A 72,089-nucleotide genomic window follows, 5' to 3' on the forward strand; every position below is an offset into this window, starting at 1 on the left:
GTTCAGATAGCACCTCTAGTATGAAAGAAATAATGGAGGCCTTTGTGGAACAAATGAAATTTAAAAAGTGAAAGGCCTCTCTTAAACCTACTGCTCCTTCTTATGCTTCCCTTTTTCCAATTATAAAGTCTAAAGTTTATGTGGGTAGAGAACAACAGAGCTTTTCAGTTCCTCTTACTATGATATATGATGAGGATGATCTTCCAGATCCCCCTGGCAGTTTGATTAATCTACCACATTTGTTTCCTATTACTAGAAAACAAAATCCTCATAATCCCCAAATGATTGATGTTCAGTATACTGCAGTGGAATACAAGTTTATAAAGGATTTAAAAGCTGTGATCTCTCAATATGGCCCTCAGTCTCCCTTTGTGCTAGTTATGTTAGAAAATTTAGGAACTTCTAAATTACTTATTCCCTTGGACTGGGAGGCATTGGTAAAAACAGTTAAGGAAGGATTTCAATGGTTACAATTGAGAGGTTGGTGGGAAGATGAGGCACGGAAAGAAGCTCAAGAGAATGAGACTCAAAATCTCCCTGGACTTATGGAGGATAAGTTAATGGGAGAAGGTAATTACCATGCCTTAAGAGAACAGGCTCAATATACAGATCAAGATATTCAACAAGTTCGACAGGATTTCTTAAGAGCTTGGAGACATGTAATACCCACTGGTCAAACACAACCTTCCTTTACTAAAACCGTACAAGGGGCTACTGAACCTTATACTGATTTTCTTGCAAGACTGCGTACTGCTTTAATGGGGGCAGTGGGTTAAAATCAAATAGCAAAGGTATTATTGGAAACATTAGGAGGAATTAAAGATCAAGCTTCCATATTTGCTGCAGCGATGGCTGGAGCCCTTAAACCCAATAAATCGGGAACTTGTTTTAATTGTGGAAAAGCAGGTCATTTTCGAAAAGATTGTTGCAAAAAAAGGTAACAATAGTAATAACAGTATATCTCCCAAGACAAAAAAAGATACCTACTGAAGTTGCCGACGTAACTTGGTGTAAACGAGGTAGACATTGGACAAGAGAATGTCGTTCAAAGACAGATAAAGATGGAAATCCTTCACCTCAGTTGGGAAATTACTCAGTGGGTCATCAACCCTTGGGCCCACAAACAATACCAGGGACCACCTCTCACTTATTTCCCACAACAATGACCCATCTCCCCCCCACCCACCGTCACCCACCAAACAATGCCAGGAGAGTACTAAGTTAACTATTGATAATCTTTATGCAGCTACCCAACAAAGTGCTCCTGCTGATTTACCTATCAGTGAAAATGTTTTAATGTCTCCTGGAGGTGGTATTTACAAAATAAAGACTGGTGTTTGTGGACCTCTTCCCTCTAAGAGTTTTGGATTAATTATAGGTCTTAGTAGCTCTGCCTTTTGAGGTATCCATGTAATTCCTGGAATTGTTGATCCTCATTTTACAGGTGAAATTTTAATCATGGCATATTCTACCCAAACCTTTTCATTGATTAGTGGAGAACAAATAGCCCAGACTTTGTTGTTACCTTTTTTTCAATTTCCTTCTAAAAATCAATCGAGAACTGGAAGATTAGGTAGCACAGGAAGTATATATTTTGGAAAACTTTAATTACTAATCAGAGACCCTCTTTAACTCTAAATATTCAAGAAAAATATTTTGAAGGATTAATAAATACTGGGGATGATGTGTCAGTTATTTCCATAAAACAATGACCACAAGAGTAGCCTAAACAAAAATGCCAAATAACATTAAATGGATTAAGGGCAATGACAGATGTGTGGGTCAGTTCTGGCCCTCTATCATGTCATACCTTAGATAATATTAGGTTTCTAACAATTTTTTAAATAATTAATGTCCCAATTAATATTTGAGGCCAAGATATTTTATCTAAACTCAGAACACATATTCACATTCCTTCAAAAAACTTGTAGCCACTGTTCAGCGCCGCCCCCCCCCCCCAGCAATGCCATTAACATGGTTGACCAGTACTCCTAAATGGATTGAACAGTGGCCTTTAAATAAAGAACAGCTTGAGGCATTGAAACAATTAGTTACTGAACAATTACATGCTGGACATATTGAATATTCCACATCACCTTGGAACTCCCCTGTATTTGTGGTTAAGAAGAAGTCTGGAAAATGGTGACTATTGAGAGATTTAAGGGAAATTAATAAATGTATTAAATCTATGGGGGGATTACAATTAGGACTTACCTCTCCTGCAATGATTACAAATAAATGGTCAATTTCTGTTATTGATTTAAAAGATTGTTTTTTTACTATCCCTCTTCAACCTCAAGGTAAGGAAAAATCTGCTTTTATAATATCTGAATATAATCATCATCAATTCTTAAATGTTATCAATGGACTGTGTTACCTCAAGGTATGATTAATAGTCCTACCTTATGTCAGAAATTTATTGCCCAAGCCTTAGAACCAGTTCAACAACAATTCCCTCATTACATTTTATATCATTATTTGGATGATCTTTTATTAGCAGCCCCTACAATGAGGGTGATTGTTTTTATGAAGCAGTTCTAAAGGCTTTATCAAAATTTGGATCACAAATAGCTTCAGAAAAGATACAAATTAATTTTTCTTGGTCATATTTAGAATTTATATTAGCCAAACAAAAAAAGTTTCAAATAAGAAAGGATAATTTAAATACTCTTAATGATTTTCAAAAATTGTAGGGGATATCAATTGGATTTGTTCATCTATAGGGATCCCTAGTTATCAGTTACAACATTTATTTGCTACTCTAGAAGGTAATACTGAATTACATAGTTCTAGAACCTTAACTAAACAAGCATTACAAGAATTAACCTTAGTTGAACAATGTTTAAATGAAGGTTATTAATCTTATATAGATTTAGAAAAATCCATATAACTAATTCTCTATCATACTCCTTATTCCCCATCTCTAGTGCTAACTCAAAATGATCATATAATAGAATGGATTTTTTTTACCTAATAAGTATAATAAATGATTAATTACATATAGATAAACTAGCATTTTTAATAATTAAAGGTAGATCTAGACTGTTACAATTGAGTGGTAGAGACCCAAATCAAATTATTACTCAATTAACTCATCAACAAATTTCTTATAATCTACAATTAATGAAAACTGGCAAATTACTTTAGATTGTTGTTCTAGAGCTTTATCTACTCAATATCCTAAATCTAAAGTTTTTGAATTTTTAAAAAATATTCTATGATATTAGTAAACCCTATTTCTTCAATTCTCCTTTCCGGCATTATTGTTTTTAATGATGCAAACAAAACTTCAGCAGGATATTGGAGTCCCATAGCTTCTAAATTGTATCCTCATGAGTTTTCCTCTGTTCAACCTGCTGAATTATGGGCTATTACTTTAGCTTCATTAGATTTTTTTCCCAATATTCCTCTAAAATTCTGGGTACCTTCAAGACTTATCAAATTGTAGAATGAGTGACTTGTTTGTCAGACAATTTCAGAAGTTGTCAATGCAGAGAACCTTTATGATAGCGAAGAGAACAGCAGATCCCCCAACATGGGGACAGGTAAAAGGTTGATTCAAGAAGCAGAAAAAAAACCTTCAAAAGATAAATCAGCCTTTAAATCCTGTTAATCTTTTATTGGCCATGCTTGCAGTTATTAACTGCCAGGTACATTCAGTTTCTTTTTTTTTATTGGTTGTTCAAAACATTACAAAGCTCTTGACATATCATATTTCATACATTAGATTCAAGTTGGTTATGAACTCCCAATTTTACCCCAAATACAGATTGCAGAATCACATCGGTTACACATCCACATTTTTACATAATGCCCTATTAGTAACTGTTGTATTCTGCTACCTTTCCTATCCTCAACTATCTCCCCTCCCCTCCCCTCCCATCTTCTCTCTCTACCCCATCTACTGTAATTCATTTCTCTCCTTGTTTATTTTCCCATTCCCCTCACAACCTCTTATATGTAATTTTGTGTAACAATGAGGGTCTCCCTCCATTACCATGCAATTTCCCTTTTCTCTCCCTTTCCCTCCCACCTCATGTCTCTGTTTAATGTTAATCTTTTCTTCCTGCTCCTCCTCCCTGCTCTGTTCTTAGTTGCTCTCATTATATCAAAGAAGACATTTGGTATTTGTTTTTTAGGGATTGGCTAGCTTCACTAAGCATAATCTGCTCTAGTGCCATCCATTTCGCTGCAAATTCCATGATTTTGTCATTTTTTAGTGCTGCGTAATACTCCATGGTGTATAAATGCCACATTTTTTTTAATCCATTCATCTATTGAAGGGCATCTGGGTTGGTTCCACAGTCTAGCAATTGTGAATTGTGCTGCTATGAACATCAATGTGGCAGTATCCCTGTAGTACGCTCTTTTAAGGTCTTCAGGGAATAGTCCGAGAAGGGCAATAGCTAGGTCAAATGGTGGTTCCATTCCCAGCTTTCCCAGGAATCTCTATACTGCTTTCCCAATTGGCCGCACCAGTTTGCAGTCCCACCAGCAATGTACAAGTGTACCCTTTTCGCCACATCCTCACCAGCACTTGTTGTTGTTTGACTTCATAATGGCTGCCAATCTTACTGGAGTGAGATGGTATCTTAGGGTGGTTTTGATTTGCATTTCTCTGACTGCTAGAGATGGTGAGCATTTTTTCATGCACTTGTTGATTGATTGTATGTCCTCCTCTGAGAAGTGTCTGTTCAGGTCCTTGGCCCATTTGTTGATTGGGTTATTTGTTATTGTCTAATTTTTTGAGTTCTTTGTATACTCTGGATATTAGGGCTCTATCTGAAGTGTGAGGAGTAAAAATTGGTTCCCATGATGTAGGCTCCCTATTTACCTATCTTATTGTTTCTCTTGCTGAGAAAAAACTTTTCAGTTTAAGTAAGTCCCATTTGTTGATTCTTGTTATTAATTTTGTGCTATGGGTGTCCTATTAAGGAATTTGGAGCCCGACCCCACAATATGTAGATCGGAGCCAACTTTTTCTTCTATCAGACAAGAGTCTCTGATTTGATATCTAGCTCCCTGATCCACTTTGAGTTAACTTTTGTGCATGGCGAGAGGAGGGGATTCAGTTTCATTTTGTTGCATATGGATTTCCAGTTTTCCCAGCACCATTTGTTGAAGATGCTATTCTTCCTCCATTGCATGCTTTTAGCTCCTTTATCAAATATATGATAGTTGTAGCTTTGTGGATTAGTCTCTGTGTCCTCTATTCTGTACCATTGGTCCACCTGCCTGTTTTGGTACCAGTACCATGCTGTTTTTGTTACTATTGCTCTGTAATATAGTTTGAAATCTGGTATCGCTATACCACCTGATTCACACTTCCTGCTTAGAATTGCTTTTTATTTTTCCATATGAATTTCATGATTGCTTTATCTATTTCTACAAGAAATTCCATTGGAATTTTGATTGGCATTGCATTAAACCTATAGAGAACTTTTGGTAATATCGCCATTTTGATGATGTTAGTTCTGCCTATCCATGAACAGGGTATATTTTTCCATCTTCTAAGATTTTCTTCGACTTCTCTTTTTAGGGTTCTGTAGTTTTCATTGTATAGATCTTTCACATCTTTTATTAGGTTGATTCCCAAGTATTTTAATTTATTTTTTTGAGGATATTGTGAATGGAGTGTTTTTCCTCATTTCCATTTCAGAAGTTTTGTCACTGATATACAGAAATGCCTTTGATTTATGCGTGTTGATTTTATATCCTGCCACTTTGCTGAATTCATTTATTAGTTCTAGTAGTTTTTTTGTAGACCCTTTTGGGTGTTCTAGGTATAGAATCATGTTATCTGCAAATAATGATAATTTAAGTTCTTCTTTTCCTATTTTTATGCCTTTAATTTCTTTCGTCTGTCTAATTGCTCTGGCCAGTGTTTCAAGAACTCTATTGAATAGAAGTGGTGATAAAGGGCATCCCTGTCTTGTTCCAGATTTTAGAGGGAATGCCTTCAATTTTTCTCCATTCAGAGTGATGCTAGCCTGAGGCTTAGCATATATGGCTTTTACCATGTCGAGGTAAGTTCCTGTTAACCCTAGTTTTTCTAATGTTTTGAACATAAAGGAATGCTGTACTTTGTCAAATGCTTTTTCTGCGTCTATCTAGATCATCATATGGTTCTTATCTTTAAGTCTATTGATGTGGTGTATAACATTTATTGATTTCTGTATATTGAACCATCCTTGCATCCCAGGGATGAATCCTACTTGATCATGGTGCACAATTTTTTTGATGTGCCTTTGTATCCGATTCGCCAGAATTTTATTGAGGATTTTTGCATCTAGGTTCATCAGAGATATTGGTCTGTAGTTTTCTTTCTTTGAGGTGTCTTTGTCTGGTTTTGGAATCAGGGTGATGTTGGCCTCATAGAATGAATTTGGCAAGTATTGGTAATAATTCTTCTTTAAAGGTTTTGTAAAACTCCACTGTATACCCATCTGGTCCTGGGCTTTTCTTGGTTGGTAGTCTTTTGATTGCTTCTTCTGTTTTATCCATTGTTATAGGTCTGTTTAAGTTGTGAGTATCCTCCTGACTCAGTCTGGGAAAATCATATGACGTAAGAAATTTATCGATGTCTTCACTATCTTCTATTTTATTGGAATATAGTTTTTCAAAATAATTTCTAATTGTCTTCTGTATTTCTGTAGCATCTGTTGTGATATTGCCTTTTTCATTCCTTATGTTAGTAATTTGAGTTCTCTCTCTTCTTCTCTTCGTTAGCATGGCTAAGGGTCTGTCGATCTTATTTATTTTTTCGAAGAACCAACTTTTAGTTTTGTTAATTTTTTCAATAGTTTCTTTTGTTTCAATTTCGTTGATTTCCGCTCTGATTTTAATTATTTCTTGCCTTCTGCTACATTTGCTGTTGTTTTGCTCTTCCTTTTCTAGGGCTTTGTGATGAAGTGTGAGCTCATTTATTTGTTGGTTTTTCCTTTTTTTGAGGAATGACCTCCAGGCGATGAATTTCCCTCTTAAAACTGCTTTCATTGTGTCCCATAGATCCCGATATGTTGTATCTGTATTTTCATTTATCTCTAAGAATTTTTTGATTTCCTCCTTTATGTCTTCTGTAACCGATTGATCATTCAGTAACATATTGTTCATTTTCCATGTGATGTAGGATTTTTCCTTCCTTCTTTTATCATTCATTTCCAGTTTCATTCCATTATGATCAGATAAAATGCATGGTATTATCTCCACCCCTTTATATTTACTGAGGGCTGCCCTATGGCATAATATATGGTCTATATTTGAGAAGGATCCATGTGCTGCTGAGAAAAAAGTATATCCACTTGATGATGGTTGATATATTCTATATATGTCAGTTAAGTCCAGGTTATTGATTGTGATTTGAGTTCTATAGTTTCTTTATTCAACTTTTGTTTGGAGGATCTGTCCAATGGTGAGAGAGGTGTGTTGAAGTCACCCATGATTATTGTGTTGTGGTCTATTTGATTCTTGAACTTGAGGAGAATTTGTTTTATGAACATCGCAGCACCATTATTTGGTGCATAAATATTGATAATTGTTATGTCTTGTTTGTGAATGGTTCCTTTTAACAGTATGTAATGTCCTTCCTTATCCCTTTTGATTAACTTAGTCCTGAAGTTGATTTTATTCGATATGAGGATGGCCACCCCTGCTTGCTTACAAGGACTGTGTGCGTGGTATATTTTTTCCCAACCTTTCACCTGCAGCCTGTGTATGTCTTTTCCAATCAGATATGTCTCCTGGAGGCAGCATATTGTTGGATTTTTTTTTTAATCCATGTTACCAGCCTATGTCGCTTTATTGGAGAGTTTAAGCCATTAACGTTTAGAGTTACTATTGATATATGGTTTGTATTTCCAGCCATGTTTGATTATTTTCTTCTCCTTTTTTTTTTAATTAGTTTGTTTCTCCATGATTAGCTTTCCCCCCACCCTCTGTCTTTACAGAGGCACTTCCCACTGATGGTTTGGTTATTGTTTTTCATTTCTTCCTCATGTAGTGTTTTGCTCAAGATGCTTTGCAATGCTGGTTTTCTGGCTGCAAATTCTTTTAGCTTTTGTTTATCATGAAAGATTTTTATTTTGTTGTCATACCTGAAGCTTAATTTTGCTGGATACAGAATTCTTGGTTGGCAACCATTGTCTTTCAGTGTTTGAAATACGTTGTTCTAGGATCTTCTCGCTTTCAGCGTCTGTGATGAAAAATCCGTTGTTAACCTTATTGGTTTACCCCTGAATGTAATCTGCCTCCTTTCTCTTGTAGCTTTTAATATTTTCTCTTTGTTCTGTATATTGGATATCTTCATAACAATGTGTCTTGGCGTTGGTCTACTGTGATTTTGTGTGCTCGGTGTCCTGTATGCATCTAAAATTTGTATATCCGTTTCCTTTTTTTATTTCTGGAAAGTTTTCTGTAATTATTTCATTCAGCAGGCTACTCATTCCCTTGGTTTGAATCTCTGTACCTTCCTCTATCCCGATGACTCGTAAGTTTGGTTTTTTTATATTATCCCATATCTCTTGGATGTTTTCCTCATGATTTTTTACCAGCCTTTCTGAGTTGGCTAGACTATTTTCAAGATGATATATTTTGTCTTCATTATCTGACATTCTGGCTTCTACTTGCTCCATCCTGTTAATGATACTCTCAATTCAGTTTTTAATTTGGTTTATTGTATCCTTCATTTCTAGAATTATTGTTTGATTTTTTTTATAATCTCTATCTTTTGATAAAGATGCTTAACTTCTTCTTTTATCTGTTTATGTAATTCACTTTCAATGTGTTCTTTCACTGTTTGGATTTGCTGTCTCGTATCCTCTTTAAGGTTCCATTCCATCTGTCTAAGGTATTCCTTGAGATCTTTATATGACCATTTTTCTAATGACTCTAGATCCTCCTGAATATTTAGGCTGTCCTTCATTGTTTGTACTCCCTTTCTTCCTTGCTTTTTTATGCTGCTCATGTTACTTCTTGTTCTATTTGACTGCTGAGTTACTGTTTATTCTTATAAATTTATTTGATGCTTGGGAGGAAGTATAATAGAAGGGAAGGGAAGAAGTCACTAAAGAGAATGAGAGTAGGCAGGTAGAATTCAAGGAAGGGGGAATAAGAAAATTGAAAAGAAATGGAAAGACAAAAGAAAAAAAGTAGAAAATAAAGAAAGAAAAAAAATTTTTAAAGATAATAAAAAAATGAAAATTAAAATTAAAGAAATAATACTAATAATAATAAAATAGAAAAATTTTAAAAAAATTAAAAACATTAAAAAAGTTAAAGAACAACAACACCAACAAAAAAATGAAAATGGAAGAAAAAGAAAAAATAATAATAATAATAAATGTAGTCATAGAGTTCGATTAACTTCTCTTCCAGTAGGTGGAGCTGTGCCCACTGGGCCAAGGTTCTCCTCTCAATAGGTGGGAACCATTCACTGTGCAGCAGTTCTTCGTCCCAGACTGGGCGGGTCTCCAATCCTGAGTGCCTAGGGCCTTCTCTTGTGTTTCCTCAAGCCAGGCCCCACTCACCTGTGACGCTTACCACAATACTGGTTACCCGCCAGGTCTGCTGCTCCTGGGAGCCCTGTTTTCATGAATGCCTGGGCACACTCTCCCTGTTTGCCTCCCTCAGACCCTAAGTTTGTAGAGCTTGGGGGTGAGAACCCCCAGCGAATTTGCTTGCCCTCCAGTAGCCACGTCCCCGGTAGCTGGTGCAAGAGGCCTCAGTTGTCAGCACTGGTGGGAGCGGTAGCCGGGAGTTCTGCGCCACCAGTCCCGCGCCACTCCTGATTCCCTCGGTCTGGCTATGGAGCTCACAGGAGAGCTGGGAGGGGCTCTTAAGGTTTCCCCGCTGTGTGGAGAGAGATGGCTAGGGGATTACACACCTGTCGCACTGGTTTCAATGAAGTTATCTCCTCCGCCCGTGACGTCAGCTCTCTGCCAAGGTGGTATCCCGTTCACCATGGTGTTCGTGGGGCTGTTCGCAGTGCAGGGCTGGTGGGGGCTGTTCGCAGAGCCGGGGGTCCAGAGCTGTTCACCCGAGGGGGGGGAGGGGGTGTCATTTGCAGTGCCGAACCGCTGGGGGTGGTTTACAGAGCCGGGCCAGCAGGGGCCCGGGCAGGCAGTGGCTGTAGATTTACAGACAATAGTGTCTAGAGTGGTTCTGTGTACATAATACACAGCTCCCCCCTCAAGGATTGCATTTTATATAATCCAATTTATGGGAAAATGAGAAAGTTTCAATGCATGTGAATTACCCATTTTATCCATACATAACTTCAAGTAACTGTCACTCCAATCAAGATACAAAACCAGAAAGAAATTGGGGAATGAGAATGATCAAATTATGTTATGTTCATGTACAACCATGGTATAATGAGTTAATGAGTTCCACCATTACACATAATTGTAATATACAAATAATTTTTTAAAAAGATATAGAGCTGGGTGTGGGGGCATACTCCTGTATTTCCAGTACCTCAAAAGTCTATGGCAGGAGGAACGTAAGTTCAAAGCCAGCCTCAGCTACTTAGAAAAACACAAAGCAATTTAGTGAGACCCTGTCTCAAAATAAAATATAAAAAGTGGGTCAGTGGTTAAGTACCTATGATTTAATTCCCTGTAGCCAAAAACAAAACAAAAATTTAAGGAATAGAACAGTCATAATATAGATTAAGTATTTCAACTTCTCAATTTCTATTATCACATTATTAGACCTTATCTACACTTGTGGAACTGCCTTTAAGCAACAAATAATTCAACTTACCTCTACTCAAAGGCCATTCTCTTATGGTGAAAGTGATATACAACTGAAGAATTAATTGTGGAACAGAACCAAGAAAGGCCTGGATCACTGACATGCACTTGAAAGCCTTGAACTGCATAAAAATTCCATGGATTGAGAGAACAATCTCCCTTTTCAATATCATATGTCGTCTGCTCATACTAACTTGAGTCTCTTTCTTCTGTTGTTCAAGCTTTTTCAGCAATTTATGGTAATTTATAATGACATACAAACACCTGTAAAAATGAAGTAACATGTAGGATTAACATTCTTGGTGACAGATGTGTTGAAATATTTGGTAAATTATTAAATAAATTTCCAATCTTATAGAAAAGAATCTTATGGAAAGATTAACAAGCTATATAATATACAATTCAATTTGTCTCTTCCAAGTTAGTTACTATTTTCACCTTGACACATAATATCCCCATCTTGATCCATGTGTTTCTATCCTCATATAAATGTTCTAAAAAGATATATATGTTACTGAAAATCTTTTGTAAATATTAATGGTTTTAGATGTTTTTTTTCCATGATATAAAACTATTACAGTTCTGTTTCAAAGTACTCAAATTTATCATTGTAATAGTTTTATTATTTTTTATTAATATGTCATCTAATATCCTTTAACACTATAGTCATATATTTTTTAAATCAAAATTTTAAACTTTAATTAGTAAAGAAAATTACAGAAGCAAATAAAAAATATAAAAACCTTGCAGTAGAATTTAACTTCAAAATAATTAAGCAATTTTTACAATTCAAATTCTATTAAAAATGTCACAAAAATACCATGTATGAATAAGAAAATAAAATAACCTCAAAACACTTCAGATATAATACTTACAAGACAGAAATAAATCCAATATTTTTAAAAATAAAAGTTTCACAATTATAAAACAGAAAACATCTCAACATTGAACAAATCTTAAGAACAGAGAACTTGTACACAACAAGAAATAATAGTTGAAACAAGAAAAAACAGTAGAAAATAGATGATTATACTTTGTGTCTCACTTAGAAGTTTCCATACTTCTAAATTAATTACAGAAAGAAACAGGAAATGACATTTAAAAAAAAAAAAAAGGATAGGAAATTTTCAGTTGTTAAAATCATAAATTCTCAGATACAAGTAGTCTTATGTATACCAAAAAGATATATAAAGACTAAATGAGTTACATAGTTATAATTCACATATATGAAAGGCTCATAGAGGTTAAATACACAGAAACAAATAAATCAGTGTATGACTTGGAGGTTGACTGTGCTAAGAGAAACAAGGCTTCTTTTCCCAATAGTGCAAATGTTCTAAAAGTGATTGTCAAGATGGATTCACAAATCTGTAAATCTACCAAAAACACTGAATTTAAAATTTTAATGGATGAAATGAATAGCATATAATTACAACTTAAATTATGTGAAACATTTTAACATTTAACATTTAATTTTTTTTATTATATTGGTGTGGTGCAACATAATAAGGGACCTAAGCATGGTAGGCAAGCACTCTATCACAGAGCCATATCCCCAGTCCTGGTTTTGAGCTTTTATGATTTGTGAAGGAAATTAAGATATTTAACTTTATAACTAAGATAATGCATATAATTAGATAAAATATAAAAATTTTAGGGTTGTTATATCTACTAATATAAAACATTAAATTCAAAACCAATGCAGTTTTTTTTCTCTTTCAAAAAATAGTGAATAAATAAATTGTTAATTCAATTAATGTATGGAAGGGGGCAATGAAGAATGAGAGGCTTTGTCCTAAAATCTTAATAATCATAGAAAATGGAAATGTTCAAGATTCATTGTTAAGAGACATACCTGAAATATAAGAACTTTCAAAAGATGAAAATAAGACAGAAACTAAGAACTTAACTTACTTTTCTTCTTCAAAATATTTAGTATAAAACTCTCAATAATTTTATACAAAATTAATATATAATTATAATTTTCAACAACACATTAATAAGTTTGATAAAGTGGTCATTTTGATAATACTTTCCCAATTTATTTCTTATGAAACATTTACAGTAGCTGTCCTCAAATCAGTTTATAAGATTTAATTTATAAGGCATAGTCTAAAATATATAAATTATTATTTTTAAAAGCAGTACTTTTTATAGTTCACTGGCACATTAATCTTGTTATCTAATGATGACTATTTTTTATTTGTTTTAATTAGTTTTAATCAGTTACAGTACAATGACCTTGACATTTCATACATTTGAATCAGATGGGATATAATTTCTCCTTTTTCTGAGTATACGGTTGCAGAATCACATTGGTCATGCATTCACATATATGCGCAGGGAGATAGCAAGGATAACCACTTTTTGAATGTACCAGAGACTCTGACAGTCTGTACACTTGTTTGTTTTCCTCATTTCATCACTTATTTTATCAAAAGTGCATTATTGCTAGCTTCAGTGGCACATCTGTAATTCCAGGAAGTAGGGAGGCTGAGGAAGTAGAATCCCAACCAAATTTAAAGCCAACCTCAGCAGCGTGGTAAAGCTCTAAGCAACTTGCTAAGATCCTGTCTCAAAATTTAAAAAATAAAGACAGCTGGGTGTTGTGTCTTAGCATTAAAACACCTCTGGGATCAGTCTCCAGTACCAAAACAAACAAAAAGCAACAAAATCTACAAAGTAAACAAAATCTAGGAGACCTGAATAAGATATTTATTTAAAAAATATATGCATACTAAGTGAAATAAGCCATGTACCGGAATGATATATTGTGAATGTCCTCACCTATAGGACATTCACAATATATCATTATTGTAGGAGCTAAAATATTGAAATCATAGAAGTAGGGAATAGAATAGTGCAAAAAAGAAAATATAGTATACGTTATATATTAGATATTGTGTTAGATATTGTGCAACAAAATAGAAAAAAAAATAGGACTAAAAGTTCCCCCAAAATAGAAATAAAAAATGTTTAAGGAGATAGAAATTCTAATTACCCTGATTTAATCAATAGATTCTGTATATATGTATTGAATCATCTATCACACTGTACTCATACAAATAATACATGGCACTAAAACAAAATATTTAATATGAAAAATATATGCAAGAATGTGCAACTACTTTTTTTTTTTAATGTGAATTAAACCTGGGCATGGTGGCACATGTCTATACTACCAGATACTGAGGCAGGCAGCCACAGCAATTTAATGAAGTCTTAAGGAACTCATCAAGACCGCATCTCAAAATAAAAAATTCACCCCTGAATTCAATCCGTAGTACTAAAACACACACATACACACACACATACACACACAAAAAAAATAATAATGTAAACAAAATTGCAACAATTTTCATATGTCCAGTTGAGGGGAAAAAATCATAAGATGTTTATAAGCATATTAATTATAATATTCCTTTGAGAAAAATCTGGATGCATCTATCAAATTTTAAAATTTACTGCATATTTTTCATAGATTCTTTTAAGATAGCAAAAAATATTTATTTGGGAAAAACATTAAGTAAATTATTGTTTAATCATACATTGATTTATTATGAAACTTCTACAATAAGTGCATAAATAATTTTTTTAAAAATAACTAATATTAAGAACCTTCTAAGGCTCAATAGCTAATCTGAGAAGAAAAGTTCTTTTTTTTTTTTTTTTTTTTTTTTTAATTATGTGGTGATTCTCAGGAGTAATTCCAGTTACTAGGGATAGGCAGAAAAATCACAATTTTTAGGTCAGCCCTTGTAACGCAGCAAGCAAGACACTCTTATAAAAAAAAGGTATCTATATAATATTTAAAATATTATTTTATGGGGGCACAATTCACGAGCCACTTGTCAAGCAGGAAGAAACTTTATTTTTAGCACCCACGCCACATGCGCACCATGCGAGCTCTCCAGGAATTGCACCAGAGCTCATCCTCCACCCCCAGCACTTCCCAAGGGAACTCTACCCACCAACTCCACCCACCGCGAACTTTCTAGGAATTCAGCAAGAGCTCCACCAGAACTCCGGGAACACCGCCAACTCCACCCTGGCAAAATGCCAGGCACCATCCCGACTGGGCTGCTGCTCTCAACATCTCCCCCTCTCTGTTTAATTAAACAAAGGGCATGTGGCTTAGGGACCGTGCCTGTCTTAGGTTGTCCAATACTACATATGGTCCTTACCTGTCATCAGATGAGCTGACCTCAAGGCGTCAGCCTCCCGTCTTAGGTTGGTACCAATGCAATTGGATCTTACCCTTCATTGACTACCAGTACAGCATATAGCCACACCTGTGGATAGGCCTTCATACCAGTGTGGGGGTGAGGTTCTTTGCCTCACCTCTGTTGGCCCCCAAATTTTAGCTGAATGACCAACACAAGCAGAAGGGAGGAGGATACAAAATGCCATGACACCAAGCCAATTGACAGCTCCTTTTGAAAAAAATATGTCCATTTCTTTCCAAAGCAAATCGACTTTTTGATTGAGCATCACTTGTTGAGTTATATTATTCATTGATGCATCAGTTTATACAGTTTGTTGTGATAGCTATTGAAGAAGCTGTAGTTTGGTTTTATCTTTGTCTTCACCAGCACTGGGATGAAGATAGGAATTCTGGCAATGATGGCTAAAGAAAAAATTACGTAATATTCAGGTAGGCACTAAAAGAAAGCAATTTTCTGAACAATTTACATTATCCTGAACAGAATTATTAAATATAATGAAAAGAAAAGGTGAAAGTAAACAAACAGATCTGTTAACCTCCTATTTTGTTCACATATTAAAACAATCCTCAACAGCTGTTTACCCAATTTAAATTAAACCATTTAAATCACGTGAATAAGAAAAATATTTGGATCCATTTTTTCATGAGCACTCATCATATATGATATATGGACATATGCACATACAGACATACAACACAAAACACAAGTGTGCACACATAATATAATACATACAACACATAACATAATAGTAAAGGCCTTATAACTTTTTACAGGTGAAATCTCCATTGCAATGTTTAAAAACTCCATAGTCAAAAAATAGAACTGATCAGCAAAACATTAACCTAGGTCTGTATGAGCTCAAAAAACAATATAGAACTTCATGATGTGGGAAAGGGCAATAATAAAATAGATATTCAAAAAAAGCATCCTGGTTTCATTTGCCTCCAGGTATGGGAGAACCACTGTCGCAGATGTAAGGATAGCCAAACTGGAGTTCTGGATATCAGCTGTTATGGATTTGAGCCAAATCATCCTTTTGTTCTGTAGAAATTGCTTTAGTTAATCTCTCTGGAATCCAAATCAGCTGCTGTTCTCCCTGTGGAAACACACAAACAGACCCCCGACTCCAGAAAATCACTGGGTCAGGACCTTTCCATTGTCCTGTTAGAATATCCTTCCAAAGTACCCTGGGCTTATGTACATTTTTTAGAAACATATGCCTTTCTGCAGGATTAAGCCTTGATGAATCCAAATTTAAAAAGTTTAGAGTATTTTAAGTTTATCTTTGGGGGATATATACCCCTTCCCAATTCCCTCTTTTTGCTTTAATAAGTTCATTTTAATAGTTTGATGAGCTTTTTCAACTATGCCTTGTCCCTGTGGATTGTATGGGATTCCTGTTATATGAGTAATGCCAAATGATGAGCAAAATTGTTTAAAAGAGGTAGAAGTATAACCAGGGGCACTATCTGTTTTTAACTGTTCAGGAACGCCCACAGTGGCAAAATTTTGTGAGCAATGAGCTATAATATCTTTAATTTTTTCTCTGGCATGAAGGGAGCCCATCAAAAATCCAGAAGAAGTATGAACTGTAACATGTAAATATTTTAATTTTCCAAATTCTGGCAAGTGTGTGATGTCCATCAGCCAAATATGGTTAGGTATCAGTCCTGTAGAATTGACTCCAAGATTAACTTGTGGTTAAATAGGTCACACAATTTTGACATTGTTTTATTATTTGTCTAGCTTGTTCCTTAGTTATCTTAAAACACTTTTGTAAAGTATTAGCATTGACATGGAACCTTTTATGAAAATTTGTAGCTTCTTCTAGTGTAGAGAAAATATGTAGGTCATGTGTAGTTTTATCTGCTAAATCATTGCCCAAACCAGGGGCTCCAGGCAATCCTGTATGTGTCCTGATATGTCCTATAAAGAATGGATCTTTTCTGTGCCAGATTAGACTTTGAATAGTGGAAAGCAAAGAGAAAACAGTAGAGGAAGGGGAAATCCTACCAGCATCTTCAAGGGATACTATAGCATTAACTATATACTGACTATCGGAAAATAAATTAAATACAGAATATTTAAACATCACAAAAGCTTGTAATACTGCACTAAGATCTACCTTTTGAGCTGATTGTTTGGGTACTAAAAATGTAAAAGTTTGGTCAGGTGTAAATACTGCTGCTGTACCATTATTTGACCTATCAGTGAATATATTTGGAGCATTCATGATAGGTGTTTTTCTTGTCATTTTTGGAAAAACTACAGGATGCGATGACCAAAAAGACAATAAAGGATTAGATGGTAAGTGGTTATCAAATGAAACATTAGATTTGCACATGATTATTGCCCAAGTATTTAACTCATTAGCTAACTCATCAGTTGGATCCATAGTTTATGGAGTAATAATTTTATTGGGAGAAATTCCAAACACTCCCTTTGCTGCTTTTATTCCTTTGAATATTAATTGTCCTACAGCCTCAGGATACCTAGTAAGAATAGTTTTAGGAGAATAAGATAAATGTATTGATAATAATGGACCTTCTTGCCAAAATACTCCTGTAGGAATATTTTTGTTGGTAGTACAATAAATAATAAAGGCAAACTTATATCAATTCTATCCAAATGCATATTTTCCATATATGTTTCAATGATTTTTAATGCCTTTCTTGCTTCAGGCATTAACATTCAGGTGAATTTGGATCTGATGGACCTTTTAGGATATCAAATAAAGGTCCTAGCTCTCCTGTTGGTATACCTAAATAAGGCCTTATCTAATTTATGTCTCCTAATAACTTTTGAAAGTCGTTAAGTGATTTGAGTTGATCTACTCATATTTGAATTTTTGGTGGACGGACCATGGTTGAGGATAATAGAATTCCTAAATAATTAATTGGAAAATTTAATTGTATTTTATCTATTGCTATCTCTAGATTTTATTTTTTTAATAAGTTTGTAAGTGTGGCATAGCATCTAGCAATGTGTTTTTTATCTCTGTGTGCTAATAATACATTATCCATATAGTGAAATATTTGTAGTTCAGGATTTTGATTTCTAAGTGGCTGGATTACTTTGTTAACATAAATTTGACACATAGTTGGGCTGTTAGCCATCCCTTGAGGGAGTACTTTCCATTCATATCTCTGATCAGGACCTTCATGATTCAGTGCAGGGATAGAAAATGCAAAACTTGGACTATCCTCAGGATGAATTGGAATTGAAAAAAAAAAATCTTTAATATCTATAACTAAAACTTACCAGGTTTTTGGCAAAGCAGACAATTAGAGAATCACCGATTGAGCAGGTCCCATAATAACCATCTCATTATTAATGGCTCTTAAATCTTGCAATAATCCCCATTTACCAGATTTCTTTTTGATGACAAAAATGGGAGTATTATGGGGATATACAGAAGGTTATATATGTCCCTCCACTAATTGTTGTTTGACCAGGTCATGGGCTGCTTATATCTTTTCTTTAGTCAGGGGCCACTGAGGAACCCATATTGGTCTTTCTGATTTCCAAGTAATTTTTATTGTCTCAGTTACCCCTCCTGAAAACTCAATCCATGTCTATCTCTTTCTTGATCTATTTGTATTGGTGCCACTATACTTTGTCCTTTTTCTTCCAATCCTTTTCCTTTCCTAAAACCTTGTCTAGCCATAATAGTGGGCACATTTGAATTGATGTTATTTGTTAATGTTAGTCCTAATTGATCTAGGACATCTTGTTCCCATAAATTTATAGGAAGATGGTTCAATACATAAGGCTGAATAGTTCCCTTACATCCTTTAGGATCCTTCCAATCTAATACCATTGCACTTCTATGGGGATTAGTCACCACTCCTAGGCCTCGAAGCATTTGAGTTGGCTTGTTGTAATGGCCAATTTTTGGCCATTCTTGACGAGAGATGATGCTAAGGTCTGCACCTGTTTCCAGTAGCCCATTAAATTCATGTCCTTGAATATTTAGTTTTAGCATGGGGCGAGAATCTAAATTTAAAGAAAGCATAGCCCAATCTACACCTCTGGAGCCTAATACCTTGGAACCTCTTTCTACAGTGTGACTGGAAAATTTATCATGTAGGCTGGGTATTACTAATAATTGTGCTATTCTATCTCCTGGTGAAATTACTGATATACTCCTTGGAGAACTGGCTATAATTTTTATTTCACCTTCATAATCGGGATCAATTACCCCAGGATTTTTCATAAGTCCTTTTAGAGTAGAAGATCTGCATCCCAATAATAAGCCTACTGTTCTTTGGAGAAGAGGCCCTTTTACCCCTGTGGGAATAATTTGAACTCCCATCTCTGGAGTTAGTACTGCTCTGGCAGAGGTGCAGATGTCCAATCCTGTGCACCCTCTGGTTTGTCTAGTGAGAGATCTAATGAATAATGTGTCCTGGGCACTACCCTGATGGTGTTGCTGTGTTCCACCAGTTCTCTGTATATTTGTGGTCATGGGCCCCAGAGCATTGGGACCCCCTGTTTGTTTTTTGGCGATGGAGCTCAATGCCTTTCTCCACGATATCGTGGGTAAACACCTGGTTCTTGTCCATTTTTTGATAATGGAGTACCCTCTGTGGTGGTTTGAGAATGGCATTCATTAGCTCAATGTCTCCCTCTATGGCATCATGGGCAAATACCCAGTATTCTACCTCTTTGATACCTAGTTTTGTTAAACCCTCCTCCTATGGTCAATTCCTTTTAAAATGTCCTGTTTGTTCACAATTGTAGCATGTTTTTGGCCTGGCATCTAAAGCCTGTTGTACTGCAGCTGCCAAGACTTGCCCTTGTTCAATAATGTCTCTAAATAATTTAATATATGTGTTTAAATCTCCATGTTTCCATGGTCTAATGGCCTCCTTACACCATCTGTTTGCTTGTTCATAGGCTAGCTGTTTTATTAATGGCATTGCTTGTTGTGTATCCCCAAAAACTCTGCTAGCTGTGTGAATAAGCCTATCTACAAATTCAGCATAAGGTTCATTAGCTCCTTTAATTACCTTAGATAATTGACCTTGTAAATCTCCATGTCCTTGTAAAGTCTTCCATGCCCTAACCACATCTGCAGCAATTTGTGAGTATATGGCAGGATCATATGCAATTTGTTGCTGCTGAACCTCATAAGGTCCCTTTCCTAACATCATATCTAGATTTCTCTGAGGATAACCGGCTGCTGCATTTCGCCTAGCCATCTCCATGCAAAATTCCTCATTGGCAACTTCCATAACAGGTATTGTTCTCCATTTAGCACAGCTTTATACATACTAGTCCAATCTGCTGGTGTCATGTTCAAGTTGGTAATGGAATCGACCATGCTTACAGTGAAGGGTGCTTGAGGACCATAGGTTGTTACAGCCTCTTTTAGCTTCTTCACTGTTTTGAAATCTAAAGCATGGTGACTTCGCTGCCCTTCTGCCTGCTCAAATACAGGGCATGCTAATCTTTGAGGTCCTGTCTCAGGATCCCTTCTATCAACTATTGGGGTTGGGGGCCCCCCAACACATGTTGTCTCCATATTTGGATTTGTTGGTTGGACACTTATGCCCTCTGGTGATAGAAAAGTGTTAGTAGCAGCCTCCTGTTTTAACTTCTCCCCTGATAGCCCTTCCTCCTCTAGACTTTTTTCCTTTGTCTGACTAACTCGAGAGACTTCCTCTTTTACTTGATGTAAGATGTCTTCTCCTAGACTAAGCAAACAAGATTGTACCAACGTCCAGAATGGTAATGTGCCACCTGGCAGAGTTCCTGGGCTTTCCTTTTGTGTCTTTTTTAAATCTTTGCCATGATGTTTCCATTGTGATATATTTAACAACCCCTCTTTAATGAACCATGGGCTACACCTTTGTATCATCTTAATGAATTCCCTAACTGTTATTGATTTTACTGAGATGCCTCCTTCCTCTAGCACTTTACTTAACACCCTTTTGGTTAGGTTCTTACTAATTTTTAATTCCCTATTTCCGTGATGAAGATACCCTCACTAAGATAATGCAAAAGGAAACCGAGACAAAAATGGAACAAAAATTCATTATATCAGCCTTTCTATCCTCCTGAAATGCCCATCCATCCTTTCTCCCTATCTATTCCTCAGACACAAATAGTTTTTCCTCAGATGTAAGCGGTTTTTCTTCTGTCTCACCCATCTCCAGGGACAGGCAACTTAAAACCAAAGCAAAACAAAATGAAAGAAGAATCTTAAAATGGCTACTCATCCTCTTGCCCTGCCCTCAGGGGTGAGAAGTTTACCTTATCACTTACCCTCAGTCGTTCCCCGTGCGGGCCACCAAATGCAGCAGTCTGGCTGGGCACAATTCACGAGTCACTTGTCAAGCAGGAACAAACTTTATTTTTAGCATCCACACTGCATGCCACACCACTCAAGCTCTCCAGGAATTCCCGGAGAGCTCAACCACCACCTCCAGCACTTCCGTGAGCACTCAACTGGAACTCTACCCACCAACTCCACCCATGCGAACTTTCTAGGAATTCCTCCAGAGCTCCACCGGAACTTAGGGAACTCCGCGAACTCCACCCTGGCAAAACACCAGGCGCCATCCCGACTTGGCTGAGGCTCTCAACATCCGGCTGCAGCTCTCAACAAGTATATAAAATATTACTTATATATTTTATATATAAAATATTATTCATATAGTACATAAAATGTTATTTGTATATTATATGTAATATGCCAAATACTATATTCAATATTTTATATGTATATGTTTAAAATGTTCAAGATATAGCTCAGAGCACTTACTTGTCTAGCATATGACAGGCTCTGGGTTCAATCCCTAGTAGGGAAAAAAATTTTTTTTTGTATAAGAAAGGTAGAATACAATCATATTGTATGTTTACATTACATCCATGGGAAAACTGCTAAAAAGCAGAATAGAAATCTTAAAAAAAGAGAATATGAGAAATGTGAATAATAGATATTAACATGTTTTTCCAACTATTTGATAACCATATAACTATATGTAATTCATTTGTTTTGTATATCACTTGCACATGAAAAATACAAATACAAGTTTCACATACAAGTATATAAACATTTATTGTTATTTAAAAATGCATGTTATTTAAAAATGCAAAATTCATATGAAATTTCTTCATTTCTGCTTAGGTTAAAAGTAGTTTTCCTGATAGAATTTGTCAGAATGTTGTAAATAAGTATAAAATTTTCCAGGGTAATTGTAAGTATACATTTTAAGTATACAAGTATATTGTAAATACCCTGTCTTAAGGGGAGAAATCAGAGTTTTTCCCAAAGCATTCTCTCTTTCATAGATTTCTATTTAAGAAGGAATGTCATTATGATAAGTAAAGAAAGGGTATAAAGGATAAAAACAAATTAATGACTTAATAACAATAAGATTATTTTAAAATGAGGAGGTAGGCAATGTTTATGTTGAAGATATTTTTACCAAATATTTTATTACCTATAATTACTCACTTTTCTTTAATTTGGATATCCTGGAGTGGGCAGCAGGAGGACTAGGGATTAAATTCAGAGGTACTTAACCACTAAGCTACATCCTCAATCCTTTCTATATATCTTAATCTTAAGACAGGGTCTTGCAGAGTTGCTTAGGCCTCACTAAATTGTTGAGGCTGCTCTCAAACCTAAGATCCTCCTTCTTCAGCCTCCCAATACAGATTATAGGGTGTGAATCATATGCTCAGCTAATTTAGATAATTTCAAAGATAATGAAAAATAAGCAATTCAGTATCATCTACTTGAAGGCATATTTTTATTTTTACATGTTTATTACAAAAATTATTACTCTAAGAAACACAAAATATTAATTTTGATTAAAATATCTAATTACATTTTTTTCTCACTGCTTAAGCTAATGGTTTCTTAATATTAACCAAAAGCTACTTACTTATTGAATTTGGTACTAATTTGTACTTCCATTTTTCTTGTTTACTCATAAGATCTTTACATTTAAGAGATATAATCAAACCTAAATTAAATGAGCTCAGGTCAATGACCCAAAATAATTTAATACACTTGGGATTAATTTTTTTGGCACTGAAAAACTTTTAATTTGAACTTGTACTAAAGTACAGATTTTCTGTATAGGATTCTAAGTTTAAGTTGCCTCAACAACTTAGGGGGCTGGGGTTGTGTGGCTAAGCAGTACAGCGCTTGCCTTGCACATGTGAGTCCCTGGTTTGGATCCTCAGCATCACATAAAAATAAACAAATAAAATAAAATATTGTGTCCATCTACAACTAAAAAATAAATATTAAAAACAAACAAACACAACTACTTAGGGAGGCCCTAAGCAAGTAAGCAAGACCCTGTCTCAAAGTAAAAAATAAAAAGGACTGGGAAAGTAGTGCTCTTTGTTTAATTCCCAGTACCAAAAAGAAAAACAAAAACAACAACAACAACAACAAATATATATATGTATATATTCCCCCCCGCCCTCACACAAATCAACACAGTAACAAATTATAAGGAAATAGATTTTTTTTGTACCAGAGACACTCTACTCCAGAGCCCATTCTCAATCCTTTTTATTGTTTAAGATAGGTACTAGCTAAATTGCTGAGGTAGACCTTGAACTTTGGATATTCCTGTCTCAGCCTTTCCAGTGGCTGGAATTACAGGCATCCACACTATGGCCTATGTAACTACATATTAATATTTCAAGTTTTAGCTATAAATTCTAGGTGCCTTGAAAACCTACAATTAAAATGGTAGATCCCTTCAACTTACAAGGAAAATGAGATGATTTTTCAAAGAGTTTCTCTCTTTTTTCTATTCTCATTTTTAAAATATAAACTGTTATCTTTATTTCTCCAAACTATTTAAAATACCTGGGCTGGGCACAGTGAAACACCTGTAATCCAGGAGGCTTGGCAAACTGAGGCAGGAGGATTTCAAGTTCAAAGCCAGCCTTCATAATTTAGTAAGGCCATAAGCAACTCAGTGAGACCCTGTCTCTATAAATAAAATACAAAATAGGGCTAGGAATGTGGCTTAGTGGTCCAGTGCCCTTGAATTCAATCCCCCACATTAAACAGAAAAACCAAACCAAACCAAAAAAAAAAAACTATATTGGCAGAAAGAGAGAAATGATGAAGATCAAAATTTGATAAATGCACAAAACACAGAAAATAATTGATTCCTATTTCATTATAGACAATGATAATTATTTACTGACTGTTCTAGAAGTATGAAAATCAAACTAAAAGGAAAACATTTCTCAAGACAATGGTTTTACAACCTAAATTTTGTTAGTCTAGTATTTATAATCTATTTGTTTGAAACAATAAGTAAATGGGAAAAAGGCACTTACCTCACTATCGGTCCTAAAAAAACCAATGTGCCAAAATAGTAGTATAGCTTTATTTTTGTTCAAATCTTTGTGAAAAAACATTAGGGTAACCTGGTCCAAAACTATTCCCACAAAAAAGAAGCTGATGGTAAATGACATCCAGAATTTGTCATTATTATTTCGATAAATGTTAAACATATACAAAGCAGAGACAGTCTCACCACAATAGAGAAGAGATGAAAAAACAATACTAAATGGAAATTTTATATGGGATCTGTGGCTCAGGACCATTCTTTCTTCAAAAGATGAAACTCCATCAATATTTTCTTCATCAGGCCCTTCAAGCACTGTCTCCATTCTTGAGGTCCTGACAATTCAGATTTATTTTTTTTTAATCAGTTAATTAGTATGGTAGCCAATTCAAATAGAAAAAAATCTGTATAATTTAATATTCATGAAAAACGTTAATAGGTAGATATAAATGTAGAATTCCATATGATAATTCTACACCTAAGAAATATTGAACCACATGATATATTTGCCATTTCATTTCAGAAAATGCTTTATAAACAGATAATCAAAAATTCTTTGAGAAAAAGGAAAAATAAGTTTTAAATAATCAAATTTTCATGACATGTAATAATACCAGCTCTTACCAATCAGATATCAATGAAGAATGAAAGAACTACTCATCCTGGTGTCTTTTCTTGTTTCTATGTCTTTCAAAGTAATAAACAACACAAGTTGCACTTATTGCTAGATATTGGTCATTAGGATATGAAATACTATTTTTTAATTGAGTTAATCCTAGAAAATTACTGTTATTTTAGTTTAAAAATATATACTGTCTAAGGCTTTCCACATATGCAAATGAATCTAAGCTAGCGCTCTCTCTCTCTCTCTCTCTTTCTCAAATAAATTTCAAGCTTTTTTTGTCTGTTTGGTTTTTTATTATTTATTTTATATTTTTATTTTTTGTGGTGCTGGAGATTGAACCCAAGGCTTTTTGCATGCAAAGGAAACACTCTACCAACTGAGCTATATCCCTAGACCAAATTCCAGATTTTATTTGCAATATTTGCAAAGCTAATAATAATGACAGAATATAAAAGAGAATTAGTCATTAATACCTTAAGACAAATATAAAATAAAATGAAAAAGAAGGAAATGAAATGAAAATCATTAGCATGAGTAAGGACCCAATGAAAATTTGTAGGAAAAGATGAAAGCATGTCTTTAACACTTGTAATACTTCTGCATTGGCCTCTCAAGTGCCTGAGATTACAGGTATGTGCAACTCAGTTTATTATTACTGCAAAGGAAATACACCAAAAAGAATACACGATAGTAAACTTTTGTATTCCAAACATCTGTGTACCTGATGTAAAACAAATGAACAAACATTAAAGGATCAAATACAACCCAATGCAATAACAATGAATGACTTTAACATACTACTCTCACAAATCAGTTATCCAAAGTCCAATAAATCCTCTTCATACCTAAAAATTATAAATCAAATGGACCTAACAAACTAACATATATAGGATATTTCATCAAACAAGAGCTGAATTCACTTTACTCTCAACTGCTCATGGAACATTCTCCAAAACAGGCAATATTATAGGCTACCAAGTGAGTTACAGCAAATAGTGTCACGCCCCCTCAAAAAAGTATGATTCCTTGCATCTTGTAAAATACAAATGGATTAAGATCAGAAATCAAAAGCAAGAAGAACTTCTAGAAATGTAAAAATACATGGAGATTAAATAATGCATTTTTTCACTAGGGATTGACATTTTACCACAGAGTAGAATACTTAGTCCTTTTCATTTATTTTGAGACAGGATCTCACTAACTTGCTTATGACCTCATTAAATTACTGAGGCTGGCCTAGAATATGTGATTCTCCTGCTTCAGCCTCCTCAGTGTTGGAATTATTGTCATGCGCCACTGCAGCCAGCAACAATACACTTTTGAATGATGAATGAGAGATAAATTAACTGAGAAACCAAACCAGAATACAGAAAGAATATATCAAAATCCCTGGTACATTCCAAAAGTGGTCCTAAAAGGAAAATTTATACCTGTAAGTACCTATATAAGACTACCTTTAAGGAGTTTACTTCCAGAAAAAAGCCATGGAAGATAAAAAAATAATAATAATATCCCTCTAAGGCAAAGGCCAAACAGCCTTGCCATTTGAAAATGTCAAAAGACTGGGGGTCTCCTAAAGATAGGATTTCTCATTTGTGATACTGTGATGGTTAGGATAAAGAAATAAATACTAAATCTTAAAGAAAGGTTCATGAACCACTGAGATACAAAAAGCATGCTTATAAATTTTTTATTTTTACCTTTTTCTTTGAGTCCTTTGATGGCTTCTCTTACCTTGGGTGGGTGGGGGAAGAGAGAGAGAGTGTGTGCACAGTCACTGAACCCTTTTACTGGGAAGAAGCCATTTAAATGAGGCAAGGGGTCAGGTTTCAGGGAGTTGAGTCTAGCTTCATGATGTCTATTGTCAGCTATTTACTGACATCCATGAAGGCTACATCCAAAGGCAGAGCAAGAGAAGGGGACACACAAGAGAAGGGAGCTTCCATGGAATATTACAAAGGGATAGAATTTCAAAGGAATTGGTGAGTGTAGCTCAACCCCAGGGGTATGCCAACTCAGAAGACTGGCCTTGCTATCTGAGTTGAGGGGCGGGGAGAGTCACAAGTCGTGGCACTATCATGCCAGACTACAATAATCTTTCAGATCCCTGTGGTGTATCAGGACTGGAAGCCATAGTAAGTCAAAGTGGTTCCTCACATATTCTCCCTTTCTTAATATTTCAAGGCAATTAGGGAATCATATCTTTTAGTCACTGGATTCCTGGTCTGACATCAGGATCTACTATTGAAACACAAAAGGAATGAGTAGAAAACATATTATTATCTCAATGACATAATCAACTTGGAAGATCCAGGTTATTATTATTATTCTGCCAAACACTCATCAGAAGATTTTTAATCTTTTCCCAATTTTATTGGGAAGCATTGTGTTTGGCCATAGTAACAGACATTTTCATTGGCATGGCATTTAAGCCTTTCCACACACCATAAAGCAGAGGGCTCATTCACACTATTCATTACATTGACTTCTAGAGCATTTTAACTTAGTTCCCATTCTTCTAACAATACACTGGTGGATATTTTATGTAAATAATTGGACTGAATAAGAAAAATCTATTTTAATAATCTTATCTGACTATAAAGGATCTTGGAAGTAATTTAAGACAAACTATTAAGAAAATTTACATGTTGTAAGTTTAAAACATAGGCTGTAATTGTAGATGAAAGGAATAATATTTATAATAGTTACTCCTAAGAGCAGGAGCTTGCCTAGGTCTGATTAATTGACATCCACCTGTTTCAAAGCCTGAACATTAATTTCAGCATATTATAGCTCTGAAATATTAGCTGGCAATAACTAGTGATACAATAAGTTGTAGTTTTACAGGCTACAGGATATTCATCATCCTTTCTCTAAATTCTCACATTAAGGAGTCTACTAGGCCTATCAGTAATGTAAAAAAAAAATGAAGAAGTCAAACATCAAAACATTATTTTGGGTGCCATCTCACTGAGAGTTAAAGTTTCTAGGAGTTATGGCATCTTCAGGTGATTGTTCCAGTCCATTCTAGGAGACCAGCCTAAAATATATCCACTATTTCAGATACCTTGTGTTGTAGTGACAAGATATTTGTATAATATATCTACTTAGGAAAGGTGCCAGTTTCTATTATAGAATGATCAGGGCAATAATACATTGGTGTATATTTTATGTAAATAACTGGCCTGAATGAGAAAAACCTATTTTTAATAATCTTTCTGACAATTGTCCAAATAAGTAAATATATATGCTTTCTTTTTCCTCAAAAGATAATCCCAGATAGCCTGATTACCACAGGATCAACATATAGGTATAACTGACCGTTGTAGCCAGTACAATTAATCTAGATTCATGGGTGGACTTTCCAGTCCACACTGCAGTGTACATTAAAAATCGACCTGAGAAATGGGTCCAGTGAAATCTTTTCATAATTTTTACTTACCTGACAATCTCATAAAGCTGCATGGTTGTAAACTCTGCAGTTGAAAATTTATTTTCCTGTACCAGGTTTCTCAGTCATTTTCATTATGTCAGGGTTTAAATTCTATCTTTGAAATCTGATTTAACTTACTGAATCATGTTCAGTAACAGTAAAACTCTCAATGTCACAATTTAAGAAAAAAAATTAAGATATTTATAAGATAAATTTATCTTATATATTTATAAATGTGTACCTGTGGGGTCCTGTTTCCCCCCTTTTCTTTGTTTAATAAAATTGAGTAAAACCTTGGCATAAGCCATAGTATCATCAGTTTAAGTTATAGATAATAGTACAAGTATTTAAATGATAAGATTTACCTTTTATTTGTTATTGTAATTTCCCAATATAGACTAGTTGATCCGTCTAACAATTTAAAAAAGAACCCTTAATCTCCTTCTGAAAGAAGGTCTTAAAATATCTCAATGTTTCAGACACTTATAATTCTTCAGCAACAGGTCTTTGGCCCATGAACTTATAAGATGAAGGAAATACACAGGAAAACTGGCAGATACTGTTGCAGCTCTACAGTTATTCCACCTCCAATCCAAACCCTATCTGCCACCATTCTATAAATATGGCTCCACCAGTCCAATGCAGTATTTCTAACACTTGACATGACCAGCATTCTCCCTTGAATGTGTATTTCCTTCCTAAATAAACCTTTATCTACACCTCTGTTTGGTGTGAGTTGAAAGTAATTTCTGTTATGTTTGCCAAGAATCTGTCTTGTCCAGAGACAATTTCCCCCTCCTCTCCAGGAATTCCTGAAACCTTTCTCTGGAAACATCTCTTCTTCCATGACAACACAAATCCACTATCTGTTAACCATCTACCTAGAACTATCTCCACAACAAGCAGTTGGACATTTGCCTTATTTTCTTACTTTGGGCCATTGCAAATAAAGTTGCTATGAATATTCATGTTTAAATTTTGCATGAATACATGTTTTAATCTTTCTAGGAGAAGTATTTTAGAATTATATGTTAAATCTGTTTAATCTTTCAATGAAACACCAACCCTTTTCTAAAGAAAGTAACAATTTCATGTTATATCTTCATAGCAATGTGTGAGACTACAAATTTTTTCATATTTCACCAATACATATCTTTCTTTCCTTTTTTTTTTTACTATAGGCATACTTTTTACTGTAAGTATCTTGTTATTTTGGATTTTTCTAATGGCTAATTATGTTCAGTTTATTTTCATGTGCTTAGTTGGCTCGCTTGCCCATAATTTAAGTGTTTATATTTTTATTATCATATTATGAGAATATATTCTAGATATAAGTCACTTATCAGATATAAGATGTACAAATATTTTACTCCCAGAATATGGGTAACTTTTACTTTCTTCATGATCTATGACAAAAGTTTAATCTCTGAAATCCAGGTTAATGTTTCTTTTACTGTTTGTGCTTTTGATTACCTCATCTAAGAAAACACTGTTTAATCTAAGGTCACAAAAATTTATTTTTACATTCTAAGACTTTTATAATATGAGCCAGAAGATTTTGCTTTTGGGAAATTTCTACATATTTTTGCAAATGGTGTGAAAGAGGAAGTCCTGCTTTTGCCCATGAATATTACAGCTGTTTTTGGAAAAGCTATTTTTTCAGCACTGAATTATCTTAGTATCTCCAGTTACAATCAACTGACCATAAGTGAGAAAACTTTCTAAGTCAAAATTGTACCCCACTGACATTTTTACATCAGAATCACATTGGGTGGGTATGAATGTGGAGGCTGAGGATTTAACCCAGGGGTGAATTGTGACTGAGTTATATCCACTTTTTACTTTTAATTTTTGAGGCAGGGTTTTCCTAAGTTGCTTAGGACCCTCCTAAGTTCATGAGGCTGGTCTTGATCTTGTGATCCTTGTGCCTTGGTCTTTTAATCCTCTGGGATTATAGATCTCTGCCCAGCACCTGGCTAGAACCACATTAGATTGATGATTTTTTATAAAGATATGTGAGTCCTTTTTGTTCATACTTTCTACTATTATTTTGGTTATTCTAGGCTTTTGAATGTTCTTAAGAATGTCAGGATACCCTTCTTCAAGGCAATCAGCTAGAATTTGAATTATTTTGGTATCTCCAGTTACATTGAATCTGTGGTTCAAGTTGGAGCACTAGCCTTTAATACTGTAGTACAATCCATGAATATCTTCCCAACTATTTAGATTTTCTTAAACTTCTTTCAACAATCTGAAACCTACTTTTTTTTTTTTTTTTTTTGCAAATCTGTTATATTTAATCCTAAGTATTTCATTCTGATGACTTCTCTGTAAAATATTTTTCTCCATTTCACTTTTAGATTGATATTTGTTAATATATAGAATTATAATTGATTTTAAATAAGACAGATAGTAAAATATGCAGACAGATAAGGCAATCTCCCCATTCACAAAAGAGGCCTCTTTAAATGAAAAGTAAGTCCATGAAATGAACAAGTAGAAACATTCCAAACATTCCTAACAATGCATATGTCCCCAGGCAGTGAGGAAAAAAAGGCAAGGTAGACCTGAAGGAGGGCTACAGAGTCAAGAGCTAACAAATCAGAATGTTATGGGTCAAACCAATTAGGCTTCGGACTTTTCCACTGCCTCATTAGTGTAGCTATTGATCAACATCCTTAGTACTTTCCCAATACCTAACTAGCATAAATATTGATTAATGCCCCTACTAAATAGCTATAGAAATCCTCAAATTAGTACACTTGAATGGCAACCTGATATCAGTTTCCCTATCACCCAGTAAGAACTGTTTTTCTTCTCACTTGAATAAGTTTTACTCCTTTCATTGTCTTCTACTGTCTGTGGGTTTCACTCTTCAAATTTGTGAGATATCTGGGAAGAAGTTAGTGGCCGATGGCTGGGGTCTGCTGCTACACTATAGCAATAGAGGCTAAAAATACAGTTGCAATTTGGCATGTTAATCTTGTAATGTAGTTTAACCAGGCTTGATGGCACACCCCTATAATCCCAGAAACTTGGGAGGCTAAAATAAAAGATCACAAATTCAAGTCCAGCTTAAACAACTAAATGAGTCACTATCTTAAAAAATAAAAAAGGCTGAAGATGTTGTTTAATTAAGCATTCCTGGATTCTATTCCTAGTACCAAAAACAAACAAAAGCTTGTTATCTACAATTTTGTGAGACTTATTAGTTCTATTCCTGAGGACTTTCTGTATACAAGATCATTTAATCTGCAAGTAAAGATAGTTTTTCTTTTCCAATCCAGATGCCTTCTGTGACAATAAGTGTTGTCAATTATGTGAGGAAAAGGTACACTCATACACTGCTAGTAGAATTGCAAACCAGTGTAACCATATGTAAATCAGTGTGGAGATTCCTCAGAAAACTTGGGATGCAATCATCATTTGACCCAGCTATCCCACTCCTTGGTTTATAGTCAAAGGACTTAAATTCAGTATACTATAGTGACATAGCTGCATCAATGTTTATAGCAGTTTAACTTAGAACAGCTAATCTATGGAGCTAACCTAGGTGCCCTTCAATAGATGAATGGTATTTATACACAATGGAATATAAGTCAGCCTTAAAGAAGAATGAAATTATGGCATTTTTTGGTAAAGAGATAGAGCTGGAGAATATTATGCTAAACAAAGTAAGCCAATCCCAAAGAACCAAAGGCAGAATGTTTTCTCTGATATGCAGATGCTGATTCATAATAAAGAGGGGAAGCTAGGGAAGAAAGAGGTACTTTGAATTAGACAGAAGGAATTGAAGGTAAGGGAGGAGAGTGGGGGTGGGAAAGACAGTAGAATGAAGTAGATATTATGACCCTATGTGCATATATGACCCACAACCAGTGCAACTCTACATCATGTACAACCAGAAGAATGAGAAGTTATACTCCATTTACATATGAAATGTCCAAATGCATTCTACTGTCATGTTTAACTAATTAGAACAAATTTAGAAAAAGAAAAAAAATGTATTTTATTCTCTTATATAACAAAGTAGAACAAATTTTTTAAAAAGAATACATTTTACCATATAGGGGAGACAAAGATTCTAACATGTAAAAGGAAACTAACAGAGGCAACACCCTGCAGCATTGCATTTGGATGTGAATCCACTGGGTCAGTGCTGGCATTAATAAAGCTGCTTCCTGCTGAACTACCCAGTGTCCCTTCTCTCTGTATGAGAATTCCACTATTTTTGGAGGTTTGTGTCCAAGATTTGGAGATGGTGATTTTACCTCCCTTGTTGCTGGGGTATGAGCCCTAGAACACCAGGAGAGCCAACCTCACTTGGCATCAGCAGACCAATTGATCTATGAATGCTCTCAGGGTGCTAGGGCAAGGACCTAGAAGCACAAAGGAACCCAGTGGAATGCAGGAACCAGCATGGGGAGCACAACTAACTAGACAGGTAGAAACCCTGGTATAAGAAGTAGATCTGCCCTTAAGTGGCAGAAGAGGAACCTGATATTTTCCCAGAGTTCCCTAAATATTATTGATGATGCTAGAGGAAAATTCAACTCTAAGGTACTGGCCAGAGAGCTGGAGATATTGTGTAAGAGTGAGTGAAGAAGATGAACAATGGGAGAGTTCCAACTTCATCAAAGAACAAAGTGAATGTACAGTCCTGATTCAGGAATTTGGAGTGATCCTCATCTGGTTTAGGGGTCCTCAAAGGGGTTCTGATGCTCAAGTTCAAACTGTCCCTCAAACTGTCCCACATATGCTGAGGCAACTGGAATATCTCATTGAGGAAAGCAGCTGTTGACAAAGTATTTGCTCATTCTTTCCCCTTTTTCTTCCCCTGTGTGTGATTGACATGGTTTCTGGGAGGAAGTGGGTAGCAAATAAGAATATGTTTACTCCTTAGAGACTATTAAAATAATTTCAATAGTTGATATTCTGGAGACTATGGAGTTTACTACCACAAAATCAAGACCTGTGGAATAAATAGTTCAAAATAGGTTGGACCTCCAAGAGATCACTAGATAAAGAACTAGTTAGCAAGGTCATTATAGGAACTCTTAACCACCCTTACAAATTCCCCTACATTGATTGTTGGCAAGACATGGTCTCTTTCAACCACATTAGCTTACATCTTGTCTGGAAAAGAACTATAAATAAATATGATGGCCCAGGTGATGGCTCACTCAAAATGCTGACTGCAATCTAAGAAGGCCATTTAAATTGGAGAGCCAGAGGAGATTCCCCTCCTTGAATCCTCCAGTGTTGTCTCAGTTTCCTATATCTACTGCAGCCAGAATCTTGCCAGAGGATACAGTCCACTCCTCCCACAAGGCTACCCCAAGCAGCCTTAATAATAGCCACCCTGACGCTGACACTTTTAACCCAATATACTCCAACTGAGAACTACCAGGAGAACTCTGCACAATTCAGGAGCCACTTGTCAAAAGAAATGAACTTTATTTTTAAAACACACACACCACACCACACAGCTCTTCAGGAAAAACCCTCAGAGCCCAACTGCCACCACCAGCTTCCCACAAGCCTCTCAACCCCCCCATTCCTCCAGCTCTTGAGGCGGATTGGCTGAGTCATGTGGGCAGAGCCAAAAAAAGGTCCCCCCAAAAAAGGTCCCCCAATGAGCAGCTCCACGGTCTGAAAGGGTGGGGAAACAGCCCAATGAACATCACAGCAGAGGAGCCAATCAGTTGGCAGCTAGAAGTTTGCTGGGGCGGCTGTGAGCCAGTCATCATCTGGTAGCTGGAAGTTTGCTGGGGCCCCTTTAGCTGTGGCTCTCAACACCTCCCACACATGCTGAGGTGCCCTATAGATGCCACTGAAAAGAGCTGAAGGCCCATCTACTAAGATCAAGATGCTCAGGTGCAAGGGAGACAATGCACCTTCATATATCAGCCTTTTACTACCATAGATCTCTTGAACTGGAAAAACCAAACCTTCTCCTTCACTGAGAAACTTCAGGCTGTAATTGATTTAATACAATTCATCTTCCAGACCCACAAGTCTGCTTGGACTTATTGTGCCAGCTACTTCTGACTTTTTATAGTTGAAGAACAGTTACAAATTACCCATGCTGCATTACAGTAGTTGGAGAAACATGCAAGAACTGTGAATCAATTCCTCAAGGAAGATCCCTTATGGGACTCTAATGATGACCAGAAGTTTCAGATGCTTGAGTGTTATTAAGAGGCACTTTCAGGTAGCATGAGGAAGGAGGGAAGAAAGTCATAAAATGAGCAAGACTTCAGAGGTGCTTCAGGGATCTAAAAAGAGCCCATGTCAATTGTTTGAGAGATTATGCAAAGTTACATCTCCACACCCTTTGATCCAGAAGCAGCTGAGTGTCAGTGAGTGGTTAATACAGATTTTGTAGGTCAGGCCTAGGAACACATCCAGCATAAACAACAGAAGTTAGAGGGTTTCACTGGAATGAATACAAGCCAACTACTTGCAATGGAAGTGTTCATCAACTGAGATCAAGGAGCCCACAGTGAGACAGAAAGGAAAAGAAGGTAAATCTGCTTGTTGCTGTTTTAGTCGATAGTCCATACACTCATGGAAAAGGTATCCCATCTAGATGAACCTGAGGCCAGAAAAGGAGTCACCCTCACTCAGGAAAAGAAATACCTCACTCAGGTGAGGTTAGAAAGGAACCAGTGTGACCACTGTTGTCAATTGGGATGGGTGTTGTGGTGTGCACCTTTAATCCCCGCAGCTCAGGAGGTTGAGACAATAGGATTGAGATTTCAGAGATCACAGCCTCACCTGTTTCTAACTAAAATATAAAAAGGGCTGAAGATGGATGTGGATCATTGGTTAAGCACCCCTAGGTTCAATCCCTGGTATCCACCACCCACACACACACAAAAAAAGAAAAGAACTCACTGGAACACTGAAAGAATGAGAGCCCCCAGTAGTCAGAGGATTATCACCTGGCCCCTGGACCAAGGGGGTGAGGCCAAGTGGTTCAAGGATGATACAAACAATGAAAGTACCTTATGAAGACCTTGAGGATAATTTTGTTGGATTGGCTGCTATGGGTAACTATGAGGAAGACTAGGACTTGTTTGCATTTTGTTAGACCCCAGGAGCCTCTGGTCCAAATAAATGTAGGGGACTGGGTCATGGATTTCATGATTCATACTAGGGCAGAACATTCTGTGGTAACTTAACTGGTGGGCCCCTCTTACAGAGATAAGCCACAATTGTGGGAGTCAGAGGTAGCTTATCTTGTCACCAGTGCTTATTGTCTTGATGATGCAATTTAGTTGGCCATGAAGTTATTCACAAACTTCCTGTACCTCCCTGACTGCCCTGTGATGTTAATGGGTCAGAATCTATTGGGAAAGCTGCAGATCCACAAAACTTTCAACTCTCACAGTGAAGTGACCCTGGCCCTAGGAAATCTAGAAGCAAAAATTCTGACTTTCACAGTCCTGCAAAGAGAAGAGTGGTCTTTCATCAGTCTATGCAAAGGCTGTTACAAGAACCTGAGTGTCCTTTCAAGGTGCTGGGGGTATGAGCTAGACACAATTCTCCTAGACTGGCCTGACTTATACATCCAATAATAGAAGTAAAGCAGGGGGCTAAGCTTGTCCGAGAAAAACAGTATTTCATTCCTTATAAGGCACAAATTGGGATCCACAGGCACCTAGAGAGACTTCTAAAGTATAAAATATTCTAACCCTGCCAATCATCTTGGAACACAATTTTCCTGCTAGTCCAGAAGCTGGAAACAGTTGACTATAAGCCATTCCAGACTATTATCCTGCTAAAGCTGCCTTCTTCACATGTCTAGAGCTCACAGATGCCTTCTTCTGTATTTGCCTGGTCTCAGAATTAACCTATCTTCCCTCTCCATTGGGGAAATCTTAAGAATAGAGACAAAGGTAGGCTGACATGGATTAGACAGCCTTAAAGACTGAAAAATTTCCAACCATTTTCAGCACTATGTTAGCCTCTGATTTAAAAGCTTTCCCAGTAGACCAATACAGGTGCTCTAGCACATAGACCAGTGTGTGGACAACCTACTGCTGGCCAAATGTAGGAGGATTTTATGGATGGAACACAACTACTCCTCATCCTCTTACAGAAAACTGGCTATAAGGTTTCAAGAACAAAGGCCAAGGAGAGTGTAATGGTATACATCTGTAATCCCAGGAGGCTAAGGCAGGAGAATTTAAAATTCAAAGCCACTCTCAGCAAATTAGTAAGACCCTAAACAATTCAGTAAGACTCTGTCTCAAAATAAAATATAAAAAAAGGCTGGGGATGTGATTCACCCATAAAGAGCCCTGGATTCCAAAAAGAAAAAAAAAAGAAAAAGAAAAAAACTTTGGTTTTCAGCTATCCCAAGAACAATGCCAACTCTGCCCAAAGAAATAATAGATTATCTGCACAACCCTGGTTCTGTCAAACCAACATTAGGAAGGAGAGTTCATCAAGGTCACAGGTTTCTGGATTTCTCTGTCTTGGCAAAACTCCTTTATGAAGCCACAAACTGGGTGAACAAAATCCTTAGTTATGGGAAGCTCAACTAACAAACTTTGAGGAGATTAAGTGGGGCTTCACTCACTCATATGTTCTTGTACATACAAAAGATTGCTGGTGTTACAGTGGGATCCTGATCCAAATACTGGGTCCATGGCATCATCTTTCTTTCTAAACAACCTGAACCTGTTGCCCAATCTGGCCATCCTACTCACAAGCATTTGCGACCATGGCAGTTTTAGTGTCAGAGGCTGACAAATTATGGAACAAGAATTAATGGTCCAAGTGCCACATTCTAGATTGACAGTAATGGAGCATAAAAGGCAAGACCTAGCTAAGACCCAAATGGTCAAATATCAGGGAATTCTGGGCAAAAACCCATACATCCCATCTGGAAATAGTGCAGATCTTAAGTCTTGTGATCATCCAGCCTATTATCAAGCCAGGTTGACCAGATCAAGGTTGCATTGAAATCATGGATGAAGTATATTATTCCTGCCAACTGGACTGAACAGACCAACCTCTCAAAGACCCTAAGGCTGAGTACTTTCCAAATAGAAGCAGTTTTGTGGAAGAGAGAAAAAGTATTGCTGAGTGCTTATAGTGACCTCAAATTCCACAACTGAGGTACAACTTTTGTCTTTGCCAAAAGGAACCTGAGCACAAAAAGTAGAACTCACTGCACTGACCTGAGAGCCCTTCTACTGGAAGCAGGGATATGTGTCAACATATTAAAACTGTAAATATGCCTTCACTACCTCCATGTGCACAATCTTTGAATAAATAAAAGGCCTAATCAACTCAGGAGGGAAAGACATAAATAAAGTAGAATAAAGAAATCACTCTAAGATGCTATAAGGGCTCCTAAAGGATGACAGTCACTCATCATCAGATACATCAAAGGGGAAACATCAGAGTTGCTCAGAGAAACTGTAAAAGCAGACCAAGAGGGAAAGTTCATGGCCTCCAATGTAACAACAGAATCAGTGGCTCTGTCTGTCACCCTGTTCGGAAAGTTCATGGCCTCCAATGTAACAACAGAATCAATGGCTCTGTCTGTCACCCTGTTCTATTTCCTAGTCTATTGGCAGTATGGGACTCTAACTATCAGAACATGAAACACCTGGCTTAAAACTAAAAGTAGGAGTCATCTCCTGGATTGATTTGAAGAATAGCAATTCCTGAGGCCCTAGACCTAGCCTTTGTCAAGCAGTCCTACCAAGAGATCGACATTGGCCAGATGGCCACATTGTTCAAACATTTCTACATTACCCAGCTCTCCAACATACCCAAGCAGTATGTTAACAATGTGAAACATATGCTTAGAATAATCAATGTCAGGGACCTATGGCCTCCCCTGGGGTACAAAATGTTGGAGAAGCCTCATTAAAAGATATAGTATGGACCTCACTGAGCATCCTCGGGTCTGGGGCTACTCCACCTACTATCCCTGCCCCCCCCACCACCACCAAAGATTGAACCTAAGGCACTGAGTCACATCCCCAGCCCTACTTTGTATTTTATTTGGAGAAAGGGTCTCACTGAGTTGCTTAGGACCTTTCCATTGCTAAGGCTGGCTTTGAACACTTGATCCTTCTGCCTCATCCTCTAGAACCACAGGAATTATAGGTGTGTGCCACCATGTCTGGTTTGGGTTATAAATTTTTGCTAGTCTTTCTGTGGATTTTGTCAAGCTGCATTTGTCAAGCTGGAATTTTAACTAAGGAAATTGAAAGAAACCTCAATTTACTGGCCAAACAGAGCACTAAAATGCACAATGTTAACTATCAAAATCACTTAGCCTTAGACAACTTGCTTGCTTCTAGAAGTGGGGTATGTGGGAAATTTAGCCTGGGCAAATATTAGAAGCCTTCCCTATTTGCACAAAGAAGGCACATGAATTGGCCTGGTCTCTCCTAAAGGAAGGTTTCTTGGTTCAGAAACCCAATTACCATGGGATCAAATAATGGGCTGGCATTTATGACTGATGCGGGGCAATTAGTTGCAAAGGAATTGAAGACCACCTAGAAGTTATACACTACATACCATCCTCAGAGCTCTGAGAAGTTGGAGTGGATAAAACAAACTCTAAAGTTACAAGTAAACAAATTGTCAGGAAACCCACTACACTGGGACTAGATGTTGCCAATTGCCTTGTTGAAAGTTAGGCAAAATTATTGTGAAGCAGCCGATGCAGGCTCTTGGCTTAACCCTGATCCCTGTACACCATTAATTAAGAGAATACAGGAAGCTAAAAAGCTATACTTTCATGAAGTCTAGCTAGTAAAACAATGTTTCCCCATCCAACTACTACTGTTTGATTCTAAAAACCTCAGTTATTGGAAAATATTGTCTTACCCAAAAGAGAAAACAATTTAACATCTTAATTGGGACTTTGACATGTCTGGGCCAAAAATGCAGTGATGTAACTACCCAGAAAAAAAACAGTGGTGGGAATTCTCAAATCATATAAAGTTCTCTAATCTCAAACAGGCCTGGGGCAATGCCAACATAGAAACTGAATGATAAGCCCCAGATGGACAATTCTGGATATGTGGAAGCAAATATTACTTACACATTAATGATATAGACAAGATAATAAAGGAAATTGCAGATCATATGGGAAAGTATGCCTATAACAGCAGCCAGACTGGAAAGGTTGAAAACTGGGGATTATTTAGAGGTGGTTTTACTTTTGGGGCATTCAAAACTCTCATAACTGTTGTGATTTTCATGCTAAGGGCATGCCTACTCCTATCTTGCCTGATAGCTCTGGTTTAAGATCTTGTCTCCAGCCTCATGGAAGCTGTGGTTAAAATATAGATGAAAATGGCTACATATTTTATGATGTTACAGGTATTTAAGCCATTGAATCAACATGTTGCTCTTTGATCCTGAGAAGGTCCAAGCATCAAAGGGGGAACTTGGAAAGGCTGCACACTCAGTAACTGTGTGCACATAGGCAGGTGAAATTCTGTTGCAACTCTATAATATAGAATATCTGATCAGAGGGCTAGGGCTGTATCTCAGTGATACAGCATTTGCCTCCCAACGCATGTGAAAATTCTGCCAAGAAATTCTGAGAGGTGTTGTCCCTTCTCTCTGAGAACTCCTTGGACTGTTCTCTGGAGACATCTCTTCTGTGACATTTTCTTTGGGTCACATACACAGATGCTCAAAAGTGTTCTATGACTTAATCTGTTATCTCCTCATAGAACCTCTTTCAATACTTTTTCACATTCAAAGACTAAAAAGCATAACCTTGATTCACCTCACTGCCTATTGCTTCCCTTCTTGGGTAGCTGAGAAATTCCCAAGCCATGTTGATTCAAGTGGCAATAAAGTTATTAATGGTGTCTAGAGATCTGGTAAGAATCTTTGAAATATGAAACCACAAAGTAGCTTGCAGTCCTCTTTAAAACCTGTTCTTTCTCTTCTCACACCATACAGCTGGATCAAATAAAGTTTCTCAGCTTCTGGGGATTTTTCTCCCTTAGAAAATGAATGCTTATTTATAAGAGCTACAAAAATAGGAGATATCCTTTGGCAATTATATACCTTTCCAGGGTCAGAGGGAGTGTCAAAAAATTGAGTGATTCATATCAGGGACTGGTCTCCCAGCAATTGAGCACCTCTTTTCCCCCCAAACATGAAATTTACTCAAAACACACTTAGAGGAACCAAGCCTTCACATGAAAATGAAGGAAGTTTCCTCATTAATCACCATATTCAAACCCCACACACTTAGAGAATAATCTTTTGAAACAAAGCATGTGCTATAATTCTTTTTTTTTTTTAATTTTTTATTGTTGACTGTTCAAAACATTACATAGTTCAGCTATAATTCTTAAGTTATGAGTAAGACTTTATCTCCTATTCTCCCTCACTCCTGTCTATGAATACTCTGTAAATTCTCCTATTATATGCTCCAGATATTCTCTTTTATATATTTTCTGTTGAAGGATTATGGAAAATAACAACCCTAGAGAAAACAGGAAGGCAGTATGGCCCTAAAGGTGAGGTGGGGGGAGGCAAACATTACTCCTTCTCAGTAACAAATGAGTCCTGAAGGGACTGAGCACTAGGCCATGGATTTTCCCATTGCTAGTAAATCCTGAAAAAGCAAATAGTGAAGCTCTGGATAACAAAGTGTCCCAGAGAAAGAAGATAAGCAGTGAATTCCAGCTGAGTTCTGAGTTTTCATCCCTTCCGAATAACAATAAGTTCCACACTTTTTACAACATCTTTCCTGACTGCCCAAACCAACACATGCTGCTTCAGTCTCCAATGATTAATTTACCCTCATTGTGACCTATCAAACTCAGTGCCCCTCTGTAACTAGCACTACTGTCTACCCTGAAAGTGAGCCTCTCCAGTACCTGACTCCACAGCAGAATAAGGAAAAACTAGCCAATCCATTTGAGATCTGAAAACATCCCTGTTATTTGGGCTTTCATAATAGTGCCAAAACTGTTTTGGTTATTTTGACTTACATCTGTCAGCTAGAAAGTCCTCTCAAACCTTTGCTTTAATTAAAATCATTGTGATTCTTGTATTCCCTATACTTGATGTTTGGGGAAATGTTATTTCAATGTTGTCCTTTCCTTTACTAGATATATATCTTTGGATATAGTCCTCTTCTTATTTCAAGATAAATACCCATCTTATGGTAGAAGGGATTGGAAACTGGCAGTTTGATAGCTCAGAGACTTGACTTATTGGTATTTAACCTTAGAGACTTGCAGAGAATAACAATCTGTAAAAAGAAAACTGCAGCAACAAAAGCAGAAAACAAAGTAGCAGAGGCAGAACATCCATCTTTATACTTGGTATTGTATACAATTTGAGACAGACATAAAAATCTGAACCCAGTGGAGGATACATTGTGGAACACATTAGAAGTTTTTATAACAGCAATCCACATTACACTTTTGTAAGGGTAAAAGAAATTGAAGTTAAAGCGTAAAAGTTAAAGGGTAAAAGACCGGGTGTTGTAAAAGTTTCTAAGCTGCAAGGTCTGAGTTAAAATGTAAAGGAGGTATTGTTAGGTTTCTATGTTACCTGCAAAACCTGAAATTTCTGTAGCTATTAAGACAACGCTTGGAACTGCCCAGTAAATATTTCCCATGACTATTTGGTTGTTTAATAAGGGCTCTGTGTGGTTGCACGCAGGCCTTGCAGGGCCTGAACCAATCAGTTTGAATGTGTACTCTCTTTAGGAATGACCTATCACTCCAGCCTAACCTGTTCCCGCCAATGAATGAACTAATCATGTTTAGGAGTTGTTGTTCAATTTTCCCGCGCCTCATGATGATTTGTTCTGATGTATACAAAGCCCTCCGCCCTCCCCAAAAAGTGTACTTAAGCAGTGCTCAGCCCCTCCTCGGGGCTCTGGGCTGCTTTCCCTTCTTGAGTGGGCACAGAGCCCCAGCATGCTGGTTCAATAAATCCTCCTTCTGCCAATTGCATGAGTGGTCACTTGGTGGTCTCTTTCTCCGACGTTTCGCGGGATCCTCTTTGAATAGAGCCCTTAGTGCTCTGCCACCATGACTTATTTTTAAGAGACTTTTTTTTCTCTTTCTCTCTCCCTCATTTACTTTCCTCTCCTTAATGTCTCCCCCTCACTAATTGCAGAGGAGATAGAATCACCTTTATTCTCCATTCTAGGCAGAGTTATCTATTCTTGAGCACACACCCACCACAGGAACCAAATAATTTTCACACTTGGGAATGGTTATAAAAGATCTCAGAAATAACTATATCCCTAATTAACAAGTGAATCACAATTTTAGACTGAGATCACATGAAATGTAACCTTTGAATCACCTCTTAAAAAAACTCCCTGTTCCTCCTGATAGGTAGAACACAACTTCTGGGACAGGAGTCCCAGTGTTTCTTCTTTGCTAGCAAAGCTATAAACTTTTTTTTCCCTCTTTTTTCTCAAAACCATGTCCTCCAGCTGATTGAATCTGACCTAATATTCTTAGATACATACATGAATATACCATAGTGAATCTCACCATCATGTACATCCACAAGACACTGATTAAAAACCAAACAAAACACAAAGTAAAAAGCAGAAAAAATCAGTAGAGGAAAGGAAACGGAAGGGAAGGTGGGAGAGGAAGGGAGAGTAATGCATACCGGATACTGAATAAAAATACATTATATCCAGTCCTGTCATAAATATGTCAAAATGAAGTATATGTCACATATAACTAAAATGAACCAATATTAAAAAAAAGGTGTCCTAGTTTTTAGGATTGCATTGGGGATAAGGACAAAGCTTTTTATATAAGATGAATTTGATTTAGGCAACACCATTTTGAAACATATTTTCTAGCATAGAACTCTCACTCCATGACACTCAGACTCAGAACAACAGTCAGCCAGACCTAAACTCCAGACAATACAATATAAGAACTAACTGTTATCTGGTACTGAAATCTCAAGAAACAATTTATGCAACATTGAACAGTGTTTACAACCACCAGAATACTTCCTGGATAATGCCTTGGCTGTTACTGACAGCTCAATCCTTGTCCCCAATGTCAATTTAATAAGAAGTCATGGTTTTGAGAAAAAGGAAAATTTTATTGATTTACTAGCAAACAAGCAGCACAGGGGAATCCTGTCCCAGAAGCTATGATTCTGCCTATCAAGGAGAACAGAGGACTTTTAAAGGGGTAATTCATCTGTACCGTGTTTGGAGTTGTAATTCACTTGTTAATTTGGGAGATAATCACTTCCTAGATATCAAGGTCATGTCTAGCACTGGTGAGTGGGTGCCCAAGGACAGATAACTAGGCCTAACATCAGGAACAAAGGGTAACCCTGTCTTTGTGATCCCATTAGGGAGGTGGAGAGGAAGAGAAAAAGAGAGAAGAGGGAGAGAGAGGAGGGAGGGAGGGGAATACTCCTTTTAAAATAAGTGTCAGTGGCAAAACAGCAAAGATTATATTCAAAGCATGAAGTGGACCACATTTACACAGCAATTGCCAAGCCACAAAAAAATTTTACCTATCCTTCTCACTACCCTACAACTTCCATAGGTTATAAGTGGAAAACAAATTTTAGCCTCCACTAGACTACTCTGTGAATGTTTATCCCAATAAATCTGTCACTCTCTTCACTCTTTACATTTAAGCCCTGTGGCTTAAACCAATATGGACTCCCCTATGTTCCTCCTTTGCTAGTAAAGCAATAAAAATTCTTTGTCCTTTTTCTCAAAACTGTTCCTTATTATTGCATAGACACCAGGGACAAGGAGTAACAGTCCCAGATGGCTTAAGTTGACAGAATATGTTATATTGAAGCCAGAATTAGAGAGGCAGTCAGTGTTGATAGGTAAATTGAGTCAGGTTGGATCTAGGAAGCCAATTTTGTGTGAGTCTGGAAAGTTGGAGATAGACCCCTGAGGGATCTTATCAAGAACTTGCCCCTGTTCCAACCTGTTGCCAAGGTAACCTGTCCCAGGAATTTCCCCTCCCTACAGGGATCTATAAGGTTGTTAATGTCCTGCACTTCCCCCTTCAGCCCACCTGTCTCCCACCTTTTGACCCTCTCACTGAGCATTCCTGGGCCTAGTCACCTATGCAGGAAGGAGAAAGATAAAGGAGGAAAGGAAGGAGAGCACAGGAAGCCTAAGATATATTAAAAGGGCAGAATACCTTGCCTTTTGGGATACCATGACACCAGTTATGGCCCCCTTCTCCCTCATGGGAGAAGTCTTTTTAAATAAACCCTGTTTCATCTGCTTGCCTCAGCATGCTTCTCTAATGTTCAAACTTCAACATGTGGGGAAGCAGGACGCTTCCTTAACAAACTATTATAAGCAGAAGAAATACCAGCCCCCAAATGCCAATAAAAAGAATGTAAGTGTACCTAAAGAAAAGGAGTTTTTGTGACCTCTATACTGAGAAACCAGCCTCTACCTCAGAGCAAAGCCTGTCCAAGGAGGGGATGGGGGGCTTGACTCTTGTCCTTGGAAAAACTCATAGAGAGCTCCTAGACACATACCCACCCTGCTGAGTTGTTTATCTTCAAATAACAGGAGAGATCTGCAGTGCCAGGTGTCCCTGACTCAGGCTAGGTGAGGATCCATAGCAACTCCCTAGCAACCACCAATCAGCATGAGACAGAGAAATACCTGGGATGCCAGATGACCCTCCTAGTAGTTTATGGTGGTTGATAACATGTTGGGAAACCATGTAGTTCAAAACGTACAGCCCTAGTGGCTTAAATCAATCAGTTCAAATGAATGCCCCTTTTGTTCTAACCAATCAACCTCACCCAACTTGTTCCCACCAGTGAATGTGCTAAACATGTTTTAGAGCTGTTTTATGATTTTCCCGTGGTGTGGGATGATTTGCTAAGAGATGCTATGATGTATGTGAAGTCCCTGCCTTCCCCAAAGAGTGTTTAAAACTGCTGCAAACCCTGGGCTTGGGGTCTCTCAGCATCACCAGTTGCTGTGAGTGCACAGAGGACCAAGCTAGCTCACAATAAACACCTCTTTGCTGCTTACATCGACCTTGGTCTCTGGTGGTCTTTTGGGGGTCCCAAATGTGAGCATAAAAATATCAGTCAAAAATCAAGAGGTGGACCTAGAAAACATCCTGTAACCCCAATAAAACTGGAGGGTAGGAAAGGTATATTGAGAGGACCCAATGGCTCCTTTGAGAGTATCCTCTTTTCTGCATTACCATCCCTTTTAGTAAACTCTGAACATGGCTGGAATCTTTCCAACTTTATCATAAGACAAAGGGGATCTCTGCATTGCTGCAGTTTCCTAGTAGACTGCAGTTCTTTAAATTAACTAGTTTTAAAATAGGAAAAATATTATCTTAATTTTATATAACAAGCTTCACATTTAAACTTTTAATGTGAGTTGAAATATATCAAATGTTGAGTCTATAATGGCATGCCCTCTTTAGGGAAAATATTAACTAAGCTTCTCCAGAAATCTTCACCATGGCTGATTTTAGGACTGTCAGCAAGAGTCTCTACAAAAGAGTTCAACTAGGTAAACTTCCTATTTTCCTGTTCTGCTATTTTATTTGGCCGCCAGCCTGGAAGAGGTCAGCACTCCAGGTGCTGGATTCCCCCTTTACTAGTTTGTCATGAAACTTTATCCAGTATAGTAGTTTGTTCAAGTGTTTTCACAAATGCAAAATGTGATTAAAAGAAAAAAAAAAGACAGATCCTTTAACATGGCCTCTGGCCTTGAGTTGGAGCTTCACAGAGATGTCTACATAAGAGAAGTTATCCACTGGGCTCCATCGTAACAGCTGGCAGGAGGAGGAATGAAAGGGGAGAAGAAGCTCTCCCCTTTTTGGGAGCTATCCTTTAAGGGTTAACTTCCCCAGAACAGTGAAAGAAACAGCTGCTTTTATGTCAACTTCTGCAGACTGTGAACTTCTGAGCCCCTCCCCTTAAATGCTAGGTATAAAGTTCTGCAACTATCTGAACTCTGTGTTCAGGGGATTAATTGATTGCCATGAAAGCTGTGCCCTCTGAACCTGGCTGCAGCCAAGTGAAACAGTTTCCTGTTATCTTCAGTGCCTTGCCTCGTCTGTCCCTACAACAAGTCTAGGTAGAACTTGACCTACACAAAGCCATCTTGAAACATGTATTCCATATTAAAATCAGAGACACTTCAAGGGCACTGTGACTCAGCCTGACAGATCTAAACCCCAGATAGCATCTTCATCATCAACCAAAGAAACAGCAAACACGCCATCATCATAAAAAAGGAAACTTAATTCTGGGTCTGAAATCCTGAAAATTCCTGGTTCCTCATAAAGTTTACAAGGACCCTTCCCTGATAAACTAGCAATGGCCTAATGGTGGAAATCTCTCTTCACTCCCCTATGCGTGTCCATTGCTATAAGAGAAAGACAGGTCACAGTCTCCCCTGGGCTGTTATTGTTGAGCTACCTATCTTGCCTCCTCTTCATTCACTTCTTTCCTTATAATGTCTAACATAGAACCATATTAGCTGAAAAATAAATTGAGTGCTCATTAAAAAAAAAAAAAAAAAAAAAAAGATGACCTAATGTGTAGAGAATCAGATGTGACTGCGTTACTATTACTGTCCTTGATGGAATCTGCCTGCAAAGGGGATATTCTGTCAAGGTATAGATAGGTAACAGCGGACATGCTTGAAAACGAGGTGTCTGCTGTCCTTGGGGGGGGCCTGCTCGTAAACAAGAGGCTCCTTCAAGGTTTAGATAAGGTAACAATGGACATGCTTGAAAACGAGATATCAGCTGCCCTTGTGAAGTCTTACTCGCAAACGAGATGTTCTGCCAAGTGGGCTAGGAGGGTGCTAAGAAAAATTTTATTATCTGTTCTTAACAAAGAGCAGAGTTCAGCATGCTCTGAGCTGAGTGGATTAGCCATGAGAAGCGGGTCACTTCTGATTAGAAAGTAAAACTTCTGTATGCTATGTTTAATAAGCTGAAAGACTTGATTTATTGCTGTTGGAAGGCTGCCTTCTTTGTTCAAAATACTATAAAAAGATTGCTTGTACACAATAAAGGATTTTTTTTCTTCTGCTGCTTGGCTTGCTCTGCTTCTTCTTTCTTTCTCATGCTGACCTGCGAGAGAATTACTGCAACATAATGCCTTTTAGTTCAGGTCACTTATATCTTTGACCAATGATTTAAATTTGCTGATAAAATATAAGTAGTTTTTCAATTACTAACCCACATTAGTTTTTCAATTACTAACCACCATATGCATGGTGACACATGCATGTAATCCCAGCAGTCCAGGATGCCAAGGCAGGTGGATCGAAAATTCAAAGCCAGCTTCAGCAACTTAGCAAGACCCTGTTTCAAACTAAAAATATAAAAATGGCTGGGGATATAGATCAATTGTTAGATATGTAGTACTAAAAAAAGTGTCAGTTTCTATAAAACGTTTAAAGCATATGACCATTGCTATTATGATTTTGGTTTTGGTTTGTTTATTTTTGTTTTTGGACAGGAAGAGATAATTTCAAATCCTAACTAGCCTTGTCTCATATGTCAGTTTTCAGGTATAACCAAAAGTTAACAGTTAAAATGGGTAAATTAGATTTACCATAAATGGGACTAATCTTCATAAATGTTTGTTAGCAGAAAATTTTTTGATTAGTTTGAAGAGTTCAGATACAAAATATCAACTGCTAACTATAAAACCAAGTACTCTTCTTTTTAAGTTCTATAAGACAACTTACATTTTGCTGGAAATATTGGAAAGCCTGGGCACCTCAGAAGCCAAAATAAATGCTCAGAAAACAATAAGCTCTATCACCAAGGCAAGAAATTTTTCTGCATGCACACAAAGTGGTACAACCAAAAGTAGGCACACCAAGCAGGCAATCTGCATAGGTTTTATCCCTGATGCAAGGGCATTGAGTCATCGCCCAAAGCTACAGTTGACTGCCAGAGTCTGGCTGGGCACAATTCAGGAGCCACTTGTCAAAAGAAATGAACTTTATTTTTAGAACCACACACGCCAAACAAAACAGCTCCTCAGGAAAAACCCTCAGAGCCCAACTGCCACCATGGCTTCCCACAAGCCTCTCAACCTCCCCCACTCCTCCTACTCTTGAGGCCGATTGGCTGGGTCGCATGGGCGGAGCCAAAAAAAGCCCCCCAATGAGCAGCTCCGTGGTCTGAAAGGGCGGGGAAACAGCCCAATGAGCATCACCGCAGAGGAGCCAATCAGTTGGCAGCTAGAAGTTTGCTGGGGCCGCTCTGAGCCAATCATCAGTTGGCAGCTGGAAGTTTTCTGGGGCCCCTTCGGCTGTGGCTCTCAACAGTTGACCACACAATATTTGGCACAAACAGCTATTAAGTAAGGAGGGTACTTGACCACCACTTATTGGTCAGGGCTGATTTCACTGCTTCCCCTTCTTTTCCTTGTGGCTGGAAAGTCCCCCAATTGAGTGCCTTTTAGCAACTACACAGTTTATCTCTGTGGGTCAAGTTGGCTTCTTACTTCTTACCTCCTATTTGTAAAAGGGCTGTAATTTTCTTTACAATCCAGTGTAAACTAGCTGCTTGTAACTTTCTATTGTGTGCTCCCCTTCAGCTGTTTTTCTTAGAACCCAAGTCATTTTATATTTAAATCTAAACACTGGTTGTTGTTTTTGTTTTGTTTTGTTTGTACTAGTTATTGAACCTAGAGGTGCTTCACCACTGAGCATATCTCAATCCCTTTTTTATTTTTATTTAGAGACAGGGTCTCATTAAGTTGTTTAGTGCCTTGCTAAGTTGCTGAGGCTGTCTTTGTACTTGTGTTCCTCCAGCTTCAGCCTCCTGACCCACTGGGGTTAGAGGCATGCACTGTTGTGCCAGGACTACTGTATTTTGAAAAAATGGACCTCTGGAATTTTCTATTTTTCATCATTTGAGTTTATTACACATTTTTATGAATTCTTGGTAAATAGAAAAAAATCTTAAGATTCATTTATTTCTAGGTCTTCATTAAAAGCAAGGTTGTTAAGAGTTAAAATTCTAGCAGATTATAATTGTATATGCAAGAAGTACAAAATGTTTCAGCTGTTTCAAATATATACCACAAAAATTATAAGGTATTTTATCTTATTTAAAAAGGAGTCATTTGCCTAAATTCTCAAATTTTACAAGGACTATTTCAAGATATAAATTCAAGAGTCAGCAGAGAGAAAAAGGGAGATATACAAGTTAAAGGTTTGGAAATGAAGTGTGGCAAGAGAAATTATGTAAAAAAGTCATAGAATGTCTAAATAAGTTTCAAAGGATTTGTTAATGGTAACTCTTTAAAATTTTTCATATGTAATTAGAGATGGCTGCAATTAAAACAGCTAAAGATGTAAAAGTTTCTCTAAGGTTAAATTTCAATGTACTTATATAAAATTAAAATCTTATTCTCTGTGTTAAAAATGGGTTTCTCAAATAAGTATCTTATTTATCAAGATAATCTGTCGTGTCAGTTAAGTTTTTATTATTTAGGGGAATAAGTCTTAAAAGAATTAGGTATTATTATCAAATAATTAATCTATTTTAGATCTTCAATACTGTTTCCTAAACGTAAGAGATTTAAGGCTTTTGTCAGCAGATAGCCAACCTAGGCAGAAACATGAAGATAGTTACCCTATTCTATCAAACCTGGCTTCCTTAAATATCAATCCTGTACAGGCTTTTAAAATGTAAAGCTGAAATAGGGATTTTATAGGGAGAATAGAATTGTGTCAGGAAAAAGGGCAGGGGAAAGGCAAAAACAGGAGGAACTAGATGAATCACATCACCACCTACTTAAGAAAATGGAACATGAGAAGGTAACAATGAGTCCAGAGTAAGATCTTGAAATCGCTAGAAAAGCTAGACAAGCAACAACCATTCAACTAGCTTGAAGCCCCAGTAATAGCTAGAAACCAATCAGAATAGGGAATAAATTCTCTAAAGAAATCCAGAAAAGAGACTGTGCCATAAGATTTCAATGGCAACCTCATCTTGCCCATTCCATCACGCTACTGGGAATTCTATACTTTATCTTCCTCTTAATAAATTTTCTTGCTTGCCTCCCTTAGTGGCAAGGGAAATTCTTGAACTCCATGGAACATGGAACTGAAACCAATTTCTGTTTGTAATAAAACTTAAGAGAGTACTTAGGAAACTAGGTACTCTCCAAATTAAAGTTGCTAGTAAATTCTTCAGTTTTATATAAAAAATAGCAAACTTACTTGGGGATCTTGTAATGTCACTCAGTGTTTTGTAACAGGACAAAGGTAACCTGTCATCAATAAACAATATATAAAGATTCCATGCTACTCTTAACACTGGAATGAAAATTTAGATGTATGTTTGGTAGATAATTATAGACAGACTAATTTTTTTTAATAATGACTGACAATGTGAAACACTAAGATATTCTGCCAATTTTTCACAAAAGGGAAGTAAAGAGCACAAAATATAATATTATTTTAACTGCTATTCAGGTACACTAAGGATATAATATATGAGAACTTTTAAAAATCATATTTTAAAAAAGCAAAGATGAACTTTAGAAATAAAACACTTCTGACTAACGTTTATTAAGAAGCTGGTCTCCTCTTTTGTATACCACATAAGGATAGGACCAAAGGAGGCTAGGCCACTTAAATTTATGTTCCAAACATAAATTCTACCTCATGCTTTAAATATAACCCCTGTGTTTTTCTTTTCTCCCTCTTCTAAATTAACAAGTGAATTTCATCCCATCAGGACACAACTCCCCACTTGCTGGTTAGGGAATGTAGTCTTTCAATCATCTCTTTAAAAATCCTCTGTTCTCAGTGATGGGAGAATCCTAGCCTCTGGGGCAGGAAATTCTTGTGTTTCTTAAAGCAATAAAACTTCTTTTTAAAACCAGGTCCTCATTATTACATTGGCATCAAGGACAAGTTCAGAGCTTATAGTAACAAGAAAAGATTTTTATTGCAAATATAACTATGATCTCAAAATGAGATATAAAAACATAACCAATTAAAGGTTTGGGAAAACTGTAAAAGGCATGAAAAGGTAGAAAAGGAGTTTTAAAAGATAGTAAAACTTATGAAGGACTTCATATACAATCAAATTAATAAATCAGCAGTCTTTGTAGAGACTAAATAGATATTAAATATATATTCTGTTATTATAAAAATAATTTCTCATAGAAATTGTCAGGTTGGTGGTGGTGACTTAGGACAAAGCAGCCTGCAGGAAAGAAGCATCAATCAGGCACCAACAGAAATGCCTGTCAATCAGCGGAATCTCCTAAAGCCTGTCAATTAGTAGGACCCCTGGCCAATCCTGGAGTTCTGCCAACTCCCCTGACCAACTCCAATGGGACAAGGGACTCTAAAAACACATTTTCCTGTCCCAAGCCCTTCCCTTCCTGCTGTAAGCCCCATAAAAGTCTAATCCTGTCAAGCTCCCACGCAGTTTCTCTTCAGGCCCTTCTCCTATCCACTCTGTTGATCTGACGAAGTTCTGCCCCAGAGTGATATCTCAAATAAAGCATCCTTTGTTGGCTTTTTATAATCTGCCACCTTTGATTGCTGCCCACCTTGCCTGATCTTACAGAAATGATAACTCTTAGTTTAATGTTATTACACAAACTAAAAGTTTTTGGTCTTAATTTAATTTTTGAATTTTCCTTATAAAAATTTTAAAACTTACCTGTTAGTGTTTTGTAGAAATACTGCTTCTAACAGAATAACCTGCATTAATTTGAGACACTAAGTTATCACCTACAGAACAGAGAGGATTTAAAGCTAAAACATGGTACAAATACAGACCTCTATTAAATGGAGGTGGTAACTGTAAAATTAAAGATATTGAAGTTAAAACCCAATAGTTCCACTTCAAGGCAGGTGAATATGGCCTGCTGGATGTTTAAGAATAAAATCTTACATACTAAATTTAAGCTTGTAAAAGGCCCAAGGAAACTTCAGTTGCCAATGTTTTGACCCTTGCCCTCTAAAGTCAACCAGGACATATTGTTTTCTACCAAGAAACAATGGACCTCCACAGGCCCTGCAATTCTAGTGAGTCACTCAACCTCCTGAACAGGATAGTCTTTAGGACTCTAGAAAACATGAAGCAAAGGAAAGCATATTCTGCAAAAAGGATGTTCATTGGAGAGGGAAATTTCCCTTCCAAGGGAAGTTACAGGTTATCTGCAAAACCCTAATCCATCCTGGCAGATGGCACATCTGAAGGAGAAAGGCTAAAAGAGCTATAGTGTCACCCAGTCCTCCAAAAATGAGCCTTAATTAAGTTTCTCCAGAGACCCTTACTATAATTGTTCTTATTAACAATATCAGCAAAAAAAAATTCTTCAAAGAACTCATTGTGATTTGGAACTTCCTATTTGTGTGGCTAGGTTACTCTATCTTGAAAGAGCTAAATTTTCCCATTAATTTGATGATGTACAAGAGTTATTACTTCTGCTTTCTGTGGTAAAGACTTGTGAAACTTCTATCTACTCTAAAAATTAGAATGAAAATCATTTTTCATATACCTTTTCTCCCACTGGGTATAAAGTTCAAAGAATTTCCAGACTCATGATTCAGAGATTTTAGGTACAAACCTCCTCTGGACCTCTGTAGCCTAAAATAAACCTGCTTCTTGCTAATTCATCAGGTGTACTGCCTCATCTGTCCTATATGAGAGTCAAGAGGCTTCTCACAGGTTCTCAAAATGATCCCCTGAAGAATTTCAGCTAACTTTTGGCAGTAGATAGGAACAAGGTCAATTTTCACCAACTTGGTCTTAAATACCTGGCAGGAGAATATAACCAGAGCACAGTCTTACTGGACATTTAAAGAAAAAAAAATGTTTTCCTTTTAAACATAACTTGGCATACGTTTGTGTCAGACATACCAAGAAAAAGATGAAGGTTATAGATATAGAGTAACCTGCATTAATTTGAGACACTAAGTCATGACCAACAAAACAGACAGGATTTAAAGGTTCTGTATAGGTTATGAAGAGGGTCCGATAGGGCTCAGGTTGTAGCTCCGTGATTGAGCACTTGTCTTGAATGCATGAGGCACTGGGTCCGATTCTTGGCACCATATTAAAAAATGAATAAATAAAACAAAGATATTGTGTCTATCTACAATTTAAAAAAAGAGAGAGAGGGTCTGACAATAACTCTCAGAAGAAATTCTGCTAACAGTTTTAACAGTTTACCCTGAATCAATTTTATCTGATAGACATGCTTAAAAAAAAAAAAAAAAAAAAAACTTTCTGTGATTTATAAAAGCAAATAACTGCAACCATTATCAGGAACTACATTTCTCCTTTGAGTAATGAATATCTAGGCAGTGTCATTGCCTACTTCAACAATGATAGTAGACAGATATTTGCCCCTCACCCACACTTATGATTAAGGGATCAAAAACTCAGAAGGGTGAAAGAGATAGGAATCCAGGATAAAGACATACACTGACTGAATAAAATGGAAATACCTACAAACTACTGAAATTGACAAAGTTCAATTTTAAATTCAGACCTTGAGCAACATATTCTTAGGTCATGTTTTGGTAAAAGGAGGGAAATGTACAAGTGCCGCGTCCGGCCAAGGGAGCCGAGTCCGGCGAGGGACGGCGAGGTTAAAAGACACACAGGACACCAAGGTTCTTCATCCAGGAGTCAATAATAATCTTTATTGCTAACACACCTTTTTTTATACCCCAAGCAGCAGAAGTGGAAAACTACCCAAAAGCAGGAGGGAGGGGGGAGAAATTTAGTTTCAACATCTATTATTGTCAGGTACCGAAACCTCCCTTAACAATAAGTCCATCAGACCAGAAAAGGTCAAGGCATTCCCATGGGATACATATGTCTCAGACGGACAAGCAGGAACAGAAAAACCGCAAGTTCGCCATGGCCTTGTGAGCTGGCCACACTGGCATGCAGAACAAACTAGTGGAGGTAGGGCTCCAGGGGCCAGGGTGGACCTGCTGCCAACATACAAGCAAAAAAAAACAACGAAAAAAAACAACAACTGGTACAAACATTTGTACTTCGACCCTGCTACCATCTCTTGTCCAGCCCCTAGTACAGCCCTCTATAAATATTAATAACCCAGACTAACAGGTTACTGTGTCTTCTTCTGAGATAGCTTACAGTTTCCTTTTAATACATATTCCTTACTTTTCCCAAATGCAACTTTTTGACATACACTCCTTCTCCCTTGATTGTGTATTTAACTTTCCTAAATAACCCTCTCTCTATGCTTTGGTGCTGCTGAAATGCTTTTCCATCATGTATGTCAAGAAGCCCACTGATCCTGAGAGGTGTTCCCTCTTCTGTCTGGAAACTCCTTGGACCCTTCTGGGGAAATATCTCTTCTCCTGTGATGATATCTCATCTTTTTGGAAAATATTAGCATACTATTTTCTCTAAACTTTTATTTTCAAAATTTCCCATGTGCTTATTCTTATAGAATTGCAGTTTTTGTTCATTTACAAAGTAATTATATGAAAAAGATATTTTTACTATCAATTCTGCAGATGAAGAAAATCTTTGGCTTTTACTTACTTATTTGTTTTTTTACTAGAAGCAAAAAATCAAGGTGATAGCAGGGCCATCCATAAGGAAGAATTCTTCTTTGCCTGTGTGTTTTCTATGGTTACAAGCAATTCTTGGAGTTCCTTGGCTTGCTGTCATTCCAATCTCTACCTTCATTTTCATATAGCATTGTCTTTACTTAATTTATCTGATTGCTTGTCTCTGTGCTTAAATTTCCCCTTTAATAAGGATATCATCTATTTTGATATCTTGAAGACATCATCTTAATTCAACTACCTCTGCTAAGATACCAAATCAGTTACTAAAATTTGGTGGTTAGGATTTTAATCTTCATTGAGAAGATACAATTTAATAACAGTAAAGAAAGATAGTTAGGTAATTTTATAGGCCATTTTTAAAGACTCTGACATTCAACTGAAGAATGTAACTCAAGATTTCTGTTAGAATTGCAGGCTTTGAGAGATTTTAGTGAATTCATTTGGCTATTGGGTGGGAAATGAACCATAAAGAAAAGTCAAAAGTGATACAGAGAAAATAGATGATATGCTGACATTAGAATCTTACTAACCCCACTGTCTGGGCCTTGGTATGAACTACTTACTCATTCAGAGTAGTTATTTGCTAAATTATTTCTTCCACAGTTATTACTTTGTCATAAATTTTCCTATATCTAATCCTATTTTACATTTTGTATTAATTATCTACCAGTTTTTATTTTAATCCCTAATCATTTCCATGTTGCTCCTTTAATTTTTAATGTTTATTTATCAAACATTTTATAAAATTAGTTAACACATGGAAATTTGATACAGCTAATTGTTTATGTTTAGATTTTTTTAAACTTCTTTTTCTTCTTGATACAATCATAAGCTTAATTTCAATGAGAAGCATTCTCCCTTCATATAGTTAAAAGCTTGACTTAGTAGTTTTAGAAAAAGAGAAAGCCATAAAGGCTGGCAACAGAAACTTTTCTACCTTTATTTATTAACTAAATGTCAACAAATCTGTTTCTTAACAGTAAATTAAGCAACTTATTGTGAAAAAAATGTAGGACCCTTCAAAAAATAATTTTTATTGTCCTAAGACTCCTCCTTCTTGTAATTAAGAATAATTCTCATTAGAAAATCTTCCTTTGGTAATACTTAGAATATTGTATTTCTTTTCTTCATGTTCATCAAGTGTAGTGTTCTATAGTTGTCTTCTATGACTTAGATATCAACATTTTGCCAAAATACCCATGTTGACCTCATAAAATGAACTTGAACATGTTACTTCTTTTACATTTTTAGGGTATGAATAATACTAGTATTAAAGCTGTTTTTGTTTGTTTTAAATCTGTGATGAAATTCTTCAGTGAAGTTATAGATCTAGGACTTTTCTTTGCTGGTTTTTTTGGGGGGTGGGGATGTTATTGTTTATTTTTGATATGGGGATTAAACCAGGTTTAACTACTGAGCTACATCTGCAGTTCTTTTTATTTTTTTTTAAGACAGAGTCTTGCTAAATTGTTAAGGCTGAAACTTCTCAGTTTCTTGAGTTGCTGGGATCAGAAGCATGTTTCATCATGCCCAACATTCAAAGTTTTTTATTACAGATTTAATTGTCTAGCTAGTTAAAAATATATTCAGATTTTGTGTTTTTTCACAATTATGTGTTAGTAGGTTATTTCTAGGAATTTATTGATTTTACCAAGTTATCTGTCATCATATAATTACTTAAAGTATTTTTCTATATTTTTTTGTTTTTGTGGCATCTCTTTTAAGTCTTTGATTTCTGAACTTGATTATTGAATCCTCTTTTTTTCTTAATCTAAGGGTTTGCAATTTTGATGATTATGTTGTTAAAGTCCACCACTGACTGTATTTTTACCCATTTTCATTTATCTCCCTTTCTAATCTCTGTTATTTTCTTTTATCTGTTAGGTTTAGGTTTAGGTTGTCCTTTTTTTAATCCTTGGCATAAAGTAAGTTCACTGAGATATTATTTAATGTACTCATGTAGTTAATGTTTCCCTTTTTAGTACAACTTTAGCTGAATCCCACTACTTTTAGTATGTCATTTTCATTTTCAAAGTATTCTTACTATCTCTTATGATTTCTTTTTGGCCCAGTGATTAGAGTAGTTGCTTAATAAACACACCTTAATGAATTTTCCAGTTTTTCTTCATATGTTTTTCTGTTTAATTTAGTTATGATACATACAATCTTACAGAATATATTGAAACTTGTTTTGAGGGGTAATGTGATCTACACTAAAACCACATTATCCTGGAAAATGATTTTACTTGAAGTAATTTAAATTCTGCTATTTTTCTATAATTAATCTAAAATATCATTCACATTTTCTGTTTCCTCACTGGTCATCTATCTGGTTATTCCATCAATTGAGTTATTATTGAATTACTAAAGTTTTACATGCTGCTAAGTTCTTTATAAATTCTTGTAAAAAGTTTTATATACTTAGGAGCTCTGGGTTTTGGTACTTAAATATTTCTGTTCTATCACCTAGTAATTTGACTGTTCCTTGTCTCTTATAAAAGTTTTTAACAACAAGTCTATATTGTTCGATAGTATTAGTCACCTCTGCTTTCATTTGTTCCCTTTGTCTTGCATACTTTTTTCTGCTCTTTTCACTTTTAGCTTATATGTATATTTAGATCTTAATTGAGAATGGATAACTTGTATGGTAGTCTCCATGAGATCATGATTTCTGTTTCTCTGGTTTCAGTTATTAAAGTCAATAGTGGTTCAAAGTATATTACATGGGAATTAAAAAATAAACATAACTTTTAAATAACATGTATTACAGTATATTAGTATAATTGTTCTATTATTTATTATTACTGTTGACAAATGTGCCCAAATTGTAAATTAAACTATATAGTACTACATTGGATTTGGTTCTATAAGATTTCAGGAATATGCTGTAGTTCTTGGAATACATCCCTTACAGATAAGGGAGTGACTACTACAATTGAATTCCTTTTTAAACCCAATCAACCAAACTGCTTTCTCATTTGGGTCTTAAGTCTACTTGGTTTAAAGTAATTAGTAATGAGGAAAGACAATTGCTATGTTGTCAGTTGTTTTCAATGTGTCTTGCAAATTTTCTTTCACTCTTTTTCTTTCTTAATTTCCTTTTTGGTGGTGGTGGTAGTGGTATTGTTTAATTCCTTCTCAAATCCTTTGGTGTAGTATCTATTTTTTTTTGTGGTTACCAGTGGAATTATTTTTAGAAGACTTAAAAGTTATTCATTTGGTTTGAAAATAACTTCTATAGTACAAAAACTATGGCTTTTTTATTTTGTATTATTCAGATCACTAATTATATCTCTGCATATTATAAACCCCCCAAAATTTCTATATTCTAAAAACATCTAATATTTTTATTATTTCAACTTTATGTGATGTTTACATTAATGTAGTTAATTATATTTTTCTATTTATTTATTTATTTTTAAACTTTTTTCTTTTAATATATGTATTTTTTCTGGTTGTCAATAGATCTTTATTTTTTATTTGTTTGTATGTGGTGGTTAAAATTGAACCCAGGGCTCAAAACAAGCACTGTACCATGGAGCCACAACACCAGCTCTTGTCCATTTATTTTTACCAAACAAACATATTTCCAAATGCCAGCTACTTTTCTCATGACAACTTTTTTCCTATGCAGTTTTTCTTGATATCAGCTTTTCTTTCAATACTTTGAAGAGACTATCCCATTATCTTCTGGTTGGTAAGGTTTCTGTTAAGAGAGCCATTAACAGTCTTATAGGAGTTCCCTTGTGTGTAATATTACTGCTTTCAAATTTTTGCCTTTGATTTTGACTCAGTGTGGATATATCTCAGTTCTTGTACTTGGAGTTCAGTGAGCTTCTTCTTTTTTTTAACATTTTTTAGTTGTAGTTGGACACAATACCTTTATTTTATTTATTTATTTTTATGTGGTGCTGAAGATCAAACTCAGGGCCTCACATGTGCTAAATGAGCACTCTACCGCTGAGCCATAACCCCAGCCCTCAGTGAGTTTCTTGAATGTATTATGTTCATTTATTCAAAATTATGAAAGTTTTAGCTACTCCTTAGTTTAATGAGATCTCTGTGTCTTTCTTACTCTTCTCTCTGAATTTTCATAAGGATTTTTTTTTTTTTTTTTTTTTTTGTCCACTTGAAGTGTATCCCAACAGCTATGGGCCCTCTTCATTTTTCTTCATTCTTGGTTTTGCCACTGATCCCAAATAACTTGTTTCAAGTTTACTGATTTTTTTTTCTGTTTAACCAAATCTACTGTTAAATTCCTCTAGCGAATTTAGTTATTGTTGTCAGCTCCAGAACCCATTTATTGCTTCTTCATACTATTTCCTTGATTATTTTATCATCTTAATCATCTATAATTTTTATGATTTTGTTATTACATGTGTGTTTAGTTTTAGCTCACTATTTTAAAACATAGTGCGGTGTTTTAAAATTCTTTTATCAAATAATTTAGGTCCTGGGTTTCTTTAGGGTCCTTTTCTGGATATTTCTTTAATTCTTGGATTCATTTTTCTTCTTTCTCTATGTATTTTATTTTGCCAAAATTTGAGCATTTAAAAACCAACTACCTTACCTATTTTTTGCATACTCATAGCAAAAATATCCTCAAGTCTTTTCCGATATTTTACTCTTTTTTAACTTACTACAGTTCTAATATGCCATATTGTTAGCCTCTTGTTTTCAACAGTTTATCACAGGCTACTGGGTCTGAGAATATATGTAACACAGAGAGTGGCCAGTGTTTGCAGACCATGCAAAAGGCATTCATCCTGTTAGCACCCTGGCCAGGCAAGATAGAAACAAACCCCTCAGGCAACCCCCAGAAAAAACAGAATATTGCATACATAGTCTAATGTTTCCATCCTGAAGAACAGTTTTGGTATAAAAGGCTATTTCCTGTTTGCCTCCATACTATGCACATGAAAGCAGGAATAAAAAAAAACTAGAAAAGAATCAACATACTAATATAAATTTTCCTATCCCTTTTGCTGGCTTTGTAAAAATTTTAAGTTTGCCTGGGAGCTGTAGCTTCTCAACTCAACCAGGTATTTTAGCTCACATATTTTTGTTAACTGTGTCTCTAGGAATAAGAAAAAAGAAAAGGAAAAAAAAAAAAGCCCTGCAACTTCTTAGCACATAATCTTCTTGATATCCCTCTCCTGGACATAATGCAAAGAAGCTATTCTTTCATTCAATCCCTTAAAACCCCACTTTAATTATTTATTTGGGGGTACCAGATATTTAACTCAGGGGCACTAACTCACTACTTAGTCTATTTTTTGGTGACTTAGTCTATTTTTTGTATTTTATTTAGAGATAGGGTCTTACTGAGTTGTTTAGCCCCTGGCTTTTTGCTGAGGCTGAATTTGAACTCACAATCTTCCTGTATTAGCCTTCTGAGACACTGAGATTATAGGATTAATGTAATGAGATTTCATGATTACACCATCATGCCTAATTTAATATGCTATTTTAAAGGAAGTAATTAGTTGGATAAATCTAGAAAGTAACTGAGTAATTAAAAAAAGTTAAACAAAGGAAAACTAATGATGTAATTCAGGAGGCTAAGGAAAGAGTATTACAACTCTGGGCCAGCCTCAACAACTTACCCAGGCCCTAAGCAACTTGACAAAAAAAAAAAAAAAGAATAAAAAAGAAATTGGAAAATATAGCTCAGAGTTAAAGTACCTCAAGTTCAATTCCTAATTCCTAGTACCAAAAATAAATAAATACATAATGAAAAGAGGTAAATAATACATTCATTTAAAAACAAAAACAAGTTTTCTGCCAGCCGTGCAAGCACCGTACTCAGGGCTGAATTCTGGGTTCGAGACGGGGGAAGGAAGCGGTCCATCTCGGTTCTCCACACCGGTCAGACCACAGAGGAGGCCATCGGCCACCATGTTGGAAAGCTGACGTCACCATCCCTGTTTTCGACTGACTGCAGCTCATTCAGCCATAGAACAGGTAATTTCAGGCTGCCATTCGCCTGCGGCTTGCAGACAGATTGCTCGGGCTCAGTGCCTGGGTGCTTCTTAGAGCCTGCTCTTATCGGAGCGAGCACCGAGCGCGGGGAGGCCAAGTTCCGGCTCCAGGAACTGCCCTGGCCCAGGGCTGGGGAGCCTGCGGAGGCTGCTTCTTGGAGCCTGCTCTTATCAGAGCATACACAGAGCACGGAGCAGCCGAGTTCCGGCTCCCAGAACTGCCCTGGCCCAGGGCTAGGAGCCCGCGGAAACTGCTTCTCAGTCCGAGTCCTACTGAGGGCCGGTCAGGACTCACCCATTGCTTTGGTTGCCCGGCAAGGGGAACGAAATGCTGCCATTTGCATAGGATACCAACATGGCAGAGATCTGATGTCTGCAGAAAGCGGTGGAGGAGAAAACTTCATCAATACCAGCAGCGACAGAAACAGTTGGTCTCCTGGTAGAGGGGGTGAGGCACAGACACCCGAGTCTCTCTCGATCTGTCGTCGAGCCAGAGGGGAGGAGCCGGGCCGCCGCCAGCGCCCGGAGCAGGCCCAGCGGCTCACTGGCGTGGTGACCGCGTGACCCCAATTGGAGAGGGGGTGGAGCGGAGCCGCCACCCGCGCCTGCAAGGTGGGCAGACCCGCGACCCAGTGGTACATGGGCGTGGTAGGAGGGGCAGGGCAGAGCCGCTGCCCGTGCTTGCAAGGTAAGCAGACCTGTGACAGACTGGCGGGTCAGGCCCAGTGGCCTGCCAGTGTGGTACACACGTCACCCCAACTGGAGTAGGGGCAGAGCAGATACTTCGCCCACGCCCGATCAGGCCCTGCCGGTGTGGTGGTCACGTGACCCCAATTGGAGTGGGGGCGGAGCAGAACTGCCACCCGTGCCCGCAGGGTGAGCAGACCTGTGACCAACCTGCAGATCAGGCCCAGTGGTCCGCAGGCGTGGTAGGAGGGGCAGGGCAGAGATGCCGCCTGCGCCTGCAAGGTAGGCAGACCTGCAACAGACTGGCGGATCAGGCCCAGGAGCCTGCCGGCGTGGTACACACATCACCCTAAATGGAGTAGGGGCAGAGCAGAGTCGCCGCCCGTGCCAGGAACAGGCCCAGCGACCTGCCAGCGGGGTAGTCACGACACCCCAATTGGAGTAGGGGCAGAGCAGAGCCACCACCCGTGCCCGAAAGGTGAGCAGATCTGCGACCGACCAGCGGGACAGGCCCAGTGGCCTGCCGGTACGACAGACACGTCACCCCATTTGGAGTAGGGGCAGAGTAGAGCCGCTGCCCGTGACTGCAGGGTAGGCAAACCTGCAATCGACTGGCGGATCAGGCCTGGTGGCCTGCCGGCATGGTACACTCCTCACCCCAATTGGAGTAGGGGCAGAACAGAGCCGCCGCCAGCGCCCAGAACAGGCCCAGTGACCTGCCGGCATGGTAGTCACAACACCCCAATTGGAATAAGGAGAGAGCAGAGCCGCCGCCCGTGACTGCAGGAAAGAAACACAAGCAGTATGAAAAGACAAGGAAAGAAAGGACCACAAGCAATGCAGGTCAATGCAACTTTAGAAGAGGTAACAGCTGCAGCAGATGGAATGTCAGATAAAGAATTCAGGATATACATGCTTCAGATGATCTGCAGTATCAAGGAAGACATTAGACAGCAAAATCAGACAATGAAAGATCACTTCGACAATGAATTACGCAAACAAATCCAGGAAGCAAAGGATCAACTACACAGGGAGATAGAGGTTATAAAAAACAAACAAACAGAAATCCTAGAAATGCAGGAAGCAATAAACCAACTTAAAAACTCAATGGAGAATACTACCAGCAGAGTAGAACACCTAGAAGATAGAACATCAGACAATGAAGACAAAGTATTTCAACTGGAAAAGAACATAGAAAGCTCAGCAAGACTGTTAAGAAACCATGAGCAGAACATCCAAGAAATATGGGATAACATAAAGAGACCAAACTTAAGAGTCATTGGGATACAGGAAGGTACAGAGCTCCAAACCAAAGGAATGAGCAGTCTATTGAATGAAATAATACGAGAAAACTTCCCAGACTTGAAGAATGAGACAGAATCCCAAATCCTAGAAGCCTACAGGATGCCGAATGTGCAAAATCATAAGAGATCCACACCTAGACACATTATAATGAAGATGCCCAACATACAGAATAAGGAGAGAATTTTAAAAGCTACAAGAGAAAGGAAGCAGATTACATTTAGGGGTAAGCCAATCAGGATAACAGCTGATCTTTCAACACAGACTCTGAAAGCTAGAAGATCCTGGAATAACATATTTCAAACACTGAAAGAAAATGGGTTCCAACCAAGAATTGTGTATCCAGCGAAATTAAGCTTCAGGATGGAAGATGAAATTAAAACCTTCCACGATAAACAAAAGTTTAAAGAATTCGCAGCTAGAAAACCATCTCTTCAAAACATCCTCGCCAAAACATTACAGGAAGAGGAAATGGAAAATAACAATGAAAACCAACAGTGGGAGGTAGGACAGTAAAGGGGGGGAAAATAATCAAAGAGGAATACAATCCATGTTTAGTAACAGAAATAAACAAATATGGCTGGAAGAACAACCCATATCTCAATAATAACCCTAAATGTTAATGGCTTAAACTCACCAATTAAGAGACACAGGCTAGTAGAATGGATCACAAAACAAGACCCAACAATATGCTGCCTACAGGAGACACATTTGATAGGAAAAGACATACATAGGCTGAAGGTGAAAGGTTGGGAAAAATCATATCACTCATATGGACTTCGGAAACAAGCAGGAGTGTCCATACTCATATCAACTAAAATCGATTTCAAGCCAAAGTTAATCAAAAGGGATAAAGAGGGACACTACATACTGCTTAAGGGAACCATACACCAACAAGACATAACAATCATAAATATTTATGCCCCAAACAATGGTGCAGCTATGTTAGTCAAACAAACTCTTCTCAAGTTCAAGAGTCTAATAGACCACCATACAATAATCATGGGAGACTTCAACACACCTCTCTCGCCACTGGACAGATCTTCCAAACAAAAGTTGAATAAGGAAACTATAGAACTCAATAACACAATTAATAACCTAGACTTAATTCACATATATAGAATATACCACCCAACATCAAGCAGTTACACTTTTTTCTCAGCAGCACATGGATCCTTCTCAAAAATAGATCATATATTATGTCACAGGGCAACTCTTAGACAATATAAAGGAGTAGAGATAATACAATGCATCTTATCTGATCATAATGGAATGAAACTGAAAATCAACGATAAAAGAAGGAAGGAAAAAGCATACATCACTTGGAGAATGAAAAATAGGTTACTGAATGATCAATGGGTTATAGAAGACATCAAGGAGGAAATTAAAAAATTCTTAGAGATAAATGAAAACACAGACACAACATATCGGAATCTATGGGACACATTGAAAGCAGTTCTAAGAGGAAAATTCATTGCTTGGAGTTCATTCCTTAAAAAAAGAAAAAACCAACAAATAAATGATCTCATACTTCATCTCAAAATCCTAGAAAAAGAAGAGCAAAACAACAGCAAAAGAAGTAGAAAGCAAGAAATAATTAAAATCAGAGCTGAAATTAATGAAATCAAAACAAAAGAAACAATTGAAAAAATTGACAAAACTAAAAGTTGGTTCTTTGAAAAAATAAACAAAATCGACAACCCTTAGCCATGCTAGCGAAGAGAAGAAGAGAGAGAACTCAAATTACTAGCATACGGGATGAAAAAGGCAATATCACAACAGACACTTCAGAAATACAGAAGATAATCAAAAACTATTTTGAATCCTTATACTCCAATAAATTAGAAGATAGTGAAGGCATAGATAAATTTCTTAGGTCATATGATCTGCCCAGATTGAGTCAGGAGGATATAGACAACCTAAACAGACCAATATCAATTGACGAAATAGAAGAAACCATCAAAAGACTACCAACTAAGAAAAGCCCAGGACCGGATGGGTATACAGCAGAGGTTTACAAAACCTTTAAAGAAGAACTAATACCAATACTTTTCAAGCTACTTCAGGAAATAGAAAAAGAGGGAGAACTTCCAAATTCATTCTATGAGGCCAACATCACCCTGATACCTAAACCAGACAAAGACACTTCAAAGAAAGAAAACTACAGACCAATATCTCTAATGAACCTAGATGCAAAAATCCTCAATAAAATTCTGGCGAATCGGATACAAAAACATATCAAAAAAAATTGTGCACCATGATCAAGTAGGATTCATCCCTGGGATGCAAGGCTGGTTCAATATACGGAAATCAATAAATGTTATTCACCACATCAATAGACTTAAAAATAAGAACCATATGATCATCTCGATAGATGCGGAAAAAGCGTTCGACAAAGTACAGCATCCCTTTGTGTTCAAAACTCTAGAAAAACTAGGGATAACAGGAACATACCTCAATATTGTAAAAGCAATCTATGCTAAGCCTCAGGCTAGCATCATTCTGAATGGAGAAAAACTGAAGGCATTCCCTCTAAAATCTGGAACAAGACAGGGATGCCCTCTCTCTCCACTTCTGTTCAACATAGTTCTTGAAACACTGGCCAGAGCAATTAGACAGACGAAAGAAATTAAAGGCATAAAAATAGGAAAAGAAGAACTTAAATTATCACTATTTGCAGATGATATGATTCTATACCTAGCAGACCCAAAAGGCTCTACAAAGAAACTATTAGAGCTAATAAATGTATTCAGCAAAGTGGCAGGATATAAAATCAACACGCATAAATCAAAGGCATTTCTGTTTATCAGCGACAAAACTTCTGAAACGGAAATGAGGAAAAACACCCCATTCACAATATCTTCAAAAAAAATAAAATACTTGGGAATCAACCTAAGAAAAGAGGTGAAAGACTTATACAATGAAAACTACAGAACCCTAAAGAGAGAAATAGAAGAAGATCTTAGAAGATGGAAAAATATACCCTGTTCATGGATAGGCAGAACTAACATCATCAAAATGGCGATATTACCAAAAGTTCTCTATAGGTTTAATGCAATCCCAATCAAAATCCCAACGGCATTTCTTGTAGAAATAGAGAAAGCAATCATGAAATTCATATGGAAAAATAAAAGACCCAGAATAGCAAAAACAATGCTAAGCAGGAAGTGTGAATCAGGCGGTATAGCGATACCAGACTTCAAACTATACTACAGAGCAATAGTAACAAAAACAGCATGGTACTGGTACCAAAACAGGCGGGTGGACCAATGGTACAGAATAGAGGACACAGAAACCAATCCACAAAACTACAACTATCTTATATTTGATAAAGGGGCTAAAAGCATGCAATGGAGGAAGGATAGCATCTTCAACAAATGGTGCTGGGAAAACTGGAAATCCATATGCAACAAAATGAAACTGAATCCCTTTCTCTCGCCATGCACAAAAGTGAATTCAAAATGGATCAAGGAGTTTGATATCAAATCAGAGACACGCTGTCTGATAGAAGAAAAAGTTGGCTACGATCTACATTCGGTGGGGTCGGGCTCCAAATTCCTCAATAGGACACCCATAGCACAAAAGTTAATAACTAGAATCAACAAATGGGACTTACTCAAACTAAAAAGTTTTTTCTCAGCAAAAGAAACAATAAGAGAGGTAAATAGGGAGCCTACATCCTGGGAACAAATCTTTACTCCTCACACTTCAGATAGAGCCCTAATATCCAGAGTATACAAAGAACTCAAAAAATTAGACAATAAGAGAACAAACAACCCAATCAACAATTGGGCCAAGGACCTGAACAGACACTTCTCAGAGGAGGACATACAGTCAATCAACAAGTACATGAAAAAATGCTCACCATCTCTAGCAGTCAGAGAAATGCAAATCAAAACCACCCTAAGATACCATCTCACTCCAGTAAGATTGGCAGCCATTCTGAAGTCAAACAACAACAAGTGCTGGCGAGGATGTGGGGAAAAGGGTACACTTGTACATTGCTGGTGGGACGGCAAATTGGTGCAGCCAATTTGGAAAGTAGTATGGAGATTTCTTGGAAAGCTGGGAATGGAGCCACCATTTGACCCAGCTATTCCCCTTCTTGGTCTATTCCCTAAAGACCTAAAAAGAGCATGCTACAGGGACACTGCTACATCGATGTTCATAGCGGCACAATTCACAATAGCAAGACTGTGAAACCAACCTAGATGCCCTTCAATAGACGAATGGATAAAAAAAATGTGGCATTTATACACAATGGAGTATTACTCTGCATTAAAAAAATGACAAAATCATAGAATTTGCAGGGAAATGGATAGCATTAGAGCAGATTATGCTAAGTGAAGCTAGCCAATCCCTAAAAAACAAATGCCAAATGTCTTCTTTGATATAAGGAGAGTAACTAAGAACAGAGTAGGGACGAAGAGCATGACAAGAAGATTAACATTTAACAGGGATGAGAGGTGGGAGGGAAAGGGAGAGAGAAGGGAAATTGCATTGAAATGGAAGGAGACCCTCAGGGTTATACAGTGGAGGGGGTAGAGAGAGAGGAGGGGATGGGAGGGGAGAGGTGGGGAGGGGGGAGGGGGGAGGATGGGAAAGGCAGCGGAGCACAACAGACACTAGTATGGCAATTTGTAAATCAATGGATGTGTAACTGATGTGATTCTGCAATCTGGGTATGGGGTGAAGGTGGGAGTTCATAACCCACTTGAATCAAAGTGTGGAATATGATATGTCAAGAAATTTGTAATGTTTTGAACAACCAACAATAAAAAATTAAAAAAGAAATAAAATAATATAAAAACAAAAACAAAACAAAACAAAAACTTAAAATGTCAGTTACAGAAAATGAACCGAATATCAGATCATTAAATTATATCCTCCCTGTGAATTTTGCCTTGGTGATTAAAAAAAACAAAAACTTTTTTCTATTTTTAAAAGTAAAATGAAATTTTTATCATGCATAAAACATAACTAAAATAAATGAAATTCATAAAAGAAGAAAGTTTTCTAAAAGTTAAAATACTTTGTATGAGTTTAGAGTTTAAGATGAATACAATTAAATATTAGTGGCATTTTACAAGAGTCACAAATTATAGTCTTTCAACCCAAAATATGAAGATAAAATGTAATGTGGTATTTATTAACTTAAACTCAGGGGAAAAAGTTTTCAGGAGACAAAAAAAAAATTTCTTTCTTTTTCTCTACTTATGATAGTATAGATAAATTTGAGAAAAATATCAATAAAAAGAATGCTTAAAGAAATTTTAAGAGTTTTTTTTAAGAAACTACAATGCACCCAGGCTTAATGGTACAGAATTAAAATACTAGATACTTGGGAATCTGAGGCAGGATCACAACCTCAAGGCCAGCCTAGGCAATTCAGCAAGACTTTGTACCAAAATACAAAATAAAAAGGACTGGGGTATAGTTCAGTGACAGCACACCCATGGGTTCAATCCCAGTTTAAAAAATAACATAAAATAATGTAATGTGTAAAGACATCACAAATAACCTGAAAATAAACTATGATGATTATTCTTGATTAATGCAGTAAATAACTGGAAATAGCAAACTCATCAAAGAAATATATTCATTTTTTAGTTATATAAATAATAAACAGGTTCCTTTAACCAAGAATTTTTGTAGTGCTAAATACTAATTCTAAGGAAAAAATTGGTAAATAAGAGAATGAACAGAATAAATGTATTTACCCTGTTTTTCTTCTCTTCACAAGTGCTATTACAAGAGACAGTAGTAGGAAATTTCACTAACACACTGTCCTTTCAGAATTTAGAACTTCAGAAGTCTTTGTAATAAAAATAATCATTGGAAGAATTAGATTCTAAATCAGTAGGTAATAGGTATCCAGGAAACCTAGGATTCCAATTTTTTTTATAAAAATATAGGTAGCCAGACATGGTGGCCAATGCCTATCAAATTGGCAGTAGTAGGAATGTAAGATGAAGGCTAGACAGAGAAATTCAGTGATATCCTTAGCAAGTTGGCAAGACAATGTCTGAAAGTAAAAAATTTAAAAAGGCTGTGAGTCATGGTCAGCAATAGAATGTCCCTGGATCATTAGAAGTCCCCGTGCCTCGCCAAAAATATATTGTTGTAATATTTTGTACTGTGAGGTGATTATGAGCTCTACTTAAACAAAATATGCTGTTACTATTTTATGCAGTTACCATGTTTAAATAAGTCAGGCATAGTGGTACAGAATTAAAATACCAGATACTTGGGAATCTAAGGCAGGATCACAACCTCAAGGCCAGCCTAGCAATTCAGCAAAACTCTGTACCAAAATATAAAATAAAAAGACTGTGGTGTAGTTCAGTGACAGCACATCCATGGGTTCAATCCAATTATATTGGTAACTGGCTATTTACTTTCATTTTTTCACAAATGAATAATTATTCTCATAAGATACTTTAAAATTAAAATCTCAAAATTTTAAATGTTTTAGGGGTTTTACTGTAACTAAACGTTAATTTTATCAAATGGTTTTCATAGGTGATACCAAGATAAAGTGAGACAATAAAATGAAAAAGATTGAAAATAGTAACTACATGGTTAAATTGGTAAGATATTTTTCCTTTTATCTAGATCTCTTCAAAAGAGAATTAACTATTAAAGAAAAAATATACACATTGGGAATATATAACATTAAGAAATTGGCTGGGATGTGGCTCAAGTGGTAGCGCGCTCGCCTGGCATGCGTGCGGCCCGGGTTCGATCCTCAGCACCACATACAAACAAAGATGTTGTACCTGCCAAAAAAAAATAAATAAATAAAAAATAAATGTTAAAAACTTCTCTCTCTCTCTGTCTTACTCTCTCTTTAAAAAAAAAAGGAAATTAAAAAATGTATGATAACAACAGCACAATGAGAAGAAGAAAAGCAAACATCATCTTATACTTCATGGGGAAGTATAAGACTCTCTTAAAGGTAGATTTTAAATTTATTATATACACACACTATAACTTCTAAGCAAGAACAAAGCAGTTATAGCTAATAAATCAAGAAAGCAGATAAAATGGAATAAAATAGTCAAATAATTGAAAAGGTAATAGACAAAGAAAATGGGGGGAAAACAGCAAGAACAAACATGAAACTCTATTAATTTATAGTTTAATTAATTACAACTGTTTAAATAAACCCTAAGTAAAAGGCAACTTTTGTACTCTTGGTACAGATAACAAAGTCCAATCATATTCTGTCAGCTAGAAGCACATTAAATATAAAGATACAGGTTAATAATGAAGAGATGGAAAAACATGTCTTGCTAACCCTAGTCAAAGAGAGGTGGAGTGGCTTTATTGATAAAGACAAATTAAGTTTTAAAGGAAAAATCTTTCTAATGATAAGGGACCAAATGATGTTCTTTTTTTATATTTATTTTTAGTTGGACACAATATCTTTATTTTTTTATTTTTATGTGGTGCTGAGGATCGAACCCAGGTCCTCGAACATGCTAGGTGAGCACTCTACCACTGAGCCACAACCTCAGCCCAAATGATATTCTTAAGTAGTTCTCTGGTTGGTAGTAAAAATTGGGGAACCAGAATTTCTGAGGTATAATCTTGGCACTGTCACTTTCTTAGGTTACTTAACAAAACTATACAAACCCATAATATCGACATCTGTACAATAATTACTATATTTAAAACCTCTAGTGAAACCTGTAGTGTGTCAGTAAAATAATACAGTTCATAGAAGTTTATAGTACAAAGATATTAGATATCATTATCACCACTCTCATTATCATCATTTCTAAGAGAAACAGAATTGATAAGACTCATTGATTAAGAGGATCTGAGGGCTGGGAGTATAGCTTAATTGGTAAAGCACAGGCCCTAGGTTCAATCCCTAGAAACACACACACACACACACACACACACACACACACACAAATGAAGAGTGAAGACATTGTCTCCTGAATCCTGGGTATCCACCTGATAAAGCTTAAGAGGACAAAAAGATAAAATTGGACCTGGTGTCTGCCATAAATAGAGACAAAAAGAATAAGGTGACCACATCACTTTACTTGGGCTGCAAATGCAGTCCAGTGGTAGAGGGCTTGCCAGCATATTCAAGGCCCTGGATTTCATCCCCACCACAGCAAAAACAACAAAAACAAAACAAAACAAAAAAGGAAGGGTGGTTCTCCAAAAAATATTTGACTGCTGTCTTTCATTGTCACAGGCATAAACATTATGAAAACTTTCAAAATCAGAATCCAAAAAACAATATTGCCTTGATTTCTCAATCAAGGAAGAGACCAACAGATGTTTCTAATCCATCTAAAAATTAGTAGTGAATGTTCTTTCTGTAATATAAAAAATCCAATGGACTTTTTATCTAGATAAAAGGATGAATGTTAGAATATCTGTTTTCATTAATTACTCACAAGGTAATGAATGGATTCAAGAAAATGAAAATCAGACAAAAAAAATGTTGATAAAATCCTGAGAGAACTCCGGAGGTAGGTTAATATACTATGTTTTGTTTTGTTTATCACTCCAAAACAAAACAAAACAAACAAACAAAACAAACAAAAACAAAATACTCATTCCAAGATAAATAAAAAATGATGGATATGTCTTACTTGAGGACTTTACTTGAAGATCATGCAAAAGTCTCGAAGACTTTTTAGCAATGAATGGATCATTAATATAATACTTGAATTAATCAACTTACAAAGAGAGGTAATATAAAGGAACAAGATAGAAAGTACACTATACCACAAGTAGAAGAAGTACCTTTATGAAATGCCCTTATCTGTCATTAACATTATCTCCAAGAAAAAAAGTAAATATGGAAATGTAGGCTACATTTGTGGTTGATATAGATGTCATAAATTTATTTTTTTCCTTGTCAACAAAGCACAAAATGTTTAGAAGACAAGGTTACTTTTCAGATTTTTTTTTTAATTAGTATTAGTCAAGCAGCATATGCATGGTATCCCAGCCTCTCAGGACACTAAGGCAGGAGGATCACAGGTCAAAGCTAGCCTAGGGGGCGTAGAAAGACCCTATGTCAAAATTAAAAAGTGCTGAAAATACAGCTCAATGGTAGAGTATCCCTCGGTTCAAACCCTAGTAACACAAAAAATAATCAAGCAACCAAATATAAATAAATAACTTAAACATCCAGTT

The 72,089-nt window shown here is 36.6% G+C and overlaps 1 protein-coding gene across 1 annotated transcript; it reads right to left on the minus strand.

Moving 5' to 3' along the window:
* Window positions 1-9,924: 9,924 nt before the first annotated feature.
* LOC139703577 (XK-related protein 3-like) lies at window positions 9,925-24,637 on the minus strand. Its single transcript, XM_071607068.1, is given in 4 exon segments — window positions 9,925-10,025; window positions 10,762-11,015; window positions 24,302-24,324; window positions 24,326-24,637. Coding segments are annotated over 4 exon segments (690 nt in total).
* Between the last annotated feature and the right edge of the window lie 47,452 nt (window positions 24,638-72,089).

Source organism: Marmota flaviventris, chromosome Y (genome assembly GCF_047511675.1).
Source record: "Marmota flaviventris isolate mMarFla1 chromosome Y, mMarFla1.hap1, whole genome shotgun sequence".
Lineage (NCBI taxonomy): Eukaryota > Metazoa > Chordata > Mammalia > Rodentia > Sciuridae > Marmota > Marmota flaviventris.